This window comes from Henckelia pumila, chromosome 2 (assembly GCF_033568475.1).
Source record: "Henckelia pumila isolate YLH828 chromosome 2, ASM3356847v2, whole genome shotgun sequence".
In the NCBI taxonomy this organism is placed as follows: Eukaryota; Viridiplantae; Streptophyta; class Magnoliopsida; order Lamiales; family Gesneriaceae; genus Henckelia; species Henckelia pumila.
In genome coordinates this window covers 146,311,477-146,383,565 of record NC_133121.1, presented here as the reverse complement: position 1 = coordinate 146,383,565, position 72,089 = coordinate 146,311,477, and the positions used below count along the sequence as shown (strand labels likewise).

The following is a 72,089-nucleotide window of genomic DNA, read 5'->3' as shown; positions in this document are numbered from 1 at the left end:
GATACTACCGACGTTTTGTGGAGAAATTCTCTCAGATAGCTAAGCCTTTGACTCAGTTGATGAAGAAAGATGTTTCTTTCATGTGGTCTAATGCTTGTGAAGATAGTTTTCGTGAGTTGAGACGTCGTTTGACGACAGCTCTAGTTCTTGCTTTGCCGTCTGGATCAGGTGGTTTTGTAGTCTTCACTGATGCTTCTCTCCAGGGTTTGGGGTGCGTGTTGACTCAAAATGGCCACGTGATCGCTTATGCTTCTAGACAGCTTAAGACTCACGAGGAGAACTATCCCGTTCATGATCTAGAGCTTGCAGCCATTGTCTTTGCCTTGAATAAATGAAAACCCAACTCAAAATGAGAATATTAGGTGAGTGAGTGGCTGCCCTTAGGTGAACTGCCCAAACTTTAAGTCCAATTCTTACAAACAAGGCATAACCCGAGCAATCAAACCGAAAAGCCCATAACTCAATCTTACCTTACCCGAATTCAACCCCGCTCAAACCGACACTCTCCATACACTACAAAAACCCTTAGAACCAGATTTTATCCTCATTTGACAGCCTATGCAACCTGAACACAAACCCAATCCGGACAGCCCACTTTTGATCACAAAATTCTGCACCGACACCTAAACTTCAAAAATCCATAACTTATTGAAATCTTATCCGAAACGAGCCCATTTTATATCGACGCGACCAAAACATCCTGAAATTTACCAAGGACTAGCCATAACCCTGCCCAGACCTCGGCCAAAACCAACCCTGCCCCGAAATCAGACTGCTCTGCCCAAGACAAATTTCACCCTACACACCTCTACCTTGAGAGAACACCCCCAAGACTTATTATCTTACCTTCCCTTGCTTCCAAACCACCAACCTACTCAAAACCAACCTAATGACCTCTCTTGGGACTTAAAACAAACACATAGGCAGCCCTTCACCACACTTCAACACCACAATTCAAAATATCAAGATTATGCATCAAAAAGCCTCCAATTCATGAGTAATCGATCAAGATCAATTGTCAAACAATAAATTACAATTATACACCTCAAAACAGCCCTCACATGATGCAAAATTCGAAATTAAAATAGCATGTACCTCTGAATTTTCGAAAAATAACAATTGTAACCAAGACCCTACATGCCTTCCATCATAAATCATCATGTAACTCTATAAAGTCTAAAGCAACTTCAAATTTCGAAAATCACAAGGAACCCTACTGAAAATAATGCAAAATTCGAACCCTACAACTCCAAAATACAAGGCATTTTGAATTTAAACAAAGGATTAGCATAGGAATATAAATAGCTTGCTAGAATGCCCAAAGAAGTGTTTATACTTGCCTTCTTGATTTTTACCCAACCAAAAAACAAAAATGAAGGAGGAGAAGGGTTGGACTTAGAACTAAGGGCAAGATACACCTCCCTTGGAGGTCTTCCGACGACGACAGCGGCGGTGGAGGGCGGCAGCGGCAGCTAGGGATTGAGGGAGGAGGAGCCGAAGGGTTTGGAGAGGAAATGGGAGGGGTGGGCGGCTACTTGGAGAAAAAGGGGCTAGGGTTTGTGTTATGTTTTGTTTTAGGTTTAAAATGTTGAGTGTGTAGTGTGTACATGTGTGTGTATGCAAAGGTGTAAGTAATTAAAAGTAGGTATGTGTGTGTGCGCTTTTAAAAGTACAACTTTCCCTACTACTTACACTAATAAAATTTCTAACTTTAAAAACCCCTAATCAAAAGTATTAAATTGGGTTTTTACTAATTCGGATTTATAAAAATTCTAATTTTTGAAAAAAGTCAAAGGATAAACCCAATATTGCAATACTAAGGAAAATGATTTATGATACCCGGAAATTGTTAACCTTTGAATTCCCTCCTAAATTTTCCTCTTACCTCCCTATTAAACTTTTAAAATAGAAATTCTTGGAATTTTACCGCCTAAATCCATCATCGCCAAGCGCCGGAACCGGGAGTCACTGTCTCAAAAATTTCAATAATAAAGAACTTAAAATATGTGCAGCACTTAAACTTTAAAGGAAAATTAAGCAATTAAAATCAAGCAATTAAAATAATAATTATTAAAAAGAATTTTAGGCACTATCTTAGGAATTAAAATCAACACTTTAAATATTTTATTGTCACGGCAATAAATGGAGTATTTTAAATAATAGCAGAGCAATTAAAATAATTTAAACAACCAGACGAACGTTTAAAATTAATTTAAATAAATACACAAGCGGTATAAAAACATTTAAAACGACTTGAATAGTTAAAAGCATTTAAAATAAATACGTTAGACAATTAAAATAATTTAAAATAACTAACCGCTAAACTTAAGTTATTTAAAATAAATAAGTTGGGCAATCAAAAGTATTTTAAATAAATAAGCTAAACAGTTAAAATCATTTAAATGAATAAACTAAACAACTAAAATTATTTAAATATGCAAGCTTAAACCTTTAAAATATTTAAAGCAATTTAAATTGCGCAATAAAATCATTTGGACAGATAAAATTAAACAATTAAAAATATTAATTAAATAGTTAGTAAAATAAAATCATTTGAATAAATATTAAAAATTTATTAACACATAATTCACATAAAGAATTTAAATCAATTAAACTTAAAAATAATAATCCCAATATTTATTAAATTAATTCATGTGATTTAGTAGATTGGATTCTAGGCGTCACAGGATTAGACAAGAAATAAAACTTTTGAATCTTATCTTAGTTATAGCTAAGTTTGCGAGTAATTATTGTGGCTAAAGCAATACCGGGTGCAAAATCAGGAGGTGTATAATTCATTATCTCAAGAAAGGTGTATTTTGTCTAGAGGTCATTGGAAGAAATGGGTACTTGAAGAGTGAAACTTGCACTAATTTGTCATAGGTTGCTAAGCAGTTTTGAAACGAATTCGGTCATATTTATATGAAACTGGAATGACATTTCACACACACACGTTCACGTTAAACCGAAGGTGTATTATGAAAAGTTGAGAGCGTGTATGATTTTGTTTTGTGATTGAACTTCTCGGAGGTTGTGCACTCTCATGAATCGTCATTACTTATGTTTTTGTTTGCATATTGTTTTTGCATGTCTTATTCGAGGGCGAGCAAGGTTCAAGTATGGGGGTATTGATAAGTGCATTGTGTATCATTATTTTGTGTCATTTTTTAGGGTTATTTTGCATGCATTTATTTTACTTCGTGTGTTTTATTTGTATTTTATTTATTGTATATGCATTCTACTCTCCTGGTTGATTTTTGTAGGTTAATGGAGCTTTTGGGAGAAAACTGAGCTACAGAGTCGCGCGCGGGCGGACCCATAACTCGCGCGTGCGCAGAAGAAAGTTCTAGCAACATCGTTTACAGGGCGCGCGCGGGAGAGTTCTTATCTCGCGCGCGCGAGAGAGGAAGCCAAGGAGTCTGTGAGGAAGACTTCCGCGCGCGCGAGGACTTTTTCAGGCGCGCGCGCGTGTTCCGACGTCAGAAATATTTTAGAATTTTATTTCGTGAAGGAAACAAATTGATACGGGATCCGCGCACTATAAGGAGGAGATTTTAATATTTTTCAAGGGTTCCAGAATTTCAGACGCAGAGAACGGGAGAGGGCGGCTACTGCTACTGCTTGGGAGAAGATTTCCTCTTTTTTCTTTTATTTTATTTTGATTTTTCATGATTAAAACTTTGTTTGAATTATGAATTTATTTATTGAGTAGTTTTCTTTTTCGATTAAGGCCACGTGATTGGGCCAGACAATTTATGTAGAAAACTTGTTTGTTTATTAGAGAATTTTCAGACTTGATTTTAATTCATTGATTATTGAATTTATATTTGTCTTGTGAATTTCCTGGCCAGTTATTTGCTTGCATGTTAATTGATTCCAAGTCGACAGAGAAGGTTTCGATTTTGATCACTTTGATAATCAACATAGTGTAAAACTGACTAAAAATGGAATTCGGTTTTATTATGCGGTTTGGGTGTAAACTGAATTTTCACAGTTCGTCATGCGTTCAAATTTTATTAGAATTACGAAAGATTAATCCGTCAATATTTGAATAGGTTTGATTGTTCTAGAAATAGTCCTTTGAACAAGTTAGGAAAATTTTCGTGAATTAAGATTAAGTCTGAGTCTTAAATCGACTGCTTGTTACATGAATTGGCTGGTACCTATCCTTGATCGAGCTTTTCCCCAAATTGAATTCAACCTTTAATCTCTGCTGCATTTTAGTGAATTTAATTCATTTGCAATTTTAGTTATTAGTTTAAAATGTGAAATCACTCTTTTTTATTAGTCTAGATTAAGTAGAAATAATTATATTTTGGTAGTTATATTTATACAGTCCCTGTGGGTTCGATACTTGGACTCTCTGTTCACTTTACTATTAATTGACCTAGTGAACTTGATATTTGATACCGATTTAGCCAGTTAATGTCGTAGATCTCAATCTTGGGCTCTACTTCGTACTCTTTCGCATCAACCTATCTTCCATGGTGCTGCATAGGGGATTTCAATTACTTTCTTTCCCACTCAGAGAATATAGGCCGGCTCCCCCACCCACCCTCTCTAATTTCTGGGTTTAAAGAGACAGTGACTGCTTTTGGCTTACTTGATCTAGGGATGAAAGGTCACATGTTTACATGGAAGAAGAGTCGTGGTACAACAAATTTTGTGGAAGAACGCCTTGATCGTGCAATGGCCACCTCTAGTTGGCTCAATATATTCAACAATGCAGTTGTTCATAACATTGAAGTGGTTAATTCTGACCATTGCGCTATGTTACTCAAATCAGAACCTTTTACACTTGATCAGACACGTAAATTCAGATTCAAGAATTTTTGGCTTTTGGCCTGACTGCCGTGAAGTGATACAGAGAAGCTGGGATAAGGAGATGGGAATGGATGTTCAACATCATATTGCTACTTGTGGCAAAGACCTTTTTAGTTGGGGAGAAGAGGTGAGACTTAAATTCAAATCAAGAATTAATCATTGTCATGATCAGCTTAGGCGTTTGAAACAGATGAGGTTTTTGGGTGTGGACCAATGCATTATCGATTTCAAATACAAATTGCACTCTTTATTAGCCCAATAAGAGGTATTCTGGAAAAAAAGATCTAAGCTATTTTGGCTTAAGGCTGGCGATGCGAATACCAAGCTTTTCCATTCTTATGCATCGTCTAGGAGAAGGAACAATATCATCTCGCAACTTACTGATCATCAGGGCATATCTCATTCATGGGGCAGTGGAGTTTCTGAACTTATCTTTAGTTATTTTGAAGATTTGTTTACCTCTCGAGGTTGTGTTGATCACCAATTTTTTCGGTTATTACCTCGCCGCATTACTGAGGAGCAATCTCAGCTCTTGGTCCAGCCTTTTATGGAGTCGGAAATTCTTGATGCTCTCCGATCAATACATCCAGACAAATCTCCTGGTCCTGACGGTATGAATCCGGGTTTTTTCCAGAAATGTTGGGATATTACTGGTGGTGATGTTACTACTTCTTGTCTGAATTACTTGAATAATTGTTTCTTTCCGGATAATCTGAATGACACTGCTCTTATTTTGATTCCAAAGAAATAGAAGCCTGATAAAATCACTGATTTGAGGCCCATATCTCTTTGTAACGTGGTTTATAAAATTATCTCTAAATTCCTAGCTAATCGATTGAAAATGGTGCTTGACTCGATTATCTCAGATCCCCAAAGTGCTTTTACTTCTGGGATACACGTCACTGATAATGTTATTATCTCCTTTGAGATTGGCCATTACTTAAAGCGCAAAACTCAAGGTAAGCAAGGAGAAGTGGCTCTTAAATTTGATATGTCAAAAGCTTTTGACAGAGTTGAGTGGCAATTTATAAGATTATCTATGAATCTTTTGGGCTTTCCTTGTAAATTTGTTGATTTGGTTATGCTTTGTGTATCTTCCGTTCGATATATGGTGATTCACAATAATCATGAAATTGGTGCTCTCCTACAATTCATATTTATTTCTCGGCTTTGGATCTTCATTCCCAATGGAATAATTCTCATAATCATTCGAATTCTATCCTTCGGTCAGTTCATACACCAATCACAAAGAGCTTTTGGCATAAACCTCCAGGGAACATTCTCAAATGTAATGTTGATGCAGCTATTCTTCCAAATCCTCCTCATGTTGGCTTCGACAGCATATTCAGAGACCATCATGGTATTGTTATTGCTGAATCCCAAGGAATAATTCACGGTTTGCAAGACCCAGCAACAACAAAAGTTTTTGCCATAAGGGAGGCTCTTAGTTGGTTGAAGAATTTTCATTTCTTATCTATCATTGTGGAATCTGATTCTCTGGTTGTTATCGACGCTCTCAACAACTCTACTGTGGATCGTTCTCATTTTGGTCTTCTCATTGAAGATTGTAAACTCCTTGCTCAAGGAGTCACATCTTGTACTTTTATTTTTACCCGTAGATCAGCGAATCAAGCTGCTCACGCTTTGGCTAGAGCGACTGCTTCGATGCCTGATCTTGTAGGAAGGATTGATACCAATCCTACTGTTATTTGAATGTAATTGCCCCGCACTTGTCTTCTTGATAATATCTCTTTGTTAATAAAAAAAGAAAAAAATTAAAAGAATCTTTTGCCACATATCAAATTAAATAATAGATTTGATTTTTTTTCTCAAAAAATAGATTTTATTTTAAATTACCTACATGCGCTAAATTATATTCATTATTATATACACATATAAGTATGCTGATATTCAAATGTCATGTTGATTAAATATTTATCGTATATATAAGCGACGAGATATTCACCTTTTATTTACTTAATAAAATATGCGATAAATATTCTACCTATATATATTATTATGCGCAATATGCGTACAAACATGATATATCAAACATAAATATGTAATAGAAAGTTTGGAGTAATATTAATGAAAATTTTAAAAATGGGTACAAATGAAGGAGAAAGTTTCACTTTCACATGGTTGATGTGGTCTCATGCGGAGAGTTACTACAAAATTTAAACTGAAAATGATACAATGATGTTAAACTGATAATGATATGATGTTGTTGTTGTTGTTTTATTATTATTATTATTAGTTGTTTGTGGACAAAATTTGACTTATAATTTTTGTTGGATAATTAGCACTTCGAGCAACTGAAAACAATAAACTATTTCTGGCTAGGGTTCACACTTTTTGCTCCAGTACCGATCTATTTACTAGACAAGGATAAATATAATTAAAACTAGTATATTGATGCACGCGTTGCGTGCTTGTATAATATTTTTGTAATTAATTTGATTTATATTCAAATAAAAGTAATATCATAGTTGTAAAAATTATCGAGGGACTAAATTGTAATTTGAAATATCGAAATATAAAAATAAAATAAAATAAAATAAAACAAAAGTGTAATATCTATATCACATAAGGACATTGGTAAAAAATAAAATTGTGTTTAAGGGACAGATTCTTTATGTATATAAAAATATATTTATTTTAACGTAGTAAAGTACTTACGAATATTAACACTTTTAATCATATTAATTAAAATATTAAAAATATTTTTCGTTCATATTTATATTATAGCAAATATTAAGTATAAATAACAGCAGACAGACATAATATATGCGGATCTGGTTTGTAGAATATAGTCTAAAAAATAAATCATTTTGATAAAATAATAAGAAGGTAAATTTCAAATTATTTCAAAATTATCAAGTATTGTACATTTATAACTTTGATTTTTCAATTAGATTAAATAAAATTCTAATAATGAAATTAAAGACAATTACTTTGTCTATGAAATTCCAAATCAAAGTAATTTATATGAAGAATTATATGTTAATTAAAATCAAACAAGAACTTGAACGGTATAAGGTAACAAATACTTTATATTTATAATTTCGAGTCTATTATTTTTCATATTGGTAGAGAATTAACCATCTTCAAATCATTTTTTCTTAAACTACTTTCCGTTGCTCAATTAAACTTCAAACACAATCCTCCAATTGATGGATCTCGCTCCTTGAAGAGATGCCTCCAAGTCATGCACGTATACTTCGGCGGGCCTGGTATTAATGTATTCAAATGGCAAAACTGTGGATTTACCATGTTTCACACATACTAGGAGTTGAAACCCTGAGCCTAGAACTAAAGTTTTGAAGCAATTTTTTCTTTTTCGGGTGATTTTTGATGATGAATTCGGTGAAAGATTTTCGGTTTCTGAGCTGATATCATTGCATGGTGGCAATGGCGGACCCTGAATTTTTAAACTACCCGAGCTAAAATTTTAAACTCTAGAATTGTTTAATATTTTGAATCGAACCACCCGGACTACTATCAAATTAATCCAAAATTTTTCAAAATTAATATATATAAAATTTTAAAATTTTTCCAGACTACCCGGGCTAAAGCCCGGGTGTCATTACACTTGGATCCGCCCTTGCCTGGTGGTATGTGTAAACGTAAGGAGGATAAAAAGCATGGATTGAGTAGATTTGAGTTGTGCAAACTCTTGACCGCTAGTAAGTTTTTGGTGGGATATGTGGTTCTAAATACGATGTGAGGGTTTTGAGATTTTTGTTCCTCGACTTCTAATATGAGTTGGGCAAGTAATGCAAGCCCTACATTTTGGTTCTTGATCTTTTGATGATGTTGTGATAATGGAGAGCTTTCAATTGTAGAAGAAAAAGAGAAATAAAGAAAGAAATTTGAAAATTTTCAAGAATTATATATATATATCTCATAAAATGAACAACACCACCACATTTTGAAATACATTGTAATGATTTTTCTACAACAACAAGAATAACAACAACAATAATAATAATAATATATAATAATAATAATAATAATAATAATAATAATAATAATAATAATTTATGATTGAACAAATTTAGCACATAAAATGCACTCATGTATAATGAAAAGTTTCAAACCGACATACGAGTAGAAGAAGAGAAACCTTACATAATATATATATATATATATATATATATATATATATATATATAAAATAATAATAATAATAATAATAATAATAATAATAAAATGAACAATAACAACACATTGAAATACGTTGTAATGATTTTTCTCTACAATAATAATTAATGATTGAACTAATTTAACATATAAAATACACTCGAGTACAATAAATTTAGCAAAAAAGCATTGACTTTCCTACACAATCCAACTACAGATAATATTAGATATGAATAATAAATAAAAATAAACCTGTCATCCCACTTTATATACCCAATAAATACTAAGAGCAGCTCCAACGCTAACGCTGCAGCAAAGGAGCTCCAATGGGAGGCGCTAAATGCTGCGCTATTTTAGCGCCCCCCACCTTCGCACCAAATTTGGCGAAATTTGGTGCAAATATTTTATTTTATTTTTTAATTTTTTTTATTATCATTTATTTGTTTTTAAATATACTTAAATATTATTTAAATGTTTTTGGTATTATTATAATAACTAATATATTATTTAAAAAAATTAATATATAATCATTTAATGTAATCAATAAATAATTATTATTAATTTAATTTAATTTAATTTAGATAATATGTAAAAATATTTATTAACGATAAAATATTTTTTTATAATCGCAAAATTAATTATATAGTTTGTAAAAATATGTTGAATAAAATTAATTAATATATATGAAATAAAAGGAATATTCCAATAATATTCCTTTTGGTGTAAGATTTGGTGTAAATGGGTTGGAGATGGATATTGTGTTTGGTGCAGAAATTGCACTATTTTAGTGCAAAAGTTGCACCAAAATGGTGTTTGTGGTTGGAGATGGCCTAAGAATACTAATGGGACATCAGCAAAATGACTTTCATGTCATTTTTTAATGAAATTATTATTTTTAATTAAATTAGTTGAGTAGATCGTTAGTTTGGAAAGAAAATAAACTAGTCTTTGGCTCCAAGCTTGTAAATTAAAGACACCGAAAATTAATCGAAAATAATATTTTTGTGAATGAATTAAGATTTTTATAATAACAAGAACTTTTTTTGAGCTGAAAAAATCAAAACAACACACATTTAGTTTTGTGGCCGGATGGGGGATTTTCGCTGGATTTTTTGCCAAATTAGGCATTAGTTAATTAGAATTTTTTCAAATAGAAGAAGAAGAGAAAATAACGATGAGAATGAATTGAAACTAACCGAATCATAAAATATGGCCGATCGAGAACCATATGTATTTATGGTTTTAATAAAATTTCTAAGAGATCGGTCCAAAAAAAAAATCAAATGATTGAGTGATTTCGAAGCAATTCCTGAGGTTCTTTAAAATCTTATATATGGGTACATCATTAGATTTTGAAAAATTATAAGCTAAATGAGAAGGGGCAATGAATTGAAATCTTGATTCTTTTTGTAAGAACTTCATGAAAATGCAGCTTGTTTGAAAATTGTCAAACTTGATGAGTTTTTCTTCGGTTATTGCTTTCAAGAAAATATGCTCATGAAATAGTGTAAAGGGAAAATTGCATATATTATTCTTGTGAAATCTCGGGTTTGTTGATAACCCCCTATGAAAGTTTTTAAGCTAATAACCCACTGAGATTCTAGATATGTAGCAAGCAAACCTTTACAGCTAAAAAATGACGAAAATACCATTACATAAAAAAAATGATTAAATTAATTTTTTTTAATAATTTTATATTTAATTAAATAAAATAATCAAATTTTAGTTAAATAACTATGAAACTTATATATAATTATTTTATATTAATATTTTTATTTTTTTAAGCAGGGGCATTTTCGTCATTTTTTCGTTATTTTTAGCTGAAAAGGGTGTGCATGATACATATCTAGAATCACAGAGGGTTATTAGCTTAAAAAAATTTCATAGGATGTTATCAGCAAACGTGGGATTACACAGGGATAATATATGCGATTTTTCCTTGTGTAAATTGAGACTTTTTTTACTAAGTGTGAAAAAGAGAAAAAGAAGAAGAAATCTTTGGGATATGTCAAATTTAATTTTATATTTGACGTTCAATTATCGATTGTGTTGAGAAATTTCATTTTTTAAATAATGGTAACCCAAATATTCGAATGTATTATCTTTCAGATCTTTGATATTTGTCGTATATATAGATGAGTACATATTCACTTATTTTTAATTAATAAAATATACCACAAATTAATATTTGATCGATTGTATAACGCGTGACATACATACAAATATGAACCAAATATAATAGGAAATTTGGTGTAATTAATAATAATAAAATTTCAATAATCGGTAATTACATATTTTGAAGGTGAAATTTTTGTAGGATGGATGTGGAGAGTTGATACAAATTTCAAATAGAAGAATGTAGGTAATTATGTCTTCTACTGGTATTAGAAGAAAAATATGAGTGACTAATAGTTGAATTAGTTCTTCAGACCAACTTATAAATATTTATTTTAATGGGAATATATTTACATTGTAACAAGTATTTACTAAAAATAATAATTCCAATGGTATATATATATACAGTAATTACTAATTATATATAATAATAGACATAACCATATGCTGGTCTGATTTGTAGAATGAAAATGAGGTTTTTAACTTTTTTAAATAACAAGATATTAATATCCAAATACAACATATATTTATAAACAATAATTATACAAAGTGGTAACAAAATATATGTATAATACAACCTACACAAACTAGAGTTCTTAGAGCAGATCAGTGGGCTGGTTATGAGAAAGCAACATCATTCTTTGGAGTGAATTCCTCATATACTCGATCCACTATCATCTCTTTAGTGTGTTGGGTCCTTACTCCGGTTGGGAGATTCAAATTAAATACGGATGGATGTACTAAGGGAGATGGTCATTCGGCTATTGGGGGCAAAATTCGGGATCATTCGGGGAAGATTATTTTGGCTTTTCACGAAGATATTGGCATTGGGACTAATACGCGGGTTGAGCTGCTTGCAATTCTCAAAGGGCTCACCTTATGTAAGGACATGAAATATTTTCCACTATGGTTGGAAGTGGATTCTAGAGTTGCCTTGACAATTATTGACAATGATAAAACTTGAGCATTAGTTACAATCAATGGCTAAGATTAGTCAATGGGAGTCAAGATCATATTCAAAGGCTTAGATTAAATCAGTTAGTTATAGCAGTTCATTAGCTGAGTTAGTTTAAGTAGGCCTTGATTGAGATATGATCGGATTAAGAGAGACTAAAAGAACTCTGAGCTATTCATCTGTGTATATTTATTTTTTTCGTTCATATCCTCCAAGAACATCCAAGGGAATTCTTCTGGTTTTGAGGAGTGAAGATCGAAGTGCTTTTGATTTGAGCTGGAACTTCCAAGATCGAGTCCCTGTTGTTTCTTGATAGCATTAGCCATAGTTTTCTGGTTTTTTTTTTTATCTATGGTTAGATTCGCTAAAAGGATTGTATTGAACTGATTTACGTTGATTCTTAGTGAACTCATATGGGTGGAATCCCAGATCCTTGGATGTAGGCGATTTATCTCAATCCGAACCAAGTAATTCCTTGAGTTCCTTTTATTTCTCCTGCACTTGTTCTTATACTTTGATTGTTGCTTGTTAATCGGTGAAGCTGCGTTATTTAGAATCTGTGTGAGCTATATTGTTTTTATTCTTGTGCCCTGAGTTTCAACAAGTGGTATCAGAGCCTCAAGATTAAGATCTTGGGGCTAAAGAATCTGATTAGGTGTTCTACTTCTTCTCAGCTACAAAGTCACTCGTCCATCTATTCAAATTCTTGTGTGAATTATCTTTGAAAAAATATCTACTGGCCAAGGACATTCTTTAGAGATGTCCACATCAAGGTTTGAAGTGGAGAAATTCGATGGGAAGAATGACTTTAATCTATGGATGGAGAAAATGATAGCACATCTGGGAAATCTAGGATTAGATGAAGCACTGCTAGGAGAATCCAAGATTCCGGATACAAAAGAGAACAAGTCTGAGATATTGAAGAAGGCTAGAAACACGATTGTTCTTAGCCTGAGTGATCAGATTCTCAGGAAGGTAGTAAGGGAAAAATCTGCTACTGATATGTGGCTCAAATTGGTGCAATTATACATGACAAAAGCGTTGCCCAACAGGATATATTTGAAGCAGAAATGCTACAGCTATAATATGGATGAAAACAAGTCGATTGATGAGAATATTGATGAGTTCACTAAGTTGTTATCGGATCTTGAAAATATGGAGGTGAAGATTGATGAGGAAGACCAGACAATATTCCTACTTAACTCCCTGCCAAACGCTTACGATCAGTTAAGAGATACTTTGAAGTATGGCAGGAAAAATCTCACTCTTGAAGAAGTGACAGGGCTGCTTACTCTAAGGAGCTAGATTTGAAAGCAAATGAAAAGCCTCAAAAGCCTGCTGGAGAAGGTTTAAATGTAAGGGGAAGGTCACTTGAAAGGAAGGGATCGGCTAATAGATGAAGATCCAGGTCAAGATCTAAGTCAAGACCAAAGAGAACATGTTGGTCTTGTAAGAAGGAAGGCCATATCAGGAGGTTTTTTCCTTTAAGGAAGTTGAACCAAGGACAGGAGACTCCTCCTGTCACTAATGCTGCAAATATTCTTGAAGGATATGAAGAGGCTGAAGTTTTGGCCATCTCCACTGAAGATCCCAAGGAGAAATGGATACTAGATTCTAAATGTTCTTATCATATGTCCCATAGAAGATATTGGTTCACTGACTTTCAAGAGGTAGAATCGGGTTATGTACTTCTTGGGAACAATCAATCTTGTAGAATCCAAGGGATTGGTTCAATAAAGCTGAGAATGTGGGATGGCTCTATTAAAATCCTAACTGATGTGAGATATATTCCTGACTTGAAGAAAAATTTGATCTCTTTAGGTACTTTAGATCAAAAGGGACTTACCTATAAAGCGCAAAGTGGTACCCTAAAAGTGGCAAAGGGCTCACTAGTTATAATGAAGGTCATTCTAAGGCAGGAGTTGTATGTCCTTCAAGGAACATCTTTATCATATGAAATCAATGTGACTACAACTGATAAGGATCATACACTGTTATGGCATCAGAGACTCGGCCATATGAGTCTAAAGGGGCTTCAAGAGCTCAGTAAACAAGGATTTCTGGATCAAAACAGATTACTAATCTGGAATTTTTTGAGAGTTGTGTCCTTGGAAAAACTCATAGACTGAGATTCAACACAGCCTCTCACAATACAAAATCCCTTCTGGATTATATACATGCTGATCTTTGGGGCTCTCCACAGGTACCCCTATCCTTATCGAAATGTCAGTATTTTATTTTCTTAATTGATGATTATTCTAGGAAGGTTTGGATTTACTTTCTTAAAACTAAAGATCAAGCTTTTAGTAAGTTTGTAGAATAAAAAACCTTAGTTGAGAATCAATCTAGAAATAAAATTAAGACTTTAAGAACTGATAATGGCTTGGAGTTTTGCAACCATATGTTTGATGAATATTGTGCTAGAAATGGTATTGCTAGACATAGGACTTTTACTTACACACCACAGCAAAATGGAGTTGCAGAGCGCATGAATATAACCATTATGAATAAAGTGAGATGCATTCTTAGTGAGAGTGATTTGCCACCAAAATTCTGGGCAAATGCAGCTTCAACTGTCTGTTATCTAATCAACATGTCACCCTCCTCTGACATTGAATTTATGGTTCCAGAATTTAAATGGTCTAAATTGAAACCAAATTATAAACATCTAAAAACCTTTGGTTTTGTTGTGTATATTCATTCTAATCAAGGAAAGTTAAGTCCTAGAGCTAAGAAAGGAATTTTCTTAGGCTACCCCAATGGAGTAAAAGGTTATAGAATCTGGCTCTTAGATGATCTGAATTGCATTATCATTAGAGATGTGATCTTCAATGAAACCGTTTTTTTATAAAACTAACAAGCTTGATGCAAAGTCAGCCAGCTCCAAACAAGCTGAGCAGAATTCACAGGTTGCAGATCAAATACAGACACAGGATAGTACCCCAGCTGAGAATTAAGATAGAGCTGATATTAATGAATCTGAATATTTCTATGATATTAGTCATGCAGAGAATCGGATTTCAAATCAAGTTACTGAGACATTGGATGCTAACAGAAATGAGAAAAGTGATGAGCTTAGTTAGGACCAGCATTTGAATGATTATATGCTTGCAAGAGACAGGGTCAGGAGAGAAATTAAGCTGTCATCAAGGTTTGCATCATCTGATTTCACATCTTTTGCACTTAATGTTGCTGAATTAATGGACTTGAAAAACCCACTACCTATGAAGAGGCAATGAAGAGTAGAGATAATGCTCTATAGCTAAAGGCTATGCCAGATGAGTTCAAATATTTGATCAAGAACAACACCTGGATATTGGTTGATAAACCAAAGGATAAAAGGGTGATTGGCTGTAAATAGATTTTTAAAAGGAAACCAGCAATCCCAAGAGTTGAAGGGACAAGGTTCAAGGCCAGATTAGTTGCAAAGGGGTTCTCACAGGTGGAAGGGATCGATTACCATGAAGTTTTCTCTCTTTTGGTTAAGCACTCTTCTATCAAAATTTTACTTGCTATCACTGCTATGCAAGACCTGGAGCTAGAGCAGTTAGATGTTAAAATAGCATTCCTACACGGAAATCTTGAAGAAAAGATTCTGATGTCACAACCAAAAGGCTTTGAAGTTGGGCACCAATCTGGAAAAGTGTGCTTGCTGCGAAGGTCCCTTTATGGTGTAAAGCAGTCACCTAGACAGTGGTACAAACGACTTGATGACTTTATGTTACAGCAAGGCTATGTTAGATCTAAGTACGATAGGTGTGTGTACTTCAGGAGACTTCAAAATCAGTCATATATTTATCTATTGATCTATGTTGATGACATGCTCATAGCATGCAAAGATCCTAAGGAAACACAAAAGTTAAAGCTTCAACTCAATACTGAGTTTGAAATAAAAGATCTTGGTGCTGCTAAAAAAATCTTGGGAGTTGAGATCATGAGAGATAGACAGCAAAAAACTTTGTTCTTGTCACAAGAAAGATACATTAACAAAGTCTTAAATCTTTTTAACATGACTGATGCAAAGGCCGTAAGTACTCCTATTGGTGCACATTTCAAGTTGATGGTGGTAAAGCAAAACCAAGAGGAGCTTGAGGTAGTTCATATGAAGAACATTCCTTACTCTAATGCAGTAGGAAGTATTATTTATATGATGATCTCAACAAGACCAGATATCACATATGCTCTAGGCCTTATAAGTAGATTCATGAGTAAACAAAGCCGATCAGCATTGGCAAGCAGTTCGATGGTTATTGAGATACTTGAAGGGAACTACAAAGCTGAAGTTAAAATACTCAAACTCCACTGCAAACACATATCAAGTTACTGGTTATTGTGACTATGATTATGCAGCTGATCTTGACAAGGGAAGATCAATTTCAGGTTATGTATTCACAGTTGGTGACAAGGTGGTGAGTTGGAAATCAAACTTTCAAAGTGTGGTTGCCTTATCCACAACCGAGGTAGAATATATTAGCTTGACTGAAGCAGTGAAAGAAGGTCTTTGGATTGGTGGTTTTGTTTTCAAAATGGGGTTTGATAAAAGACGTGTCAACATCTTTTGTGACTCACAAAGAGCAATTCACTTGTCCAAAAACTTTGTTTTTCATGAAAGGACAAAACACATAGATGTTAGATTGTATTTTGTGAGAGACATTATCTCTAGAGGATTGGTAATATCCAGAAGATTGATACAATGATAAATCCCGCAGATATGCTGACAAAAATAATACCGGTGAGTAAACTCAATCAAGAATTGGGTATGCTCAAGTTGCTGGACTAATTTCGCTACACATTAATGGGAACTCAGATGGATTCATTTGATAGCAACCGAATCTGTCAAAGGTGGAGATTTGTGGAGTAAATATTGACATCAGCATTGGTTGCAATCAATGGCTCAAATTATTCAATGGGATTCAAGATCATATTCAATGGCTTAGATTAAATCAGTTAGTTATAGCAGTTCATTAGCTGAGTTAGTTTAAGTAGGCCTTGACCGTGATATGATTGGATTAAGAGAGACTAAAAGAACTCTTAGCTATTCATCTGCGTATATTCATTTTTTTCGTTCATATCCTCCAAGAACATCCAAGGGAATTCTTCTGGTTTTGAAGAGTGAAAATCGAAGTGCTTCTGATTTGAGCTAGAACTTCCAAGATCGAGTCCCTGTTGTTTCTTGACAGCATTAGCCATAGATTTCTTGTTTTTTTTTATCTATGGTTAGATTCGCTAAAAAGATTGTATTGAACTGATTTACGTTGATTCTTAGTGAATTTATATGGGTGGAATCCCAGATCCTTGGATGTAAGATTGATCTCAATCCGAACCAAGTAATTCCTTGAGCTCTTCTTATTTTTCCTGCACTTTTTCTAATACTTCGATTGTTTCTTGTTCATCGGTGAAGCTGCGTTATTTAGAATATGTGTGTGATATATGGTTTTTATTCTTGTGCTCAGAGTTTCAACATGTTGGGACCTCTGTTCTATACGTACTCAAATCCAACTTATATTGTACAATTATCCAGTGTACAAGTCACATGTCTACAGGGAGGCTAATGCAGCAGCAGATGAGCTTGCCAACATGGGACTTATGCAAGTTTCAGCCATTCTCTATAATAACCAGATTCATGGCAAACTTCGAGGCATTTGCAGGATGGATAGAGTTGGGTTGCCATATATTAGGAGCTCCTTTAAAATTTCATAATTTGTGATGTTTTTTTCTTGAGAGGTCTTGGTCTAGTCCCCTCTCTTGTATTTCCTTTTTTCTTGGAATAAACGGGCAGAAGTCCGCCTAACCACCCGCCACAACAGACGACTTTCTTAAAAATAATAATAATAATACTCATGATATAGTACAAACATATACATATTTTATAGCAAATTACAACTCCATTAATCCATATAGTGGATAATTTTTTTCCACATTAACTTGTCTAATATTAGGTTTTGGTTTACTATCTGAAGAGAGACGGAAAAAAAGAAAAAGCTAAACGAGCCATGAAAAGAGATTTGAAGATTCTTGAAGGAAAAGAAATGAAGATGAAAAGAGAAGGCGAGGAGGAAGTTCTGGAGGTAGTAGCTGGTTCAAGAGATAGACAATTGTTTTTTGTAGTAGGTGTAATAGGTTTATATTTTATCGCTTTATGGCAGTTCAATTCATTTTCTTAATGAATTAATTATCTTTTCAGCATCAATATTTATCTTGGGGAATAGGTTTTTTCATCACCAAAAAGTGATAAATTGTTGAACCCTAAGTTTTGATGATAACAAAACAATAAATCATTGTTGCATATCTTGCTGCCTTTTCCATGTAAAACAGGTATCGACCGCTCTTTGAAGAACAGGTATCAACCGCTTGCTTTCAAGAAGATTTATCGACCGCTTGCTTTGAAAAACAGGTATCGGCTACTTGCTTTAAAGAAGAGGTATCGATCTCTTGCTTTGAAGAAGAGGTATCGACCGCTTGCAAGAAAGACTAGTCATCGCTTGGCTAAAGGCTCATCAACTGGTCAAATACAAGTCATATCCCTTGACCGGTCATTAACTCAAAGATTACTTAACTGACTCTAATAAAATTTCTTCGACCGCTCAAACATGCAAGCTAGTACTTCTCAACGTTCATAAGGAAAGAATTCCAATACAAGGAACAACAATCTTAACGAGCCGCTTGAAACATTTATGAGCAGCCAACAAGTAGTGTTGGAAATTTACTCGAAATGATCAGTGAGGTATTTGAGCTCAGAACCTGATTGCAACCGTTACCTCCTAAATTGATAAAGAGTCAAATCAGGCATTTATTGAAAACTCTGCTTAACATATGAAGGACATCATATATAGTATCATTTCATTAATGATGTTGAGACTCTCCATGAAAAATACAATAGTCAAATGACATACACATTAATGACTACAATAAAGACGTTGAAACTCTCATTCAAAGGATGTTACAAATAGAAGATTGCCCGAAGAGATCAATATCCTTGAGCACTCAGAAACTTCATATCTACCTTTCTCAATTCAACCCTAGCTTAATCAGAAATCTATCAGATCTGTTAGGATCACCTAAGGGTTTCAAATCCCTAAACCGCTCAAGCAAAAAAGCTCGAGAAGAAGGATTTGAGAGTTTGAGTGTAGTGACCCGCTACGGAATCACCTACTAACACAGACTTAAGCATGCAATTAAAATTTAAAAAATAAAAATCAGAGACAACTGCGGAAACTTAAATCAAGTACTAACCCACCAGAATAAAATCGATAATTAACTGCAACCCGAAATAATATGCAACCCAAATCGAAAAATCCAAAGTACAAGATGGTCAATCCTAATTAACTCCTCTTGTAGTACCCCGACCCTTAATTAAGCTAATATACTGCTTAAACATGATTAAATGATCATCAAATGAGCTTAAGGAGTTGATAATTGGATTCATAACGCTCAAAAATGGTCCAAAGGATGTCAAGTGTTCGAGACGTTCGGAAGATCCAAACTTGAGCAAGGGCAAGATCAGGTGTTCCGATCCCTTCGGTAGCTAGAGTTGGAGTTCGGAAGCTCCGGGTAGTTCAAAAAATCCGAACTTTAGATCGGAAGATCCGATCATGCATCTGACAGTCAAAGATATGGATTTCGATTGGTTGATTGGACAAGAGTTTGGAAGTTCTGAACTAGAGTTCGGTGGATCCGAACTGTGTCGAAAACCGTGTTGTCTAATCCAAGGACATGTGTTTCAACGAGAGAGTTCGAAAGCACGATTGGAAGATCAAAAGTGCGATTGGATGTTCCGATCGTGAGATCGTTGGTTCAGAACGTGGTCTATATATAGAGGCCGAGGGCTGCCTTCCCATTTGCTCATTTCCCTTTCTCCTCTCTTGCTTCTTGGTGGTTTCTATGCATTTTTAGGCAATCATTCCGAGGGTAAAACTTTGGAGGGGAGTTTTGGGAGTCACAGTGCAGTAGTGCCTATATTTTAAGGTAGTCTCCATAAGCAAGCTGACGACAGATGCAGGTATAATCCTAGAATCAGATTGGTTTCAGTGTGTAGATATTAATCTAGTTAAGGCGTGTAGAAAATGATTAATGATATAGTGATTGTTTGTTCATAGGTTTGGACTAGAGTGTTGTTATCTCTAGGTTGCTATTATTAAGGTACGGACGTACTATCCGAGATACCCTGGTTGAGTATGCATATTCTATGTTTGCATGTTTTATGTGGCATTACTAATATGTGCATTGATTATGTCACGGATGTTATGCTGCATGCATTATCATGTGAGCCTTTACCATTGTTATTACTTGAAGATGGATCGCTCAGCCCCATGGTATTTTGTCGATGGATTCTTATGGTATGTGAGACACCTCCTGGTGCGACGGCTCAGCGTGCTACATACCATGGCACCTTTGACTGAGCAGTATTATGTCGATGATAGGTTTTTGGTACCCTTCACTTGCATTTAGCATTCATAGCATGTGTATACTCATACGTTCGTATTGAGCATTGTTAGATCACGTCCTCGGTTTTGGTACTAGAAACCCCATTCCACGGGTCAGGACTTAGGTTGGACGGACCGGGTGGTAGCGGTAGTTTAGCTTCAGCAGAGAGGATTGTATTGTACCAGGTTTTCTATTGTGGAGTTTAGCACTATGTTTTCAATTGGGTTGTATAACATTATTTAGAAAATTCTTTTAGACCAGTCGTATTTCGCCTGTGGTTTTTAGTTTGAATTATTTAAAGTTTCCGCTGGACTATCTGATTATTGCATTTAAGTTATTTTTCATGCTTAAACTTTGATTAATTAGTGATTCCGGAACGGGTAACTACATTTATAGTATCAGAGAATGCATTAATATTTGGGATCTAGATAAACAATCTTGAGGTTTAATTCTGATAATTTTATTGATGACTGAACGTGGAGATGAGAGTCATGGGAGTGTCGGTGGTCGTTGGGGAGACGACGAGGATAGGGAGCAACCTCGGAGGCACCATTGTCACAAAGATGATAGACACCGATTTGATTTGCGCAAGTTTGTGCATATGGCTCCTAAGCCATTGATAGGAGGCGAGTCTCCGGAAGTCATGGAGAACTGGTTGGAGTGGATGGAAATTTTTTTTTGAGGTGTACCACTGCACTAATGAGCAGAAGATGCAGGCTGTGAACTTTCTCCTGAAAGGGAGTGCTTGAAAGTGGTGGAGGTCTACTTTTGCACCTTGGATATTTGAGCGAGGCGCCGTCATTTGGGCTGAATTTCGTATAGCGTTCAGAGAAATGTACTTTCCTCCAGCAGTCCGACAGTCAAAGGCGAACGAGCTGATGAACTTGAAGCAGGGCAACATGACCATTGACGAGTACCAACAGAAGTTCTTTGAGCTCCTACCATATTTCCCGTATGTTGCCACTAGCTCAGAATTCAAGTATGATATTTTCTTGAATGGTCTCAACCCAGAGATTCATGATTGGGTAGCTATCAACGATGATCTGATGTCATATGAGGTGTTGGTGAACCATTTTCGCCAAGCAGAGTGCAACATCAAACGGAATAAGAGCTTCTCTTTTTTCCGACCAGGTAACTCTTTGGGGCCTAGGGCCCCGTCTTTCAAGAAACCTGGTGCATCTTTATTTTCAAGATCAAGATCGAGATCTGGTGCAGGTGTGTTTCACTTTGGGAAGAAGAAAGGTTAGTGGGGCTAGTGTGGGGGACATCATCCTACAGACCGTTGTCGTGGAGTAGGCGGTTCTTGTTTCTGTTGTGGCCATATGAGTCACATGAAGAGGGATTGTCCACAGATGATGGGTGGATCAGCATCTCTGGATTGGGTTCTCAAACCTCAGTTCCGTAGAAACCATCAGGACAGACGGTTGGGAGTACCAACCAGAGGCCACGTGTTCCAGGCCAAGTCTTTGCGTTGATCAAAGATCAGGTTCAAAATGATAATGAGGAATTTATCGTAGATACATTTATTTTGTGTGGAAATCCTGCTTTCGTTCTCATAGATACTGGTGCATCGCATTCATTCATTTTGACACGTTTTGCTAAGCATCATAGATTGTCATACATATCCCTAGACATAATATTGTCAGTGTCTACCCCGACTGGTCATACGGCTTTGGCCAAGCGTTTAATCTTGGGTTGTACTGTTAGCGAATCTTATGATTCTAGCGATGGAGGATTTTGATTGAATTTTGGGTATCGATGTTAACCTCTTATAGACCTACTGTGGATTGTTATCAAAAAGTTTTTCAGTTTCATCCGGTTGAGGGCGATAGTTGGTTTTTATATGGTGAAGGAGCACGACCCGTTATGCCTCTGATTTCAGCTTTGAGGGTTTGTCAGGCCTTAGAGGCGGGTGGAGAAGGCTACCTTATCTATGTGATTGATACATCCACAGTGAGCACGACAGTAGAGGAGTTACCAGTAGTTTAGAGTACCCAAATGTTTTTCCTGATGAGATTTCAGGATTTCCTCCAGTTAGAGAAGTCGAGTTCGGGATTGAGCTTGTGCCAGGGAAAACACCGATTTCTCGTGCACCTTATCGTCTAGCACCAGCAGAGATGAGGGAGTTGCAGCAGCAGTTGCAGGATTTGTTGGATAAATGATATATCTGACCAATTGTTTCACCTTGGGAGAGACAGTTCTTTTTGTCAAGAAGAATGATGGTTATATGCGTCTCTGTATCGATTACAGACAGTTGAACCAAGCGACAGTAAAGAAAAAGTATCCTTTACCACGAATTGATGATTTGTTCGACCAACTTCAAGGTACCTTCGTTTGTTCCAAGATTGATCTGAATTCAGGGTATCATCCGTTGCGTGATAGAGATGCGGATATTTTGAAGACAGCGTTTCATACCAGGTATAGTCATTACGAGTTTTTAGTGATGTCTTTTGTGTTGACGAACACATCTGCGGTGTTCATGGATATGATGAATTGAGTCTTCCGTGATTATCTAGACAAGTATATCGTAGTCTTTATTGACAACATTTTGGTCTACTCTCGTAGTATTAACGAGCATGCGCAGCACTTGAGACTAGTACTGCAGATTCTCCGTAAGAAGCATTTTTATGCCAAGTTCAGTAAGTGCGAGTTTTGTATTGACCGGGTAGTATTCCTTGGTCATGTTATCTCTCGGGAAGGAGTATCAGTAGACCCGAGTAAGACTGAAGCAAAAGTGTACCTTCTTACAGTGAACTAAAAGACAAGAAAACAGCTACAATCCAACGGATGAATTTGAATCAAGATGACCGTTATCTTGTAAATATAAATAGAGACCACAGCTAGTAGAAGAACTGGCCATCTCACAAGAACTCACCATCACTCACATCATATCAAAGGACAACACTTTCAGTTGTTCACATACAATCAGTGGAAGAGTTTCAAGCTTACATTGCAAATCATATCAAGAGCCGAAGAACACTGAACACACGCATCAAGTAAATCAGATCTCTTAGAATCGCATTGTGTCAAGTGTTGAGTTACAAAATTTGTATTCATACAGTTGACATGCTGCAAACCTCTGTAACCTGATTTCAGTCGAGGGCTGAAACCATTAGAGTAACTAAGAGTCTCAGTAGAAGGCAGTAGGGTAAGTCCTAACTGAGGTGGGTTGTTTAGTCAAATTCTTCTAGTGATACCTTTTGGAAACAGAAGAAGCGGTGACGTATGAGCAATTAAATCTCCGAAAGTCCAAAAACAAATTACCGTGTTGTTTATTTTATGTTGAACACTCGCACACATTCAGGAGAGCCATCCGATACAAGTTCAATCTCTCAGTTGACCTTATTCCGCACAATCTTCTATTTGTTGGTTAACTGTTTTGGATATTCAGAGAATGGAGAGTTCAGTGGCTCGCACTACTGAACTCACTATAGAAACAGTAGACGAATGTTTTAGCAACTGGTACTATGGCAGTAGAAGCTCATTACTTGTTCTACTCCAGCAGTATCGACCCTAAAAAGTGGTATCAGAGCGGGTTCCTTTCTCGCTTCTGAACAATACATCATGGCAGAACATCTTGTTCAGCACCCCGGCCAACTGCATCTTCAAAGAGACCAAAGCTTAACGCAAAACAGAAGCAATAATGATGCTATTGATGAAATTTATTCCAAGCTAGCACAACGATGCTAAGGATTGAACAAAATTGGAAGACAACATTCAAATCGCATATCTTGACTCTAGACTAAGCTTTCTTTCCTTATCTCTTTATTGTTTTTTACCTTGTAACTGCTTATACTTCTGGTTTACTCAGTTTCGGTCATTGGAAAATAATACTTTGCATGATTTTTGATAAAGAGAAATTTTTGGCAAAAGGAAATAATTTTATTCATAGATGATTCTTTACAACCTCTATCTCCCACTCTATGGACATTATCCAATAGCTCATCCACGTGCCCAATTCACCTGAATGGAACTCAATATAGACTGAGAACATATTCAAAATCTGTAACTCCTTCATGAGCATCAGAAGGCGAACGCCCTCAGCACTATAGATGTCCTCAGAATTGTTCGTCCCAAGTTGCTGTTTGTATTTCTCCAACCTTTTCTTTTCAGTCGGCAGAAGAAGAGCAGTATTGTGCGACTGCAACCGTGTTATCTTAGACTTGAGGGACGTTGTCTTCTGAAAGACAAAGTCTTCGTATTCCCTCTTACTTGCTTCAATCAGGGCAGACTTTTATTTTTTGTTATTATCCTTCGTAATTAATTCTAAACAGTGTATTATTTTTATAGACGCATTCATATACACGAAGAGTCATACATAAATGCTCACTCTTTCCAATGACAGGCACGGTCAGGAATATGAAGAGACTCTCTTACATTGGAAGCTGTAAACTACGTCTCTTCTGAAAGAAAGATCTATCAAAGTCTATCTAATAGACTAGGGCTGAATTTCAAAGGGAAAGAAAACACTTGAGCAGAACAGAAGCCAACAATCAGCATACCAGAATTTCTACCAGAAGGGAAACTGGAAGTAAAGGGAAATTTTAGCCTCACAAACTCTGCTAGAGACAACACAAACTCGGAAAAACATTAATCGCTCACTTTGACTCAAGACCGAGACTTCTTACCTCTTGAACTGTCAGAAATTTGAAGAGACATCCCCCCCCCCCTTTTTTGAAAACTTCCAACAGTCTATTCAAGTAGTAGTAGAATAGCATATGACACTAGTAGAAGCATTTCCACAGCATACTCAGAAGCAGACTTATCAGTCTAAATCAAGGGAACTTCAACAAACTCGAAATTCCTTTGGAATATCAAGAGCAAAACTGCATTTCAGGGAAAAAAACATTGATTTAGTGGGAATAAAAGTTGAAAGGACAGAAGAAGATTTGAGCTGAACTAAAGCAGTAGAGCAAAGCTAAACTGCTAAGTTAAGATTGGATAGCAGCATAACAGAAGCAGTAGAAGATCTAGCTCAATCAAACCAATTCGATGAACATCTACAAGACAAAGATTAAGAAGAAATCAAATTCAGGGAAAAAGAAGAACTAGTAGGAGGAAATGAAGGAGTTGAACGTTGTTTCGAGCAGACCAGCAGATCCTAACAAGTTGTATCAGTAGAAGCTCACCAGAAGCACAATCAATAGTATACCAGTATTCAAGAGAATTTGAATATCAGTAGAAGTATCACGAGACATCAGAGTAGACTGAAAATCAAAAGATTTATCGAGCTCTGAAATATTTAGATATTTGAAGAACAAATCCAGCAGATTACAAGAGTTGATGTGTTTGTAAAAAAGGGAGAAAATAACAAAATGGATCGATTGCTTAAGTTTTGTCAAAACACCAAAAAAGCGGAAATTTTTAGGAAATTAAATATCTGAGTTTTGGTGTTTGACAAACAACTTTGCACATCAACAATTGAGAAGCAAAATCAAAAGTTGAGAAGCAGAAGCAGTAGATGAAGAAGAGAAGATAAAGCAGAACATTAGAAGCAGAAGAAAGAAGTCAAAGAGAAGAAATTTGACCAATAGTCTAGTTGCTAAGCAAAAGAAAGTGGAACAAATAGACCAGTTAAATGAAAGCAGAAGCAGAAGAGCAGAACAACAGAAGCTCTCTCTAAATCAGTCAAAGCTATTAACCCCCCAGATAAAGGTCTCTCGTACACTGACACAATCAGAAGTGTGCAGCCGAAAAAGTGTACCTTCTTACAGTGAACTAAAAGACAAGAAAACGGATACAATACAACATATGTATTTGAATGAGATGACCATTATCTTGTACCTATAAATAGAAACCACAACCAATAGAAAAACTGGTCGGCTCACAAGAACTCACCATCACTCACATCATATCAAAGGACAACTAAACACTTTTAGTTGTTCATATACAATCAATTAAAGAGTTCAAAGCTTACATTGCAAATCATATCAAGAGCCGAAGAACATTGAACACACACATCAAGTAAATCAGATTTCTTAGGATCACATGGTATCAAGTGTTGAGTTACAATCTTTGTATTCAAACAGTTGAGGTGCTGCAAACCTCTGTAACCTGATTTCAGTCAAGGGCTGAAACCAGTAGAGTAACTAGGATTCTCAATAGTAGGCAGTGGGGTAAGTCTTAGCTGAGGTGGGTTGTTTAGTCAAAGTCTTCTAGTGATATCTTTTGGAAATAGAAGAAGGGGTGGCGTAGGAGCAGTTAAGCCTCCGAACATCCAGAAACAAATTATCGTGTTGTTTATTTTATGTTGAACACTCGCACACATCCAGTAGAGTCATCTGATACAAGCTCAATCTCTCAGTTGACCTTATTCCGCACAATCTTCTATTTGTTGGTTAACTGTTTTGGAGATTCAGAGAAAGGAGAGTTCAGTGGCTCACACTACTGAACTCACTACAAAAACAGTAGACGATTGTTTCAGCAACTGCTACTAGGACATTAGAAGCTCACTACTTGTTCTACTCCAACAGTCGTCATCGTCCTAACATTATCTGTTGAAATTAAATATTATTACTATTATTGTGTGTTTTGAATTTTTATTTAATTATTTTTTAAAAAAATAGAATATAGAATCGGATTGGTTTGGGTTGAGAAAGTTTTTAATAATATTTTCGTCAACTCAACCCAAATCCACCCCACCCACACAAATTGACACCCATATTGAGTGACTATTTATAAAATTATATAATTTATTACTTAAAAATGTATATGATTTATCAAAAAACAATTTATATATGTTACTATCAATAATACACAAACAACCTATCCTAACAAACTAGTGTCATGATATAATTTTTTGTTTCTCTAAAATACCATCTTTCTTATCAATTTAAAAATGATTATACTACTATTTTTTTAAAAAAATATTTATTATCTTTTACTCTCAAATCTCCTTTCATCTATATATTATCTTTCTATCATTTTAATTATAAAAATTGATTTTATCATTTCTTCAAAAATTTATAAACTTTATTTTATTTTATATTTAAAAAAATCATTCTATTTTTTCTTTGAATAACACACATAACATGTATCACGGCTACTAGTAATTATATAATTTGAAGTCACACTCTTTGCAATAGGATGAACTGCAATTTTTTTATTTTTTTAAAAAAAATTAATTATCTTTCTCAAATCTTCTTTCATCTATATATTATCTTTCTATCATTTTAATTACAAAAATTGATTTTATCATTTCTTCAAAAATTTATGAACTTTATTTTATTTTATTTTTTAAAAAAAATCATTCTATTTTTTCTTTGGATAACACACATAACATGTATCACGACTATTAGTAGTTATCTTATTATATTATTATAGTAGAGATCTTCTAATTAACTAACTTTTAATTAATTAATGGTGAAGTTTGAGATAAAATTATGATTATATACTAACTTAATTCCCAACAAAACCAAACTTATTAGACAAAATAGTCATTTTATATAATTTCCTCTTTTTTTAGCAACTAGAAACAATATTATTTATCAAAATGACACTCGCTATCTTTGTTTTTATTTTTTAATTTTTAGATTATATTTTTGTTTTGAAAGATTTAGATTAGATAATTATCACTTTTAAAAATTTTAATATCTAATTCATCATGTGATTTTTAAAAATAATATGAAAATTAATAAACATTAAAAAAAATTATGTATATGCACGCATCGCGTGCAACAGACAATAGTATAATTTGAAGTTCACATTCTTTGCAATAGGATGAACTACATTTTATTTTATCTTTAAAAAAAAATCGTCCTACCTCGATCATTGTAACTGATAACCATAAACCATAATTAATTTATTCATGTTATCGGATATAACACAAAAACTCTTATGAGACGGTCTCAAGGGTAAATTTTGTGAGACGGATCTCATGATATGATATTATTTTTTATGTCAAAGGTATAACTCTTTATTGAGTAACACTCCTGTGAGACGGTCTCATCTGTGAGACGGGTCAATCCTACCCATATTTATAATGATAAGTAATACTTTTGGCATAAAATGTAATACTTTTTAATGGATAACCCATATAAGAGATCCGTCTCAAAAAAAAATGACCCTTGAGACCATTTCATAGGAATTTTTGCTTTATTGTAAATATAATTGAGTTTTGACTCGTCTCACGTATAAAAATACATGAGATGATCTCAAGAGACTAACTCTATTTATAAATGAACGTGGTGCAATCATATCTTCTCTCCTAATCATATCTCACGCTCAAGTTGTTCGACCAATTCACTTTTAGCAATCAAATTTAATACAATTTTCTCATGTATCCAGCATTTCTCTATAATTATTGGCTCAATCGAAGATCTTGCGCCCTCTTCTTGACCATTCAATAAGAATGATGAAATGGGTCAAATTGAAAGTACGATTATAATTTTTTATTTATTTTTTAATAAGTAAGACTATTATTTTAGAATTCTTTGGATATATTCATATAGCTTTGCAGGAGATTATGGCAGCTTTTGACAATGTTTCTAGAATGCACTTTTGAACTTTCATTCACCTAATTTTCTGAACCACTTTTAAACTTTTTTTTCATCAAATTTTGTGAAGCACTCATAGAAACAATCTCAAACATTGTCTATATGTATTTGAAAACACAAAACCTTCCATAAGATTGTCTTAGTCAATCTTGTGAGATAGATCGACTCGAATTAACTCATGAAAAACATTATGTTTTTATATCAAAATTATTAATTTTCGATGCATATGAATTGGTCGACTCATCTTATGAATCTATATGAATTGGTCGTTATATCACAAATATAGATTTCGTAAGACCGTATCACAAGATATCTACTCATTTTAAAACTATGATCATTTTTTTAAAAAAAATTCAACCATCCAATTAAAAGCTATTTTTTCCCCCAGTTTTCAGTGGTAATCTATACTTCTATACTATTAATACTATCAATTAAACTTTAGCTATGCATACTAACCGGAAAAAATCTAACGCATTGATTGTCCAAGATCAGGTGAAACACAAATGAATTTCGTAGGAAAGAAGAGATTACATAAATAAAGTTTAGCCACACTAATCATATCACAAATGCCCATAATATTATGCCAGTGAGAACACCCTCCAGCTCTAAAAACATTTCAAATGAGACCACTCCTCACCTCTCTTCATCTATTGCTCAACCAAAACTTTTGCCGCAACATACTGAACCCGTTTCACCTCTCAACTAGCCCGTCATGATCAAGATTCTTCGCCCTTTGGTCCTATGTCACCATCAACACTCAAGATGGGGTGACTCGCCTTACTAGAGAGGGTTCTGTAAATAGCTCTGATCGTATCGGGAGTTGTTCTGCAGCAACCTCCCACTAGAGATGCCCCAACTTCACACCATTTGTTCACATAAGAGACAAAGTCGCTGTCCGAGACCCCAGTATTTTGCTGCAATACAATACAAGATGATCACACTGAAACAACCACGAAATGCAGAAACATCTACATATGCTGACTGCCAAGTTATATTTAGCCTGCTTCTGTCTAGTGACCCCCCTTTTATTTGGTCTTCGCTTTATTTATGCTTAACATGTGTATATCTTGCAAGGAGAAAATGTTGCCGAAATCAGGAGAGTATCGGTCAAATTACACGAGTAGCAAGAGTTCCTGACCATTCAGAAAACTCCTCATATTTCTCACATGCCATGATATTGTTTTGTAAAATAACCGAGAAAGAAGAAGCTGGGGAGAATCTATCCTTTATTAAAATGAATGAAGACAGGAAACCAAAGTAAAAGGACTCACCACCCACTCCTTCTTATCAGCATCATAACTCTCACCGCTATTTGGGTAAATAAGTATTGGTTTGGTAGTCACCTGAGGTAAAATCAAGTCATGATAAACAGTAAAATATTTTCAAAGGCGTCTACAGCTAGAAATTGTGGCACAATTTTCAGTATCATACACATAAAAACAAAACAAACAAACAGCAGCAAACAATCAGGATGGAAGAAACACGTAATATGTACCTTCTTGATGCATATAATCAGATCTTGGATATATCTAGGTGGGGTACAGTTAATTCCAACTGCGACAATTTTCTTGGAATTTTCACCAATGGCAGCACAATCGAGCAAAGAATCACCACTAACAACATGAACACCATCCTTAGAATTGAAGGACATCCATGCAGGTATATTGATTTCCTCTTCGTCAAGGAGCTGAGCAAAAGCCTGAACAAGCACAAAGTATTGTCAATAACAAGACTCCAAAAGGCTCCCATCCAACAAAATGCACCATTGCACATTAAAATGATTCTCAAGGACAAGAATCCAGAGTTTTATGCATTCATTACCCTGTTTCCTTCTTTTTTTTATCGAGAAAAACAAGGTCTTCAGCAAATAAACTTGGTACCTGAGCTTCTAGTTTATTGGGTACTGTTTCAAAGGCTATAAGATCAGGACCAGAGTCTGCAAGAACCTTAACCCTCCTCCGGTGAAAATTCTTTAAGAACTCCAGATCCATAGCATCTCCATAGTCACCACTAGAAGTCATCAAGAAAAATAAGAGAAGATTAGATTTGTCCACCGTAAGCAAAAATAAAGGCTTGATACTGTATTGCACGAATCAGATAAGATTACAGTCCTGTTATAGCCAAGAAGCAAGTAAAAGCTTCATCCCTTGCTAGAATTAAAGGATGATGGAACATCATAAAAAATTTTATAAGTCCAAACAAGTAAGATGAAGGTGTCCGACAGAGTGAAATGTGACCTCTAAAAAGAGTGGAGAAGCATGAAGAGAATTGAGATCATATCCTTCTTATCACAGCTCCAATATAGAAAAAATATCTAATCCTGGACAGAATCACAGAATCTTAAGTTAAGCTCACCTATATTCTGAACCATCAGCCAGGTACGCACCATAACTTCCCACAGATGCTGCAACCAGTATTGGCCGCTGCTTCAGAATTCTACCACCAGGAGCATGACCAGAAAGGGACTCCCGGCACCTATTGTAGTAAACATCCCGTGCCTCGCGAGCAATTTCAACGCTCTTTGTGAGTAAGCCTTCACTTTCTTCTCGAGAATAACCTTTCTGCTCAAATCCCTGTATGGTTGCCTGCAATTTCAGAAAAAACTTATTTCAGATTAACCCATATCAACTCCTTGCAACACAAATTTCACTACATGAAATGAAAAGAAAAAGGCACCTGATAAGATGCCGTGAGTATTATGTCTGCACCAGCTTCCAGGTAATCAAGATGTACCTGTTCTATAAAGATAAATAATGAGCATTTGAAGAAAAATAGAACTCGGACACTTTACATTTTAAATTTTGTGAGCCAGGCCATTATTTTCCAGCAGGACAAGAACCTCAGAGTTCAATGATGTCATGCGGTTATCACAACCACCAAGAGATGGTAGCGTTTTTTTTAATTAATGGTCATGAGATGCTAATTCTGCAGGTAAAAACCTTCTGATTAACAGTCCAAACACACTGGAGGAAACATCATAATAATAAGCTTAGTTATGCCTTCAAATTCTAATATCAATTAACTTCCTAGCGTCCACGTAATAACCCATAACCTCGATAAAATTGCAAGCAACCCGGAGTTTTATCCAAATCATGAAGGCTGAAGCACTTCCTAAAAACCATTAGAGCATATCCTCCAATTTAGTGGAAATTGGATAACTAAAATAGTAAATATGCTTTCAGAATAAATTCCTAAGTTCCTACATTCCCTAAACAGCCATTGAGCAGAAACTGGAACAGAATAGTACAAGCCAGGCAGCCACCTAAGTGTGAATTTGGAACTTTCACTAGTGTCGGTTCCGTGAGCTTCTTCCCTCTGTCTAAATGCCAACACGTACAGAATCAAGAACTCACTGCAAGATTCGGGGTAAAATAAAACTCCACGGAAACAAGAAACGCAACAAAAAAAAAAAAAAATTTGATGGCCAAAAAGTACTGTCACTATTTAAAACCGCAGCAAACCTGTTAATTAATAAGACAGACAACACAACCAAGCACGAAACAAAGAACGGGCGAAAGAGGGAGTGGGAGACGTACGGCGCGGACGAGGTGAGGGGAAGTGAGTATACATTTGGCGCTCCAAAGAGGGTCGTTGAGATCCGCACCATGGCGTTCCAACTCGGTCGCGAGCCCACCGTCGATCACGGCCACTCCGCCGCATACACGGAGGAAATCTGACATGGCGCTCTCCACTGGACCCATATTCAATAATACTGGAAGAAACTGGAAAATGATGTTGTCAATTTATAGTTGAATTTGGACGCATCTTTCCAAAACTTGAACGTTTGTCGACTTCCTCAAAATCGTCGAAATCAATCCTTTCTGTCCCCCTTACCCGAAATTTCATTCCTTGCCAAGATTAAAATTTATTTATTTATTTATTTTACAGAGTTCTCTTATGGTGCCCAACTTTATATGCCCAACTCCATGCGCCCACCATGTACAATATGTGATAAGTCAACTAATCAATTGTGTTGGTCAACTCACATATTGTACATGGTGGGCATGGAGTTGGGCATATGAGTTGGGCACCATAAAAAAAACTCTTATTTTACATTGAATATTTATATTTTATTTATGCACTTTTAATTAAGAATTGTATAAAATCAAATGTGATATGGTGAAATGATAAATTTTGAAATTAAGAAAATAGTTTCACGAAAGTGGTTATTCTTTGGGCAATTTGCTCAAAAATCCCCAAATGCAAACATGTTTTGCTTTGGGATCTCTAGTCATAAAATGTGGTACAAAACAATACAAGATGTGGTACAAAACCATACAAAATATGGTACAAATTAATAAAAAAATGTGGTACAAAAAAGTGACTAGGAAGTGCAGAGCAAAATATGTTTGCATTGGGCATTTTTGAGCAATTTGCACGTTCTTTTAGATATATTCATTTATTTTTATCATATAGTAAGTACATTTATAGTTATGAGATTGATCTTATTTGATTACTTTTGAAAATTTTAATCGTCGTAAAATCTCTTACAAAAGATTAATATATCTTGAACTTTTAAAATTTTGATGCCCCTTGCCTTCTCCATTCTCGTTGCTTTTTCATTTGAAATGATGACTACCAACATCAATAGAATAAAAATTTCTGAATGTAATTCGGTATTGTCAGATAAATAATCATACACAAAACTGAATGCAATTAAATGCGGTGAAATATTTTTTTTTTAAATCTTGGATGATGTTAGCTTAAATGTATAGAATATTAAAAAATAGGAAAATAAAAATTTACATTTGGACACTTGCCATGCACAAATACAGATATTGATATTACGAGAGAGAACTAAATACACTTTATATTTATTTTTTGTAAGATACATGGACAATGATACCCTTTTTCTAGTAAATTTATTGATTGTCTCAATTCCTAAAATAAATTATTTTAAATTTTTAATCCCTCAAAAAACTATGATTTAATTTATCCATAAATACAGAAAAATAATAGAAAATTACTCATTGATATAATTCTTAGTTTTATTCCATGTAATTTACTTTTTAATTCGAAATTTCAAGTTAAGTAAATTTTTGTTCTCATGTTTCTTCTATTCTAGTACTTTTGTGCACGCTCTTGTATAGTTTATTTTTTAACGTAAACAAAAAATGGTGAAATTAACAAATACAAAAATTGTAGTGTTTCCGTAAATAAATAATATTCACCAAAGAGGAATAAATATAATCAATTTTATAAAGGTGAGTGATATTTTCGTAAAAAAAATTAACATCAAATGTCACAAAGTGAGTTTTGTTTTGGTAAATAATTAAATATCAAATAACTAAGAAAAATAGAAATCATATAAAATGACTAATTTTTCTAATAATTTTAATTTTGTTAAGAATTAAGTTATGATACAATTCTAATTTTATATCAAACTTCATCAACCAATTGGAAAACAATTAATTAAAAGATCTCTAATGTAATAAAGATAATAAGATTTTATATATTCTATATATTCTTATATGTTTCTGTTGTAACTAATTTTTTTTAAAAAATATCACAATATAAAGCTACTAAGGATAATCAAAATTTTAAAAATAATATGTTGATTTGTAAGATTTATTATGAACATCTTTTCCGACAAATATTTTCAAACAAAAGCAAATTGGACATGCAATCATGTTAATATTTTGTGGGTTATATATAATACAAAAATATTAAACTATTAATATTTTAAGTGGCACACATTGCATGCTTGTATAATACACGTTTTTTTTAACTAAAAATTTTTTTTAAAAAAAAAGGAAGGAGGTCATACAAAAGTACAAACCATCCCTAATAATATGATACTAGTAATTTATAAAAGAGAAAATTATGGTGAATAAATAATTTATGTTATATTCAAAGATAAATTAAATTGTTAATTTTTTAATTAAAAAATAAATATGAATTTAGTGATAAATAATAAATTTATTGAAATATGAAAGTATAAGCATTTTTGTCTATCTATTAAATTACCCTAATTTGATTTATAGCATCTATTATTCATGAAAAAATATATTATCATAAATTTATCATCACAATATTGTTATAAAAAGTCTAATTGTATAAAATTAATCTACGTAATTTTTTATTTTAAGTAATTTTGAAATTTTTTAATAATTTTTTTTTGTGTATGTACGTATCGTGTGTCAAACACACTAAAAAGTTTTTGAATGAATAAAATAAAGTGAAAATAATACATTTTTATATAATAAAATTTTTCAATATTTTTTCTTAAGTGGAAAAAATGGCATATATAATCGGGATGGGGAGTAATTTTTAATGATTAATTAAAATTATTACTATTAAATTTTATTTTTGGATGAACTGAAGCAAACTACAATCTAATTACAAGTATATATTTTTTAAAAAAAATAATTGGAACTAATTAAAATAAAGACATTTGGATTTGTGTTAATTCAATTTAACGAATGACAATTAGCTGAATGTAGATGGGATGGTGTTCACCTACTTGCTGCAGCCAACTATAATAGAACCGCGATTTTCCTAGGCACCGTCCATATCCTACTCCTAGTTGCATACAATTTACAAGTAAATTTTGTTCTCTGATTTGGAGTATCAGGGAAAAAAATATCGATGTATGTTTTTACGCGACATATTCGAACTAACATATTGCTTGAAAACAAATATGTGAAGTCTGTTAATATTTTGTTTATTTTCAAACAAGATGTTCGACCAACATCTCATACACAAATACCGCATAAAATCTCCCAACATTTGGAACCAGTAGTACTGATACTATTTATCGTGTTATGTATCCACACTCAAGATGAATACCAAGAACAAAGTGACTATAGCACATCTATCCATTCACTTGATGCAGTGGCACATAAACTTACGAAAAAACCATGTTCTCATGTAATAAAAAACAATATCAATGTTATCAAGGGCAGAAGGGTGTCCGAGAATTGGTGGTGTCAGCGTCTGACCAATGGTTAGGAGTTCGATTTTTTTGACCAACACTTTTTTGAATGAGCCTGTCGCACAACGCTCTTGCTCAGTACGATTTACATGATTAACCTGATTTGTAGATTATTGCGTTAATCCAAAAATTTACCCAGTATGTAATTAAGGATAGCATTGTGTGTTCCTACATCATTAAAAAAAACAATAACAATAAATAGTATCATCTCAAAATAAATTTCAACATTTTGTTAGCCTAAGATGTGGAGCTATATAGAGGCAAGGGAGGACAACCACCATCCCAAATGTTGGTGTGAAAAAATACTTTTAGATTTTTAAAATTGTACACATAGTTATTATTAATAAAACATTAAAATATATATCTAAAAACCTCTCTGCCATTAACCAACAACACGCGTTTGAAGAGGGAACAAAAGTATTTCTTCTTTGTTATTGTAATACATTTATGTTGTTTTTTGTTAGTATTCCAACCAAATTTTTCATCAATTAATCAAATTGAAGATGAATATTTTTTTTAAGACGCGAGAACTTACAGCTGCTATTTTTCGATGCGCACTGGGTAAACCACCAGACTTACGCAATAGACTGCAACTCACAGTCCACGCTAGGTAGGTAAACCACACCGAATAAGCTCTGTGCGACAGGCTAATCCAAGAAAGTGTTGGTAAAATAATCGAACATCTGACCAATGACCAAGTGCTTACTTACTCCACCAACGCGAATACCCCATTAGGGCAATTGGAGATGAATATTTGAATTATAGATTAATTATTATATTAAGAGAGAAATATTTCGTAACTTGTTGAATGTAATTATTATTAAATTTAAGAAAATTTCAAGTCGTAGAGGATATTACAAGTTATCTATATATGAAATTAAAAATACATTATTTATATTCCGTTATTATAGTTCACACAAAATTTCAAAAGAGTATGTCTCTTCTAAGACGTCTCGCGGATAACGATCCGTGAAATGAGACAATCTAATCCATATTTATAATAAAAAAATAATATTTTCGACATAAAAAGTAATACTTTTTTCATATATGATCCAAATACACGATCCGTCTCACGAAATTATCAAGTGAGAACGTTTCACAAAAGTTTTTATGATTTCTGAATCCATCTCTGGTTGGCCTTGTTCCCTACCACCAAAGTACGTACAGATTTTGATCCGTCATAAAGGCTTTTAGAAATCGACTCGACAACAATTACATCCACTAGATAACGCAACATGTCCTCCTGACATACAAATCGATCATAATCCATAGCAACAAAGTGAAAATAGGGGTAATTTTTCAAGATCAAAATTATAGAGCATCAAGATCCATTTCGTAAATCCCTTTGCCGGGTGGGCCACAAAACATGACAAGGCCACTTTGTTTTGTCTGCTTATCCCGACATCTACCTCGGACTTGGTTGTCGATTCTGATTATAATGGCATATGTTCTTTATGCTCTGCGCCAATTTCAGATTCTACAAGACTATTCCTTCCACTGGGAGTGGCATATATTCTTTCGCATATAGTTGAGGATAGAGTTCAATCACCATGTAACAGATCTAGGAATCTTTCCAACAGAAACAACTTATCGCACTTTTTTTCAAAACTTGCAAATTTTAGAGAGATACTAGACAGCTATCATGGTCACCACTCAGCTCTATTGTACACCCATGATCGAATGTTAGCTGAGTCTGACAAAGAATAACACAATACTCGACAACAAGGTCGGTTCCAAGTCATTGCGCACGATGATTGCAAATGCACTTATGTCACTTGGGCAACAATTTCTGCTCACAAATGATACAAAATTAGACTGCTTAAAATTTAAAAAGTTGTAAAATATTATTTAATACTACAACCTTGCGTATTTACTGGTTCACAAGTTACTACCATCATATTCTACCAAAAATTGAAAAAAAGCAATAATAAATAATAAAAAGAAAAGAACAAGTATGAAGAAATACGGCAGGCAGTGTGGTGCTAATCAAGGCTCATAAATATTCATCCTCGGGTGTGGTGTCATATCTTCAGCCACCATTGCACTTAATGAAAGGTGTCTAACTAGGATTTTGTTACCATGGCATAGGTGTAGGGGTTGGTGCGGTGCAAAGCGCCCACAAATTATTCCAGGACATCTTAATTTTTATTCAGCCTGTTCAATAATACAAAATATTGTATGACATTAGTTTGATTCGAAACTACCACCAATGTGCCTTCAACAAGGATAAAATAGGCAATATTTTCAAAGAGCCATTTATATTACATGGGTGCTTAAGCATCTTAACTCATCATATGCACGAGTTACCTTCAGAGTGCAAAGAATGGTGCCATCAGAGACCTGTTGGCCGGCTAAGACTTGGAGCCCACTAATATAACCAGCAGCTGATGCCTTCACAACATGCTGCAGAAAAAGTGAGTCAAAAACCAAATTAACAAGTAAAACGAGTAAGGCTTAATGGTCATATGAAACACAAACCTCCATCTTCATTGCTTCTAAAACCAATATGGGTTGCCCTCCATCAACTTTTGTTCCATCCTTCACCAAAACTTTGACAACTAAACCAGCCATAGGAGCCACCATAGTACCAGGTGGATGTGAGGAAATCTCAGCAGCAGGTCTATATTGGTTTTCTACATCATCAGCAAGTTCAATCCCCTTTCTACGTTTAAAGTGGTGATGATGTGATCCATGCCAGATGTGGATATGCTCCATCTGACCCTGAAATGTAGACATCCCTTGAACTCTTATTTAGGGCTATAAATGCAAAATGTTGTGCTAAAGAAACCACTGGCGAGGGTCAACACCGTACAGACAAATCTAACGACCCGATGCGAACCACTGGAGGGTCAACACCGTACAGACAAATCTAACGACCCGAGGCGAAAGAATTCATGTACACACTGGAAACATACAATGGTACCATCTTAGGACAACAGGTATACATCTTTCATAAGCAATTTATTAATCATACACGCGAGGGGGACTGTTAAGCATAGGTCCTTTCCCTCCTCCATTTAATGGTGTTGTGTGCTTTCATGTACATGTACCGCGTGGTCTAAGGTGCTAATGCATCAAAACCATTTGTGATCCATGTGATGCATGTCTCCAGGTTTGTTCACTTATAATTATATCAAATAACTCATTCACCAGCTTGCTGCTCTCATAATATTAGTGGTTTTCCAATCTTGCAGCCAAAAGCGTCAAGGCGTACATGCTTGTCGGTAAAATCATCAAGGAATATTCAGATACACATTTTCAACCTGAGTTGTTACTTGTGTCTCGATGTAAGCTAAAAGGAGTAGGGCTTCCACTTTCTGATGGAAACTATAACATCAACTATACAAATGAGAACAAATGAATGAATGATGATAAGAGACGCATAAACGCTCAACAAGCAGAGAATTTAATATACAAAACTTCTTGCAATTCATTATTTTGTAACTGGGTTCACAGATTAACCTTGGGATAAACAGCTATGCTGACATTTGTGCTCACACCATCATGCTCAACTCTGAAATCATGCTCACTTAACCGCATCACATTCATCTCGAGACCTGAAAAACCGCTTTGTCCTGTCTGTAAACACAAAGCAACAAGGTAAACATACTTTAAATCAAATGAGGTCTAAGAAAAATGTATAACTACCTCAATTACATATTTCCCCGTCGGCAGATAACTGACATGGACTGGTACAATTTTTAAGCCAGTGTTGCTGGACTCATCATCCCATTCAAGTTCTATGAAACGCTTGGCACAATGATTGACTCGGAAAGGCGGATTAGCATACCATACAGAAAGATTACCTGCACGAGATTATATAAGCAAAGCTTCTAGAACGTACAAGGTGGAGATATGCATAAGAGTTGCCCTAACACATTACCAGGGGCCCTTTCCTTCACTGCTGCATGTTCCTTTTCACAAACACATACAGCTGCAATTGCAGCACTATGTACAGCAGCATTATGCGCTTTTTGAGTTGATAACGAATTATTTGAATCAATGAATAGATCATCCTTGTGCAACTCAATGAAATGGGTTTCAACTTCTCCATTTTCAAAAGCTCCATGGTTTGCAAGTTTCAAGAGAAAATCTATGTTGGTTGGCAGACCAGCAACCTGGAAATGCTACTGATCAGATCTGAACAAAGGATATGGAAATTGAGACCTTTGAGTAGGCACTGGAAGCGAGATGAAGTAAGGAGATACGTGAAGGTCTATCTGATTGAAGCACCAGGCAGTGAACAGACATTCACCAACAAGATATGTAGGTGATAGAGCGCAAAACTTGTCAAATCCATAAAAAAAACATATGCAGCTATAGGGTAAAAACTGAGAATTTCCAAGCTTACACATACAAAAGGGAAAGTCATCAGACTGAGGAGTTTTCATGGGCAGAATGATGCTTTATAAATATTCAGGAAAGGATATTTCATGGCAAAGCATCAGGCAATTAAGATTAAGAGAAAAATTTGAACTCAATTCAACAGTCAGGAATGTTCCATGAAATATGCATTTGCTGAAGGTTCTAAACAACTTGTAAACTATTTAGTAAGTAACTGATTTCACATAAACAATGTCACAGGCTAAATAAATGTAGAGTTCAGCATACCTGAAAATTTGAAAGACAGTCCTTCATTTTTGTTAAAGCAATGTTTCGATCTTCCCCCCACACTACAAGTTTTGCTATCATGGGATCATAATGCATGCTAACCGTGTCTCCCTGCTCCACCCCAGTCTCGACCCTGACTGGTAAACGGGATTGCTTCACATGAGCAAAAGACAGATAATATGAAAAGCAAATCTTGGGGCTTCTACACCCAGAGATGTATGAAGTTCCTAGTAGTTTGTCAATATCAATATGATCAGAACCAATGGCTACTTGGGCATACTGGCATGAGGAATACGGAGAGAGAGTTTGGAAGCTGCGTGATTTTCACCATGTTCTAACAGGCGCCCGCCTAGGACCATGACTGCCCAGCGCCCCGATTTTTGGAAAACTGATGTCTCGGGCGTCGTTATATTAATCGGCCGCCTAAATTAATATATTATTTTCTTTATTCTTTTAAATATTATTTGGCATATTTGCACGTCAATTTGAATCGGATGAAGAGGAAGAATATGTCAATTTGAGTTTGAGTTTGATACGGAGGAATTAGTAGAGAAATATGGAGATTAACAAAAATAATTAGATATAAGCTAAAAAAAAGTGCCTAGGCTCTAGGTGGTTGCGGGTCTACTGCCTACCGCTTTTTAACACTGGATATTTATTTGACTAAATCAACACTCTTATTCCATGTACCTCTTGATGAAACTTGGACTGGTTGATAATGATGAAGAATACCAGTTGCCGGGAGAAATCCTTTTGGGACATTCTCAGCATATATACGAGCTTCAAAAGAATGGCCTGTAACAAGGAAAACAAAGGAATCCATTCGTTTAGTCTGATAATTAACTGCAGAGATTCGTCGGCCAAAAAAATGACAAATTTAGAGTAGCAAATCCTGAAAGATGCACAAGTGAAACAGTAAAAGTGAGGATGCTGCGTAGGGGCAAAATATAATAAAGAATCGTGTAATCAATCATCTTGGGGCACTCATAAGTGTTATATAGGTGGTTATGAAACGTTTGACCTCAGATCAAAACCTCTTATTGAATTTCCCTCCTCTATCCTACTCAATTTGAAATAGTCCCACCTCAACTTTGAAGCATGCAACATGGAAGATGTTTTAGATTTGTAGGGTGAATGCAATAACCTGACAATGGCACCTCTGATTGACTAATTGGAAGAGGCTCTCCGTTGGCAATACGGATTTGCCACTCCACGAGATCTTGATCAACAATCATCTCAGTTACAGGATGTTCAACCTGCAACTAAGTGCATTACCTTCTGCATGGAAAATATATAAAGCTTACATAACTAAGGGAGGACTCCACTTGGAGAGATCAAGCCACCTGAAGACGGGTATTCATCTCCATAAAATAAAACTGCCCAGAGATAGTATCGACTATAAACTCGACCGTGCCAGCACTGTGATAATTGACTGCCTTCAAAAATCAAAACATAGAAAATTTAAGACAGAAAAAAGGAATTGAAGGTAAAGAAAAACAAAATAAAATGCAGATGGCACAACCACGTCAGAAAAGGGTATGTATGTAAACCTTGGCAGCAGACACAGCTGCTTGACCTAAGTGGGAGCGAAAACCAGCATCGATATTTGGCTGCATGTACAGTATTTCGGTCATAATTTAGCTCGCAATCACCAGGGAAAGAAAAAAAGGAGCGAATCTGGGAAAGAAGAATTACAGCAGGAGCTTCTTCAATTATCTTCTGGTGTCTCCTCTGGACACTGCAATCTCTCTCATTTAGATGTATAACATTACCCTGTTTGTCCCCGAAGATCTACAGATAATGCGTGCAAATGATTCAGCAGCTGTCTCTACTGATTATGTGCACAATAAAACCGTCGTCCCCCACTTCAAACCCTATTGGCTACCAGAAAGAATTGAAAAAAAAAAAGGCAAAAGAAAATATTTCGTGCATGATACTATCTAAAGGGTAAATACAAGGACATAAGTACTAAAAGAGATAAATAACATCAAAAGTGGGTACCTGGACTTCTATGTGCCTAGGTTTAGTGATATATTTCTCCAACAGGATTGTGTTTATTCCAAATGATGCAGCAGCCTCACGTTGTGCACCAATGAAAGAATCAGAGAAATCATCAGGACTCTGCACAATCCTCATACCCTACAATTGGAAAAACAACAAGTTGGACGATAAAACCATCAACAATGATGACCGGAGATACTGAGTACCCAGTCTCCAATCAGTTCAGTCAAGTAAAAGAAATGGCCCAATGTCACATGTGCATATTGCTTGATTAAGAGCTTGAACCAGGAGTTGCATGAATAATTTGAAAGATGCACAGCACAAATATGGAAGCAACTATCATTTCTGTTTGTCAAACTCTGGTAATTTTAACCTTTGTGGCTAACCAAATTGTTTTCAAATTTGTACACAGATTCCGATTTTATTATACAATGGTGTGCATGGTCTACACCAATAGGCCTCCGAGTCCATCATTTTTGCTCCCCAAAAATCACAAAATATAATTTTTTTAGTGATAAACAAAAATTTACACGAGAACAGAGAGATTACGGTAAGGAAATATTTGAACCACCAATGATCTTAGAAATTCAGCTTTGACAAACTATTTTCATGATAAAGAACAAATACTGGCGCACCTTCCCTCCACCTCCATGAGTGGGCTTAATCAATATAGGATATCCAATTTTGTCTGCTTCCAACTTCATGAAATCAATATCTTGATTGTCACCATGATATCCAGGCACAAGGGGTACTCCAGCTGCACCCATTATTCTTTTTGAAGCACTGAAGCATGATATCCAACAACAATTAGCAATCCATGCAACAAATTCCTTAAGGATTGACTAAATGTGTGAAAACAGAAGATGGAACGGTAAAAAACATAGCACAGCCAACAAGAAGGTAATGTACTTATCAAGGCTTAAAATAAAGGTCCCCTTGAAAATGTGCAATTTACTTTTTTCCCATCTTTGAAATAATAAATACATGTAAAGAGACTACATGAAATGATGCAAAGCCCATTGCTGGAAAGGCCAAATAGTTGAAACACACGCACCACATGGGCATATTGATGTTTAGCACTTGGTGCATTTGAATAGATTCTTCTCAAACTATGTCACTTAGAAATTATAAATATTATTTTTATTCATGATTTATTGGATTCACCAATACTTTCTCTTGTGTGTGAGTGGAGTATTCTATTTGATGTGATGTACACAAGTTTCCTTGTTTTCTTCTGATGTCTTACTCTTAATCTCGCTTTGAAGTGTTGGAAATGATATTAACATGGCGTGAGAGTGAGAAAATCAATCAAATGCTTGACCGGAACTGAAGAAGGATCAAAGGGAGAAAAGCAATGAACAGAAGGCAATGGAGATTCCCTGCTTTTTTCACCTTTTGTCACCCATGTCACGAATTGCAGAGGCAGGAGGCCCAATGAATGTAAGACCCTCATCTTCACAAAGTTGAGCAAAATCAGCACTCTCTGATAAGAAACCATAACCTGGGTGGATAGCCTAATCATCAAAAAGAAGATATCCCACTCTAAAAGTACGTCCGAGAAACAATAAGAAGCAAATAATAACACCAAAACATAGATCATGAGAGCAAGATCATGAGACAACCAAAATACAGCCGTGAAAAATCCAGCAAGTAAAGCGCCTAATTAGCACTAGTTTGGTTATTCGCGATTCATCAAATGGAACTTCATCTGTGCGAGTTCGGGTTCTTTTAAAACTTTCCGAAATAACAAACTCCAAAACAAAACTATTCCTTTAAGACGTACCAAAGAAGCTTATGTCACGCCCAAAAATAAATAAATAAATTAAAAAGGCAAAATTGTTAACCTGGGAGCCAGTTTTGCTAGCGGCCTCGATGATCGAGGCGGCGTTGAGATAGCTGAGCCGAGCTGGAGGGGGTCCAATGCGAACGGCTTCATCAGCCGACTTGACATGCAAGCTGCTCTCATCGGCGTCGCTATAAATGGCAACTGTTCGAATCCCCAGCCGCTTCGCCGTCCGAATAATCCGGCAAGCAATTTCGCCCCTGTTTGCTATCAAAATTTTCTCTATTCTTTGAGCCTTACGGCTCCCTGATCCCGGCGCATTCGATGTAAATCCCCTGAACTGAAGAGTTAGGGGTTTTGTTCTTCGCCGGATTATAGAAGCTATAAACGCCATAGCTGATAGTAAATGAATTGAACTGCTCCTCTCCTTCAGCGTTATTTAATAAAATTTTAAAAATTTATTTTTAAATTCAGTTGGGATAATAATAATAATAATAATAATAATAATAATAATAATAATAATAATAATAATAATAATAATAATAATAATAATAATAATAATAATAATAATAATAATAATAATAATAATAATAATATCATAATATTTTATTTTTGCATAGGATTGGTCCTATGACAGACCTGCGTGGCATAGTTGTCCAAAAAGCATAATCATTTAGCAGAGTTATATAATAAAATGATTTTTTAATAAATAAAAATAAAAACTAAGTAAAAGCGAAAACAATTATATATTATTCTATCTATCAGAAAAAACACTTTTTTCTAAAATAAAATTTGTAACTTTTGTAGATAGTTTATATGTATTTATTTATTATAAATGATTATCTTTATCTAATTAGATTTAGAAGATTTGTGCTCAAAATAAATACATGAAGTTAATTTATGTAAAAATTTGTATTATGTTATTTACTTATATAAATAAGGTAATTGAATTCAATGAAAATTCAAACTCTTATGAATTCTTTATTTTATATATTCTTTTTTCTTTTCTTTTATGATTTATAACTTGTTATTAGGATATGATAGATATCGATAAGATGAAAATATACTAAAACGAGTTTGATAAAAAAAATTATTAAATAAAAATAGAATGTTTTGTAATTTGAGAAAATATGTGTCTTTGGTTTATCAAAACACGTACCAAGATATCCAAGTTAATTATCTTTAAACATCTTAAATTTAATAAAATATTATAGATAATATAGATATTATTAGTATTCTAAAAAATAATTAAAACTTTTAATCAAAATTTATTCATCTAATAAATGTTAAAAATTTTGAGTTTTTCAAATTTTTTTCTTATTGGTTAAAAGTTTGTTTGACAAAATAATACATGATTTTTCGGATATCTTTTTTGATAGGATCGGTGTGGGTGAGTTGTTATCCTCTAAAACTGCTTCACAAGGTGTATGCCAACTTCCCACGCTCAAGTTGTTGTAGCAGTTGACTCTTGAGACCGCTAAGTTAAGTTCATTTGAGGTTAATCAACTGAACTATTTTCCTTCTTACGTGTCTATGTTAATCAACCAACTTTAACTAAGTGCGGAATGAGGTTGACTAACAGATTGAACTTGTTCAAAATAGCTCAAATGATTGTGTGCGAGTGTTTGACAGAAACTAAAAAACACGAGAATTTTTTATGGATGCTCGGAGCTCAATCTCCTACGTCACCCTTACTTCCACCTCGAAAGGATTCACTCTAAAAGAATTTGATTATTACAACACTTTGCAACAGCCCACTCCAAGACTAGGACTTACACTCAACTGCCTATTTCAGAACTCATAGACTCAAGAACTCGTCTCTCGACTGATTCTTGTTACAATGAGGTTTGCAGCACCTCAACTGATAAATAACTACAACACGTTTATCACAACACAACACCTAGCACAACGTGATCCTCACTAATCTGATGCTTTGATATGCGTGCTTGTGCTCTTCGGCTTCTTGATGTATTCTTTGAAGTAAGCTTTGAATTCCTCGACTGAATATATGTGGGTAAACTGAAGGTGTTCAGTTTATCTTTTGACAGCTTGAATGTATTTGCGAGTTTTTTTCTAAGGAGCCGGATGCTTCTTCAAGCACTCATTGTTCTCTATTTATACTTGGTGGGCAACGACTCTTTCAAATTCAAATTGAGGTCGTTATCTTGTCTTGTCCTCGTACATCTTCTGACATGATAGTACAATGTTGTGCTCTGGCTTTGCAGCGTTAGCTATGTACGAAAAAGTCTATCCACAGAATTAAGACTGATGTAATGAATTCGGTCTAGGTCACGCAGTCTTTGGAAAGTTCAATCTTGCAATTGTTTAGCTTGGTACTTCAATTTAGCATGAAGAAAGACTGATTCACTTTAGTTCCCTAAACTGAATGCAGTTTACTAAGTGAGCTCAGTTTGATTCGACTGCTTGATGATTTCAGTTTGACTCTCGTCAAAGTCAACTTAGTTTACTTATGCAGTTTTGCTCGAAAACTTCTTCTTCTTCTTCTTCTTCTTCTTCTTCTTCTTCTTCTTCTTCTTCTTCTTCTTCTTCTTCTTCTTTTTTTTTTTTTTTTTTTTCTCATGAACAAGTGCACTTTACCTCTCAATCCCGTCTTAAAACTCGGATGTGCGAACTTGTTATACATTTAATTAAAAAACCTTAAAAATTATTAACTATTAGTTATATAAACATATAATAAAATTTTTATAATAATATTATTTAAAATTTAAATTCATTCATTGTATCATATCAAAATAATTATTTAAACTCTACTACTTACTAATTTTAATAATTGATTACATAAGATAACACTCAGTGGGTCGCTTGAGTGAAATACTAGTTGGATAATCCCAAAATCTCATGTGAGACAATCTTGCAGATTAATTTTATGAGAAGTATATTCTATTTAGGTCACCCATGAAAATGTATTATTTTTTATGCTAAAAGTATTACTGTTATGGTAAATATGATCAGGAATAATCTGTGAGATCGTGTCAGAGAAGATACTTACTCTTGGATAATATAAGTGAGTTTGGATATAGATATTGGTAAAAATTATTGTTATATGGTTTCACAGATTAATTTTGTGAAATGGATCCCTTATTTGAGTTATCCATGAAAAAATATTATTTTTTATGTTAAAAAATATTACTTTCTATTGTAAATATGAGTGGAGTTGATCCATCTCATGAATAAAGATCCTGAGACTATCTCACAAGAGACCTACTCATAGATATTTTAGTTTACGCAAATAATTAAATAGGTTCAATTTTTAAAATGCTTGTGATTTTATTAGAGAAAAGTAGAAGCAGTTTAGACATTTGATAAACGTTGAAAAATAATTTTATTTTTATTTTTAAATAGAAGAACACGCAAAAACAAAAAAAAATTATCCAGCTTCTAAAAAATAAATTTTCAAGTGCATTTCTAAATAAATTTTGTAGCCAAAGAATATATTTTCTTAAAAAAAATCATTTTTCTAATGTATGGTTTAACACATGGCGAGTATTATCGTCCATAAATTTGTGTTAATGTGCAATTCTTCTTCTCTAGCTATTACTCCAAATATGAAATGAGGACAATCAAACCAAAGTCGCAAATGATCGAATTTTTTCAAGCCGAACTTGAATAATATTAATTGTTTTGTTTGATAGTTCATGAATCGTTTACGAGCTGTCATATAAAATAATAAATGAAATTAATATATTTCAAATCTTTTGAGTCTTTACTTTTAGGTAGCTCACGAACTTATATAAATATTTGAAGTTGAGCTTGTCGGCTCGAACTCTAGCCATCATTCGAACAAAACAACAACACTCGCATCCAAAAATATTAAAATTTTGAACTTCGAAACTAACTAGAGCTTAAATACCATTGTTCGAGCTACAGTTCGGGCCCTAAAGTTTTGGTGAAATTCTATTTGTTTACGTCCCTATTCAAGCCGCCACATGTGTACGAACTACACAAGTATATATTGAAGTAGTCTTGACATAGATCTAACGGTGTACATTTACCAATAAATGTGGGGTTAATTATTTTTTAGTGGACCCCGCATGTATTGATAAATAAGGACCCTTAGATCTATAATGTGGGTAATGCATGTAAAGGTAGGTAGATGAGATTCTAGCATTTGGGTAATACCCAAAACATGCATCCAACGGTTAGTATTTTAATTTTACACATAGGCATAAGTAATTATATATTGTTGACGTGGCAAATCATGAGACATTAGATCTATCATTTGGGTATTACCCATATGGTAGATTGAAATCTACTGTAAAGGTAGGTTGAAATGAACCCAGGTTTATGATGCTTTTTTCTTACCTTATCCAATTGAGAACATCTAAGAGTCATTTAAGCTGGATAATGTTGTTATTGATTGGAGCAGACAACCTTATGATGTACACAAATTAATATGCTGATATCCATCCAACTTATCATTTATTTGTTTTTAAAAACATTATCTGAGTAATCAAGTTGAAAAAGAAAATAAATTTCATGAATCTAAATTGGGAAAAAAAATGGTCCATTAATTTGTCTATTTTTTGTTTAGTCCATTAACTATTCAAATTTTGATTTTGATACACTAACTTTTAATTTTCGATTATTTTAGTTCAACTGCTGATGTGATAGCTGTCACGCCCTGGGCCCAGGCCCACACCTGCGCGACTGCACAATGGGCCCTATAGCAACTACTTCGTATTTGACCTCGCTTTTACAAAAATGATTAACCCAAGTTGTTATAAAAGTCCATTGTAGCCAATTATAAAATTATTTTAAAATTTTTTATTTTTTTCATGTGAGATAGGGGTATCAAAATTACCACTCCTTTAGAACACGACGTCCTCGTCGCGTCCTGAATCCTCGATCCACAAACACCGAGAATTTAGAGATGGCTCCTACGAGTTCAAGAGGTGGCTCCCGTCATGTAGCACTTTGTCCCGCAGGTTCAAGAGGTGACTCCCACACACGTAGTATTTTCGTATAGCACTTATTCCCAGGATTCCTGCTGGTGACCATCTCTGATACCACTAAAATGTCACGCCCCCAAACCGAGACGCGGCACCGACATTGTTAAAAAATTTGATATTGTAAGCCTCATAGTTCATAAAAAAAAACCATAAAGCCAGTCTATTACATAAAACGAAACTGTCAATTCAGTAAGAAACATGAATGCGGGAGCAATAAAATAAAATAATCCAAATTAAAAACAATTCCAGAGGTTTTCTTGTCTTAAAACCTCATCACCAACTCCAAAACATGTCTTGTTCGTCCTCGTCTACTTGATCTCCATTCCTATCAGGGAAGGAAAGTAAGGGGTGAGTGTTTGAGAAAATACTCAGTAGGTAGAGGACGTTCGTACACCCAAATAATAGTGTTACGCCTTAAACGCATACAAATCTCGTCTTGTAAGATTAATATTTTTAATGCATTAACAAATCTCATACTATTATGTTTTGATGATTATAAAACTCGATTAATTGTTACTAACCATTTAAAGTGAGATTTTGCAGATTAGATTTATTGACAAATAAATTATTGGAAGTTATTTTGAAGATATCAATGTATTTATGAAGTCTCATATTGCTCATATAATGCACACAATGTTATGTGGATGCAATGAAACATTGTTATGAAAATATGAAGAAAAGAACAAGAAGAAGCCAAAGTATGGAGCAGCAACTTCCGAAAATTACTGGGAATTTTATATGCATTTAAATCCGATCTCCACCAGTCATAATTCAGATGAGGAATTTTTAAATCTTCTGTCCAAATTTGAAAGAAATCCAACGACTATATTGAGAGATATGATTTTTTTCAAATATTCTGCACAGTACCTACTCCTGCCAGGAACGAAATCGTGAATATTCAACTTCAAAAAATAACTGGGAATGATTAAAACAACCAAATCAAATCTTCACCAATCAGATTAAAGTTGCGGATGTTATGCAACTTCTGTTTAAATTTCAGATCCATCCAACGGATGGATTGAGAAATATGAATTTTTCAAATGTGGCGACAAGAACAAGATGCAAAAACATGATGAAGCGACTTCCGAAAATTACTGGAAATGTTTGACTCGTTTAAATCAAACCGTTCATAATCAATATCAATATGTTTTCAAGCTTCAAGCAAAATTTCAGATCATTCCAACGGTTAGATTGTGAGATATGAGTTTTTTACAAAATCCGCTTAGTTTTGGGTGAAAGCAGGCAGCGGCGCCGAACACTTTATGTCTACTCCTTGACTTCTCAACACACGCTCCATGCACTCAAATCAGATTCTAATCCTTGCCAACTATAAATAGAGGCTTTCCAAGGTCATTTGAAGACATCCCAACTCATCTCTTCTCTCCTTTGCAAGCAATCTTCTCTCTATCAAAGTGTTTGTGTGATATATTCAAATATTTGAAAGTGTTTGTAAAAATAGTTTGTGAGTTGGTTGTGCTATTGTTGTAAAAACTTGAGTGTGAAGCCAAGTGCGTTGTGCTATCGTTGTAAACACTTGAGTGTGAAGCCATGTGTGTTGTGTTGAGGCTATCCTTGGAGCCCTTAAGGCCAAGTGTTCGAGTTATATCGACGCGGTGATCGTGTTGAGTTATACGGCTATCCTTGGAGCCATCAAGGCCAAGAATTTGAAGTGCTAGTGGATCCTTGGTTAATCGATCTTAACCAAGAAAGGGAGAAGTAGACGATTTATCGTCAAACTTTCATAAACATATCTTATCTCATTTATCGCTTTATTTCTTTTACGCATTTATTTTTGATTGATTTAAGTATTCCGCTTGCGTATTTACATAATCGCTTTAAATTGCTAAAGTTGTCAATAGAACCTAAATCCCCCCCATTAGGTTCTAACAAGTGGTATCAGAGCCACCTTTTTACAAAATATTTTCAAAAAAGGCTCTATGGCAAATCTAGCTAGCGATTATGCTCAAGGGCAATCAACCAATCGTCCTCCTCTTTTCAACGGCATAAACTATGAATATTGAAAAAATCGAATGTCCCTATATATCCAATCCGTAGATTATGACCCTTGGAAAGTAACTGTGAAAGGTCCCTACATACCTACGAAAGAGGTTGAGGGAGTCAAAATTCCTAAGGGAATGGACGACTTTTTAAAGGAGAATATGAAATTGATATCTCAAAATGATAAAGCTATGAATATTTTGCATTGTTCCCTAGATATGAACGAGTACAACCGGATCTCTATGTGCTCCTTCGCAAAAGAGATTTGGGACAAATTAGAGATATGTCACAAGGGAATCAACCAAGTCAAAGAGACAAAGATATATCTTCTACAACTCAAATACGAGATATTTGAGATGAAATACAATGAAGATATAGACACAATATTCCGAAGGCTCTCTCAAATCATCAATGAGCTAGCCCAACTTGGAGAACAATATCCAACCAAGCAAGTGTGAAGGAGAGCTCTACGCGCCCTACCCAAGGAGTGGGATGCCAAGAGGACGATCATCATTGAGTCCAACAAAGGCGACACCGCATCTTATGATCTTGATCAACTTCATGGGACCCTTAAAACCCATGAGTTAGAAGTATCTACAAGAAAAGAATCAAAAAGGGAGGATGAAAAGACCAAGGAAAAGGGGATTGCCTTATCCACCCAAGTCGAATAAGAAGATGATGATGATATGGCACTCTTCGCAAGAAAGTTCAAAAGATTTATGCGAGGAAACAACTTCAAAAAGAAGACGGACAAGGAATTAACATGATTCAACTATCAACAACAAGGCCATTATGCAAATGAGTGTCATCTCAAAAAGAAGATTGACAAGGGAAAGAAAAAAGCACTCATAGCCACTTGGAGCGATATCGATGATGACGAGGAGGAAACTAACATCTGCCTCATGGCTAAAAGTGATGACATCGCCTCTAACGAAGATGATGAGGTACCTTCCTATGATGAATTACTACATGCATATAAACATATGTTTGATATGGCTAAATCACTTAGAAATAAAAATAGAAACCTCAAAAATGAATTAGAAACTAAGGAGCATGAAAATCTAAGATTAAAGGATAACATAGCTCACTTAGATAAATCATTTGATAAATTCTATGTTAGTAGTAATAAATTGAATAATTTACTAAGCATGCAGAAATGTAGTTTTGATAAGGGTGGAATAGGGTATGGTAAGAAATTTATAGATTTTACTAGCCTTATTGCTAAAGAAAAAATGAGATCACCCCCTACATGCTCTTACTGTTGTAAAATAGTCGTGCTAGACATAAATGTAGATCTTTGAAATATCAATATGATCAAAAGAGCTATATGAAATAGAGGCCTAAGAGTACTTAACAACTCATCAGTTGGCATTATGAGATCATGATCTAAGGGAGTTCATCATAGACCGGTTTAAACTGCCTTGACTTGCGACTGGTCTTTCTGATGAACGCTGCTCTGTCCAAGGAAATAGGTTTTTAAAGAGGCCATAGCCCTACCTACTACTGGGAGCACTCTTGGAAAGTGGCGATGATGTTGTTATGAGAGACTGAACTCTTAGAAGTCCATTTTATATCTCTCTTTTCTAACACTGTGGACCCAAAAGAACTAAAGGGTACCAAAATCAATTATTGCAGGGAAATAGGAAAACTGTTCTCCCTAGCATATGGTATCTAGACAGTGGATGTTCTAGACATATGATGGGGAACAAAGAGCTAATCCAATCGATCAAACCAAAGGAGAAATGAACTGTCACCTTTGTAGACAACAACAAAGGAGTTATTGAAGAAATCGGCTCAATAGGTATATCTAAATCCTGCTTGATTGATGATGTAATCCTAGTGAAAGGACTTAAGCATAAACTACTAAGCATAATTCAATTGTGCGATAGAGGTTATGAAGTCAAATTCACTACACAACACTGCAATATATCACTCACATCTGACAAATCCATAAATTTCAAAGGATATAGAAGTGAAAATGTATACAAGGTTTCTTTAAATAATTTATCTTTATCAAATATCAAAAGTCTTGTATCCTTGAATGTTGATGACAACATTCTTTGGCATAGACGACTAGGTCATGTTGGTCTTAGTACCATAGAAAAACTTTTTAAACTTGATTTAGTTGTTGGTATGCCAAAACTCAATTTAAAATTAGATTATGTTTGTGATGCGTGTCAACTTGGCAAATACACAAGGGAATCTTTTAAAAGCAAAAATTTTGTCTCAACTTCTATGCCCCTTGAACTTCTTCACCTAGATCTATGTGGTCCCTCGAGGAATGCTAGCCTAGGAGGAAAGCTTTATGTATTTGTCATTGTGGATGATTTTTCACGTTTCACGTGGACATTGTTTTTAGCCCACAAAAATGATGCCTTTGATTATTTTAAAACTTTTATCAAACGAGTTGAGAATGAGAAAAATCTTTCAATAAAACAGATCCGTAGTGACCACAGAACTGAATTTAAAAATGAGAGTTTTACAAATTTTTGTGAAGAGAAAGGCATCGGTCACAATTTTTCTTGTCCTAGGACTCCTCAACAAAACGGGGTTGTTGAGAGAAAAAATAGAACACTTGTAGAGATTGAAAGGACCATGATATGTGAGCATTTTATACCAAAATATTTTTGGGCTGAAGCAATGAACACTGCCTGTTATATTATCAATTGTGTATCAATAAGGCCAATTCTAAAAAAAACTCCATATGAATTATGGAGAGGAAGAAAGCCTAATATTTCATACTTTCGGGATTTTGGATCAAAATGCTACATTCATAGTAATGGTAAGGACAACCTCGGTAAGTTTGATGTCAAGTCCGACAAAGGCATCTTTCTCGGATATTCCACAACAAGTAAGACTTATAGAGTATTTAATAAGCGCACTTTACTTGTTGAAGAATCAATGCATGTTATATTTGATGAATCTATGTCTATAGTTTCTCGCACTAATAATGATGACGTAGATTTACTCGAAGAAGGGATGAATTCCTCAAGCTTAAATGATTTAGATATTTCTGTTGAGGAAACGCCTCTTCCGAAGGAATGGACGCTTCACAAAGATCACCCAATGGATCTTATCATCGGAAGTCCTTCGAAAGGAGTAACCACTCGTTCTTCTCTTAATAATATTTGCAATCATCTTGCCTTTGTTTCTCATATTGAACCTAAGTGTATTGATGATGCTTTATTAGATGATGCTTGGATTATTGCTATGCAAGATGAGTTGAATGAATTTAAACGTAATGATGTTTGGTACCTTGTTCCTAGGCCGCATGATAGATCTATTATTGGAACTAAATGGGTCTTTAGGAATAAACTTGATGAGCATTGTACTATCACTAGAAATAAATTTAGACTTGTAGCAAAAGGATATAGTCAAGAAGAAGACATAGATTATGATGAAACTTATGCTCCTGTTGCTAGACTAGAATCTATTCACATGCTACTTGCTTTTGCTTGCTCTAGAAATTTTAAGTTATTTCAAATGGATGTCAAAAGTGCCTTTCTTAATGGTGAATTGAAAGAAGTTTATATTGAACAACCTGATGGCTTTGTTGATCCTTCTTTGTCTGATCATGTGTTTAGACTTAACAAAACATTGTATGGTTTAAAACAAGCTCCTCGAGCTTGGTATGAAAAATTATCAACTTTCTTTCTTTCAAATGGTTTTTCAAGAGGAAAGATTGATATTACGTTGTTTACCAAACATGCTAAAGATGACTTATTGATTGTGCAAATTTATGTTGATGACATAATTTTTTGTTCTACTAACGAAACTCTCTGTCAAGATTTCTCAAAGCTTATGCAGGAACACTTTGAGATGAGCATGATGGGAAAACTTAACTATTTCCTTGGATTGCAAATCAAACAGTGCAAGGATGATTTCTTTGTGAACCAAAGTAAGAACATCAAGGAGATTTTAAAGAAGTTTGGGATGGAGAACACAAAATCATCATCCACACAGATGAGCACATCAATCAGACTCGATAAAGATGAAAATGGTAAATCTGTAGATCAATCTTCCTTTCGTATTATGATTAGATCCTTACTTTATGCTACTGCTAGTAGACCTGACATTATGTTTAGTGTTTGCTTGTGTGCACGATTTAAATCATGATCAAAGGAATCACATTTGTTCGCCTTAAAACGCATTTTCAAATATCTTTCAAATACTCCAAATCTCGGCTTGTGGTATTCGAAAAATTCTTTCTTTGATTTAAAAGCTTACTGTGATGCCGACTTTGGTGGATATAAGGTGGACAGGAAAAGCACTAGTGGAACTTGTTTCTTTTTAGAAAACTGTTTAGTCTCTTGGTTTTCTAAAAAGAAAAATTGTGTTGCACTGTCAACAACCGAAGCCGAATATATGGCTGCTGGTAGTTGTTGTGCGCAAATTCTTTGGATGAAACATCAACTTCTCGACTATGGCGTCTCTTTTTCAAAAATCCCTATTTTTTGTGATAACACTAGCGCCATATGTCTTACAAAAAATCCGATTCAACATTCGCGCACCAAACACATTGACATTCGTCATCATTTTATTCGTGACCACATCGAACAAAATGAAGTTGAACTTCAATATGTTGACACTAAAAATCAAATTGCCGATATTTTTATAAAACCACTAGATGAAAATACTTTTATTCGTTTGTGTGGTGAACTTGACATGATTGAGTTGTAATCACTTGTTGACATATTCTAAAGATAATGTCATATTAATGGAGAGCTTAATATTAAATTCGAGCAATTTAATGTTGGATAATACAAATTAATTGTATTTATTCAATATTATACGCTCATATTTTGTTATTTATGTGAAATTTATGTGTTGCATTTTAGAAATCATATTTCAATTCTCATGTTTTTGCATTTACTTTTCCAGTCTTTTTGATTATCACAAAAAAAGGGAGAATTAGTTTGGTTAAATATTTTAACTAAGAGGGAGAGTTAGTAAAGTTAAATGCATGGATAATAAAATTGATAATTTGTTAAACAAATTGTTTTTAACTAACTATTTAATTGAGGGGGAGTTTTTGCATAGTTTTATTTATGCAATTTTATTGTGCAAATTGAAATTATTTATTTAATATTGTACATTTATTTCTCCTATTTAACCATGTTTTGTGATCATAAAAAAGGGGGAGATTGTTACGCCTTAAACGCATACAAATCTCGTTTTTTGAGATTAATGTTTTTAATGCATTAACAAGTCTCATACTATTATGTTTTGATGATTACAAAACTCGGTTAATTGCTACTAACTATTTAAAGTGAGATTTTGCAGATTAAATTTATTGACAAATAAATTATTGGAAGTTATTTTGAAGCTATCAATGTATTTATGAAGTCTCATATTACTCATATAATGCACACAATGTTATGTGAATGCCAGAAACATTGTTATGAGGATATGAAGAAAAGGACAAGAAGAAGCCAAAGTATGGAGCAGCAACTTCCGAAAATTACTGGAAATTTTATATGCATTGCAATCCGATCTCCACCAGTCATAATTTAGATGAGGAAGTTTTAAATCTTTTGTCCAAATTTGAAATAAATCCAACGGATATATTGAGAGATATGATTTTTTTAAATATTCTGCACAGTACCTACTCCTGCCAGGAACAAAACCGTGAATATTCAACTTCAGAAAATAACTGGGAATGATTAGACAACCAAATCAAATCTTCACCAATCAGATTCAAGTTGCAAATGTTATACAACTTTTGTTTAAATTTCAGATCCATCCAACGGATGGATTGGGAAATATGAATTTTTCAAATGTGTCGCGCAGAACAAGATGCGAAAACATGATGAAGCAACTTCCAAAAATTACTGGAAATGTTTGACTCGTTCAAATCAAATCTCACTGTTCATAATGAAGATCAAGATGTTTTCAAGCTTCAGGCTAACTTTCAGATCAATCAAACGGTTAGATTGTGAGATATGAATTTTCCACAAAATCCGCTTAGTGCTGGGTGAAAGCAGGCAGCGGCGCCGAACACTTTATGTCTACTCCTTGACTTCTCAACACACGCTCCATGCACTCAAATCAGATTCAAATCCTTTCCAACTATAAATAGAGGCTTTCCAAGGTCATTTGGAGACATCCCAACTCATCTCTTCTCTCCTTTGCAAGAAATCTTCTCTCTATCAAAGTGTTTGTGTGATATATTCAAATATTTGAGAGTGTTTGTAAAAATAGTTTGTGAGTTGGTTGTGCTATTGTTGTAAACACTTGAGTGTGAAGCCAAGTGCGTTGTGCTATCGTTGTAAACACTTGAGTGTGAAGCCAAGTGCGTTGTGCTATCGTTGTAAACACTTGAGTGTGAAGCCATGTGTGTTGTGTTTAGGCTATCCTTGGAGCCCTTAAGGCCAAGTGTTCGAGTTGTATCGACGCGGTGATCGTGTTAAGTTGTACGGCTATCCTTGGAGCCATCAAGGCCAAGAATTTGAAGTGCTAGTGGATCCTTGGTTAATCGATCTTAACCAAGAAGGGGAGACGTAGACGATTTATTGTCGAACTTCCATAAACATATCATATCTCATTTATCGCTTTATTTCTTTTACGCATTTATTTACCGCATTTATTTTTGATTGCTTTAAGTCTTCCGCTTGCGTATTTACATAATCGCTTAAAATTGCTAAAGTTGTCAATAGAACCTAAATCCCCCCCCCCCATTAGGTTCTAACAAACATAATATATATATATATATATATATATATATATATATATATATATATATGAAAAATAATTTTGGACGTAACATGTCTTAGAACGTGTCACAACACGAGTCAAGACGGAATAGATACAGTGCTCAAACGAAACCTTAAAACAAACTAGAGACGGAACATAAACGTATGAATATGATAGTGGAAATCATCTCACTGTTCATAACATTCATATACATATAAATACGATTTTGGATGCGACATGAGTCGAAACATGATAGAAACAAAATTCAAAACGGAGCATCAAATCATATCAAAAACAAAACACAAGCATATAGATGACACTGAAACTTCATTTCATTATTCTTGGTTCATTTTATGCCCCCTATATGATAATCCTCTAAGGGGCGAGGATATAACGTCCGAAAAATCCATAAATCCAGTCATGAGTATTAATGAAATTTTAAATGAAATTTAAATGATTTTATTTTATTTATTTATGATTTAAAAGATATGTTTAATTAAATGTTTTATGTGGTGTATTAATGATTTAAAAATCGTGTTTAAAAGATTTCATGCTATTTATTTTGCGTGAGATTTTATGTTTCCAAAATTGATATTTTAGGTGATAAAATATATGTTTAAATATTGTGTTAAATAACTTAATGTTATGTAATTTTCTGATGTTTTATGCTTGCAAGTTAGTTTTAATGCGTTTCAGGTATGAGTTTAATTTTGGTGACGAAAGAATCGAAACTAGCCTACGAATGAGGTTTAAGGATTTTAAATAGGTAAATAGTCATTATGCAGCTTTTGATTTAAAAAGTGATGTATGTTATTTAAGTTTTAAGTTAAAAGTTTTTTTTGGTGAAAATTATTTAAATTTGGGCTTGACAGCCAAGTTTTAAAGTAATTGATGAAGAAATTTAAAAGTGAGTATTTCATTGTTAGAAATCGATTTTTAAACGTTTGAGTGTGTATTAAATTATTTAAAAATGAAGGAGAAGTGTTTAGCCCCCTTCCCGAAGCTGCCTGTTTGCGCAGGCAGTGGTGGCCTTCAGGCTGGAGAGCCTAGAGATTTGCAAGCTCAAGCTTGATCTATCATGCTGGAGCCTGTAGTTTTTGCATGCTTGAGCCTGTAGTGTTCTGTCCCAAATTTTCAACACGTGTTTTTGACGTTCAAAATTCATGTTTATGATATTTTAAGTTGTTTCAAGTATTTTTAAGAGTTCCTATGCAAAAAATTTTGAGTTTTGATGTCAAAAACGAAAAGAACGACTCACGTGCATCGATTTAGTTATGTAATGTATTATATTCTACTATGCTAGTATGTTTTCACGAAAGCTATGTTTCTTATGAAAAGCATGAAATGTTATGAAATTTTAATGGACGTGTTTATCTTTATTTTATTCAGCATGCATGATTTTCAAGCATGAAAGAATTCCAAGAGCATGAAATATCAAGTTATTTTCAAGGTTCACGATGACATGATGATTTTAAGATATTTTTAAGTATGTCTCATGAACGATAAGAAGTTTTATGATGGAAATATTTTATGATGATAATGATGAAGTTATGAGAAAGTTTATGATAATGATGATTTTTATGACGAGAAAGCATGACGAAGTTTATGATTATGATGAATTTTATGAATGATGATGCACGAAAAATATTTTGATGTTGTATGTGTTCTTGTGGTAGCAATACGAGATTGATATTCCGGATTGAGCCCCGAAGAGGCTCTTCCAAAGAACGAAGGGACAATGCCGAGATGAGGCGCATATTGGCCAAGGTCAGTATGTTCCATATGCTTGTTGTACAACGATCGTGATCACGGAAAGTAAATGAATTAAAGCTTTGGTAGAAATACTAAAGAGTCCAAGAGGCGAATGCATTGCATGACACGACTGTTCGGACCTCTGACATTTTAAAGCGAGAAGTTTTGCATATAATTATTTTTCTTTTGTTATTACATTATTTTGATGCACGACCTTTAAAAGTCAATGCTAAAGAAAAATTTAGATTTAAGTATTTTCAACTACGGTCTTGTGACGATAAATTTTAATGATTTTAAGTTTTTAACATTTTATGTTGTTTGTTTCATTATAATGATTTTATGTTTGGTTTCACGAATGTTTTAAAAAGTATTTTCCTCACTAAGTTTATTTTATTGAAACTCATGTTTCGTTTGCTTTCCCAAGATATTAATTGTCGTTTTAGGTTTTTTTTGTAAGTGATAGTTTTTGGCATGTCCGTATATGAACCGGTCGTTGACTGTAGGGTTGCATCTTTTTTAAAATATTTTATGCACGTTAGAGTCATTAGATTTTTAAGTGTTAATTTACATAGATTTTAGTTTCAATCACGAGTTGTTGAACTTCTTAGCGCGATGCATGCCCTGCACTGTCGTATTTGAAAAGTTTTTCCACACTTTTTCGCATCTAAATTCTTGTAAATGTCAAAAATACGGACGTCACAGAGGACATATAATGGTTTTATACCCACCGTGTAGGGGCCATATAACGGTTTTATACCCACCGTATGAGGACCATATAACGGTTTTATACCTACCGTGTAGGGGCCATGTTTATCATATTTATCTCCATTTCAAATTCAAATCATAACAGTGTCGTTTCAAAAACTTGAAGCATAACAAACAAATAAAAAGAGTGGCTAAACATATACAAATCAGAGGGCTCGAAACAATTGATTTACGATCGACTCTTTCAACGCAAACATAATCATAAGAAGGAATCACATGGAATAGAATAATTCTTTTACATAGCAAAACATGAATCACATGGTGTACGATCGAATTTTTAAAGCAATACATAACATTTTAAAACATAAGTAAGCCCACTTACTGTTCTTGGTATGAAAACGAAAGAGAACTTGTGCAAAGTTTGGCCGAGCGGACTTCGAAATTTCAGCAGCATAAAGGGTTGAATTTTGAGAGTTTTGCAGGAGGGTTTGTGAGATTTATGTGCAGATTTTTGAACGTATAAACAGTTGGAAGGGGAGATAATTCTCAGTCTTTTTTCAGCCTTGATTACGTTAAATAAGGGCTGAAATAATGTGCATGAATTAGCCTTGATTCTTTTTACTTATAGGAGGAGTTGGGCCCTTAATTTTTTGTCACTATTAGCCCTAAACAAGGAATTAACGTGGCTGCTTACTCACACTTGATTTTCTTTCCAAAATTTTGTTTTCCTTGGTATGCAAGTTTTGAAAATAGGGCTGCAAAATTAGTTCTTTATCTCAATTAGTATGGGCTTTCTCAAAAAAATCGGGTTCTCACAATAGCGTGACATGTCAGTATTTTCCACTGTCACATTATTATTTTTTGACGCGACATCAGCATTTTTCGGTGCCACATCAGCAATTGAAAATGTTTTTGGTACTTTTAATGAGTTTTCAAATATACCCTTGATTATCTCTTTATAAAAATATAGTCAATTAGTCATTACTCTTGTCCAATATCTCTTTCACGTTCTTCTTAAGAAAAAAACCTACATCAATTAACTACGCGACTAGGCACTAACTCCAATCATCCTCAAGACTTTTTAATTTTCATCATATTTTTCATTTGGCTTCTATTTTTTGTTTTTCGTATGATTTTTTTTCCCAATAACATATTGATTAAAAGTAAAAAAATTTCAGAAAGATAAAAATAAGAAAGTGACCGTAACTTAAAATATTTCGTTATACACGCAATGTGTATGCCACGTATACTAGTAATGAAATATTTTAAGTTACAAGATTTGGGTTACACACACATATATGTATACTAGTAACGAAATATTTTAAGTTATGAGATTTGGGTTACACACATATGTATACTAGTAAACGTGGCACACGCGTTGCGTGTATAACGAAATATTTTAAGTTATGATCACTTTCTTATTTTTTTTTACTTCTAATCAATATGTTATTGGGAAAAAAAAATCATACAAAAAACAAAAAAATAGAAGCAAAATGAAAAATATGATGAAAATTAAAAAGCCGTGAGAATGATTGGAGTTAGTTCCTAGTGACATAGTTAATTGATGTAGGTTTTTTTTTTCTTAAAAAGAACGTGGAAGAGATAGTGGTTAGGGTTGTCATACCGGATCAAAATACCAAAATTTCGGCATACCGTACCCATTTTTTTTGATATACAGACATTTTTTCGGTATACCAATTTTTTTTTTTTGTATCTATATGGTATCAATATGCATTTTTTCCATACCAAAATTTCCGAATTTTGCTATCGGTATTGGTATGAATTTTTTTCATACCAATATTTTTAGTACGGTATACCAAAAAACCACCCCTAATAGTGGGCAAGAGTAATAATCTGTTTTAGCATTATTGGTAAATGGGTGTTTTGTTTTAAAGTAATGAAACTCTATTTTGTTTTGATTTCCAGCATGTAAATATATAATTTGTTTCATGAATATGCACTCTGCGATTTTTTGGTGTACCAAAACTTGTGAACTAGTGGTAGGAATATATATTCTGATTCTCTGAACTCTGAACTATGAACTCTGAACTTTGAACTCTGATTATGTGGTCTCACCCATTGGAGGAATACCATATAAGAGACTGATATCAGTCAACGCTTCAGGCGAGAGAACAAAAAATTTTCATGAATAGCTAAATAATATATCTCATATACAAACACATATTATATGAAAGAATGTATTTGACAACCAAACTTTGAACACCGAGTTCACGTTTTATTTTAAAGAGATCGATCGAAAAAGATAATACATTTTTATTGATATACATTTAGTTTCTACGTTCCTCCCCTCAATATTGGAAAATATTGCTTAACTACAATAACAATTGAGAAATTGTGTGATAAAAATATCATTAATGTTATTGATTCATAACACTAGATCATAAGATTCAAAGTATTTTCAACATGTCTAAAATCTCTTAACGAGATTACTTGTGGTGCATTTAACGCACAACCAATAACTTTTAATTAACCCATTACTTTGGCTCAAAGGCAAAATTAAGAGTAAGTAGTTGATTGGTTATCAATCCAAAAAGATCTAGTTAATTGGATAATATTCTTGTATACTATCAATAATTTATTATATTATTGTGAAATTGAGTTATATCAAACTATGAAAGTATCACTGTCTCAGATAAATTGACATGCGACTTAGGGATGTGGTCACCGCATATTTATATGGTTCACTTGATAGCGATATGTACATGAAAATTCGTTCGGATTTAAGCCATCAGAAGCAAGTGATAATACCTCCAAGACCATGTTTTCAATAAAACTGCAAAAGTCATTTTATGGATTAAAATAATCCAGTGCATGTGGTACAATCGCCTTAGTGGGTATTTATTACAAAATAATTACACAAATGATGACATTTGTGTTCAATGAGTTTTTACGAAAAAAGACGTATGAAGGTTTTGAAATTGTGGCAGTATATGTCGATGATTTAAATCTTATAAAAAAACATGAGGGCATGTGATCTTGATTAATATTTAATAACCAAATAACAAGGATTCATTAATGCAAACAACAAAAACGATTTAAAATTTTCCTCATGGGAACCCAGTGAGTTGAGTTGTTGATATTAGTTTCCCAGATAGATGTATCATCATATTAGTGAGTTATATATATATATATATATATATATATATATATATATATATAGAGTTTTTTTATGGTGCCCAACACTATATGCCTACTTCATGCCCACCATGTACAATAGATGAGTTGACCGGTACAATAGACGAGTTGACTTGTACATGGTGGGCATGAAGTGGGCATATAGTGTTGGGCACCATAAAAGAACTCATATATATATACATATATATATATATATATATATATATATATATTCCGAGGAGATGCCACGTATATCTGTTTATAATGTTTTGGATTGATGTTGGTGTGATCGAGCCGTGCGGGCTCTGCATATATTTAGTCCTAACCAGTGCGGCTATAAGTTTGTGAATTGATGATATAACTCTATTTTCGAGTATATAATGTTTGTTTGTATCATTTCGATTTTTGAGATCGATGTCCTAGCTACTTAGTACTTAGAGGGATTATTTAAGCTATATGTTTCACAATATTTGAAAAATACCTCGATAAATCGACGATAATACTCAGTTAAACCTATGAGAAAGTCTCATGAATATCGGTCAATTTTGAAAATTTTAATATAATGTTAAAATTTATAAGATTAACCGAGATATCATGTTAAAAATAATATGATTAAGATTTCACCATTATGCATGTCCAACAAAATTCCTGTGGGAAATTCTAGTCTATGTTTATCTCACATATGTAAAATCCAAAATATAAAATATCAGTTATCCAACATGTTCTACTCGTTTCTTGGCAGGACCAAGATATCATTGATAGACTATCATATAGTACTTGAGAAAATCTGAAAGAACCTGATTTCTCAAGTCCAACTACTATATTCGAAGATAATGCTGCTTGCATTGCACAAAAAGGAAGATTATACTAAAGGCGATCGAATGAGACATTCGTCAAAGTTCTTCTTCACGTACGAACTTTAGAAGAAAAAAGATATTACCGATATCAAAATTTAATAAATTGGTGCACATGCAAGATGTAATCTTATTACAGATTCTGCTACAATTACGATAATATCAAATTTGAGATTACGACAACAATGTAATATTACTGCAACGGATTACGGTCCATGATATAAGATTTTCATATAAGAGAAAGAAAAATAAAATAAAATAAAATTTCACTTTCGAAAAAACTAAAAATTGCAAATCCATTATATATAGTAAATAAGCGCGATGATTGCTTGATTTTTTTTTTAATTTTTTTTTTGTTCTCTTTTGGAATGTTGCGCAGTGATTGGTTTGCTAACATTTGGCAAGCATATAGAGCGCTCTCATATATTTATGAAATATTTATGCATAAATCACACTATAAATAGCTGCAACTACTTGGTTGAAAAAAAAATGGGAAAATTGCAAATTTAATCCTATATATTTGTCACTTTGCGATTTCGGTCCTCTATGTTTTCACATTTCAGTTTTAGTCCTGCATGTTTTGATTTTTGGCAATTTCGGTCCTTTTTATTCAAAAATGCTTACGTGGCATTGTACACGTCAGCTCCACATCAGCACTGAATTGGTGCCACATCAGCGCCATGTCGGAAAAAGGACTAAAATTGCCAAAAAAATAAAGATAGCGGACTAAAACTGAAATATGAAAATATAAAGGACTGAAATCGCAAAGTGACAAACATACAGGACCAAAAAAGCAATTTTCCCCAAAAAAATTAAACATAACTTGTGAGTTCTCTTCTCTCATATACAAAAACATAATTTCGCTCGAAAAATGGCGAGATTTAAAATAGTTTGCGACATGGTGATCGTGGCCCTTCTATCAGGTATGCATGAACATTAATATGAGTTTAAGGTTCTGATATGATTTGTGCTGCAATATTTGTGATTTGATGCATGCAGTCGGGATGATGAGTCAGGTGGCTGATGCAAAGTGCTACGAGGTACATATAGAGATCCTGTGTCCAAATATGAATATAGACAAATGCTTGGCTTTCTGCAGGAGCAAATTTGGGATTGCAACCACTGTGCAGTGTATTGAAGCGGTTTATGTTGAAGGCCCTTTCTGTGTGTGTAATGCATGTTGTTTTGTGTTCTTGATTTGTAATAAAACAGCTTCTGAGTTTGAAACGGGTTTATGACAGGAGTTTGTTGCTTCGATCCTGACCTAGAACGTAACTGAGTTGGATATTTTCACATGTTAGGTTCCTAATTTTCTTAAAAATAAATACATTATCGGTATAATTCCTAATTTGGTCCCTCATCTTAGGTCCCAGACCTGATTTGATCCTCCGTTTTTACATCGACCCAATTTGATCCTTCATTTTTCACCATATTTCTGTAATTGGTCCTTCCGTCCAGTCAAGTGTTAAAATTAATTAAGTTGACCTGCTTAGCCTGATAAATCTTCCCCTCTTACCTTTAGAACCGATAAACCCACCTTCCTCATTTCCCTTTCTCTTAAACGCATGAACCCTAAGTCAGATTTCGTTCCCTCGAATTTGGCCGCTCAAAAACGTAGTAAGTTTCCTTCTTTCTTTTTTGGTTATTTTTTCAAGTTCTTGGTGATGAACTGAAAATATTTAAGTTTTATTGGCTTATTCTTCTCGGTTAGGTTTTCTTCTTAGCATTTGTTGAAAATTAATTTTTTTTATTTTTTAAAAATTGTAGCAATCACACGTTTCTTGTGATCGTTTATAAGTTGGTTTTATTCCTTATTTTCTTAATGTTCCCCCCATGAATAATAACCTGTGTGATTTATTATTTATACGGTTTTTATGGATTTGTGAGGAGATAAGATCTGTATAAATCATCTTAGTTTTTAACATTGAAATGTAGATTATGCATTCCAAGAACCAACAACCTTGAAGACTCAAGTGAACTAATTTTTTTCAACATATACGTACAGAATGAGTACAATTTTGTTTATTAATTTTGTCTAATTAAGTTTCACGATTAATTCAATTATAGTAGGAAACCAAGAATAATCCACACTATTTGTAATTGTACAAACAAAGCTGTAAAAGCAAAACAAATAAAAAAAATCTGAAATTTAACAAAAACGAAGAAAACGTAAATAAGGTAAAACTAATATAAATCAAAAGTTTGGTTAAACAAATGTAAAGCCTAACAAGGTGAGACTAAAAGAAAATCAAAACTTTAGTGAAACGATGCATTCCCAAAAGCAAAAAAAAAAAAAAAAAAAAAATTTCAAACCACCTACTACTCAGTTTGAAGAGTCAATCCAGGAGGAAACAAGTGCAGATTCGAGCTAAAAGAGATAATCGATCTTACGCAAGGACAACTCCAAATCAATCTACGTACGCTCAAAGAGAGATTTAAAGAATTTTAATCTGAACCCTATGCTGCTGGAATAGGGGAACCGTTGCAGATGGTCGCTTGTGTAAAGACACCATCACGGCAGATTAGCCACCCAAATTCTACATAATAGAGGGAACGAGATTAGGTTTAGAGATTTGGGGGAGAATGAAATTAATAAAAATGGGTCTACTAGTTCTAGAGGTGAGGGGGATGATTTATCGGGCTAAGCAGGTCATCTCTGTTTAGTTTTAACACTTTACTGGATGGAAGGACCAATTACAAAAATATGGTGAAAATGAAGGATCAAATTGAGTCGATGTACAAACGAAGGACCAAATCAGGTCTGAGACAAAAAAATGAGGGACCAAATTGGAAATTATCCCATACATTATCTATATTATATATATATTATTTATATATATATATGTATATGTATATATATAGCGTCAACACTTGTACCAACCAATTTGGTCCGTCAAGGTGAACACCAAAATTGTAGCCAAATTGCTAAAATACGAAATATGAACAGAATCGTACACTAATGTCGGATACAATACAATTAAGGAAAAGAAGTATACGTGTAATGTGATTGAAAACACATCGAAGACATAACAATAAACAACTTCATAATCTGAAGCAATAAGGAAACAGTAAAGCGAGGATGTAATTAATACACTGATTTTTAAGAAAAATGGCAACCCTTCTTTCCTCTCACCCCCTCTCCCTCCTTCCTAGCCGCCGCCCCACCTTCTCCTTCTAGCTTAATTAGGCCACCCCTCCCTTGCCCTCGGCCAGCGGCGGCCATGCCGGAGCCCCTCCCCAATCCGAAGCCCTCCCACCCCAAATCCTTCGCCTCTCTCTTTAAGCCCCTTCAAATTTTCACTCCGGCTACCATCCATTCAACGGAATCCATCCCTATTCGACCTTCTTCCACCATCCAAGGCTCTTCGGGGGTCGTTTTCTCTCAAAAATACATCGACACTTTATATCAACCTCTTGAATTTGCTTTGATAGACAAATTCTTCAATAAAAGGCCAAAATTTGAGGACGTCCGAAAAACGTTCGCCGCCATCAAATTCGTCGATCATGTTTCAGTGGGATTGCTCAAGGGTGGTCTCATCATAATCCGCATATGCCTCCAAGCAGATTTCAATTTTTTGTGGTCTAACCGCATTTGGAAGGTGGTCGGAGCTCCGTCGAAGATCTTTTGTTGGTCTCCAGATTTTAACTTCAAAGAGGAGCCTTCGATCGTCCTAGTTTGGGTCAGCTTTCCGGGCCTTCCGCTCCACTTGTTTGACCATAATGCTTTATTCTCTATTGGACAATAGATCGGAAAGCCATTGTGCCTTGACAATGCTACTCTTCGAAAATCTAGACCAAGCCTTGCTCGCATGTGTATCGAGAATGATGTCCTCAAAGAGCGGCCTAATACTGTGCTGATTCAACAAGGCAATGAAATTCTCCAACATACCGTGGAATATGAAAATGTTCCCCGTTATTGCTCAACTTGCCATGTTTTTGGTCACGATTCAGTGGTGTACAAAAAAGTCGAGAAGATTGAGGTAGAGTTAGATCAAAATCTGCTTCAAATTCTGTCCAGGGAGGCGGCGCCGAAAAATGTTTGCTCGGTGGCCGGCGGTTCGACGGCGTTCGGCGGTGAGGCGGTGTACGGCATCGTGGTGGTTGTCGGGCAGGGTCTGGTTGATGGTGTGGTTGATAATGAGTTGGTTAGGAAAGAGGATCCCAGGATTTTAGAAACTATCCCGCTTAATCCTCTAGTTTTAAAAATTCCGGATACTTTCCCTATCAATCCCCAAATTCAAAACTTGAAAAATTCAAATTTTCAATATTCTAATCTTCTTTTTTTCCAGCATTTATCCAATCCTCCCCTATTTGGTAATCCTAACCTTACAAGATCATCAAATCTTGTTAATTTGAAACTTCCTAAATTTCCAAAAAATGTCCTTAATTCCTCTTTTTCTTCTGTTTTTGATAATTCAATTAAATAAGGATTCTCAAATCGTTTGAATTTTAGCTCTCAATCTCCAAATCCGGTTATTAAGGAAATTTCTTTTTCCACTCCAATCTTGGATGACCCAACGCCTTTATCCCCTCCCCATTCGGCCACCCCACCCCATTTCCCCTCTCCCTCAAATTTTTTTAAATTAAGGAGATGTAAATCTCTTATTAATTTGCACCCTCCCCCCTCCGGCACCAACCTTATTGCAACTTTCCCCTTATCCTCCTCAAAGTTTTCCATTTCCCTCACCCAAACCAATAGTAAGACCACCCCTTCCTTGAAAACAGCTTCGGATGGGTCGGGTAGCCAAGGCAACCAGTCGGGCAGCCCCTCACCCTCACCCTCGCAACCCCCACCTGCCAAATCAAGCTTGTCAAACCACTCATCCTCCTCATCCAATAAGGTTTCCTCCTTAAAATCCGGGTTTTTAAACAACAAAAAATCTGGTATTTTCATCTTGGAGAAGTGGCAACGCTTAGTCGCGTCGCGTCCAAATTACCCGATTCAAATCAGATAAATAAAATATGCAGTAGTGAGAGTAGAGATCGTTCCCACGAGGAAAGTAAAATTTATTGTGTTCTAAATAATATAAAAGAAGGTTTTGAGTTTTGAATTAACTACAAAAAATTCAAAAAAAATTAAATTAAATCTTATCACTATCATGCAAAATTAAGAATACGAGAAATCAATAGATTAACAAGTCTTGATTTCGGTCGACTACACCCTTGAAATCATTCATTCGATCATTGATTATCTAAGAATAATTAAGTCTCATTGAATATTCACCATTGAAAATTTAATTCATGTTTCACCTTAATCTTAGTTAACTAGACACAAGCGTTCTAAATTAATCCTTACCAATAAATTAACCCAATACAAGCGATTAGATTTAAATTCAAGGTAGCATGAAACTAGTGCAACTGATGAATCTAGACAATACATACACAAGCGGATGTATTTAATCTAGTCAATTGTTGTTCCTACAATTTAATAAACTCACAAGCGAATGATTATTAATTGCAGTTGCTTCACAAATCAGATGATTCAAACAATTACGGATTTGAATTCTAATTTAGCAGTAGATTGTATGAGAAAATTATCAGGTGATCAATCCAATAATCAAACACACAAGCATGACAATCAATTTCAAACAACTCTTGATAATCAATTGGAATTAAACAATGGAAAATTGAATCTCACTAATAAATAACTCAAGGGTTCGTCTTCCTCAACCAAGTTCTAGAAACTAGCCACAACAATTCATGAAAAATGAAAGAAAAATCAAAAGAAGAGAAAAAATCTAAGAAAAGATAAACCTAGCCACCAAGGAATAATTGGTATTCTATCTCCCAAAAGTCTGATAATATCTCTGAAAATCGGAATAATAGTCTAAAATATATACTAAAGCCCTTAAAAATAGAGTTTCCTAAATTAAAAACTTCTTCCCGAACTTCGCGGCTCGCTCGATCGGTAGAAGTTGACGAATCGAGCGAGAAATTCTCTGTTCAAATTTCCGCAATTTTTCTTCATGCCGCTCGATCGGTTGAATTTGGTGGATCGAGCGGCCAAATCTTTGTTTTTCATTTTTCCTTGCTTTATCTCCCTCGCTCGATTGGTATAATGCTGCAGATCGAGCGAGAATAGTTCTGACAAAATATTCTTCAAAATGCCACGTCCTACAAAATAAACCTCGGAGCATGTTATGAAGACACGATAAATGAAACATGAACATAATACTGAATTAAAACATATAAATGCATGCAAAATATCAACAAAATGATATTAAAATATGCAACATAAACACGACTATCAAATTCCCCCACACTTAATCCTTGCTCGCCCTCGAGCAAGTCATGCAAAAAAAAATGTAAACATAACAAAAACATAAGCGAGGACGAATCATGAATATCATAGCCTCAACAAAATTTCTCCCACTAAAAACTATTTACGAATACTCTCGATTATCCATGATACACCTTCAGTCGAATGTGAACGTGTGTGTGTGACATGTTACCCCAGCTACATGCAACTTCAAAAGACAAAGTTTCAATATTGTTATGTTCGCCGACCTAGGACACTTCAGTGTAAGTTTCACAATTAAAAACCCTCCTCTCAACAATCCATTATCACAACACAACTTTCTTGAGATAAAATTACGCACCGTCGGATTTTGCACCCGAAATTTTTAGAGTCCCAATAATTACCCGCATACTTAGCTATAACTAGATAAGATTCAAATTTCAATCCCTTCGTCTATAGCCCGGATGGAACTACAATCCCATTGAATCTGCATACTTAGCTATGAAATAGTTACTAGAATTTCAGTTGCATTCCAAAAGCCTGGATGAAATTGTTATTTTAAAATTTTTCAAAATGTTAACCCCATTTTATCCGCAGACTTAGCCACAAACAAGACGATTAGGATTTCAATCTTCTTGCTCGCAACCCGGATGGAGCTAATTTTATTTTCACGAAATTTGCAATACAAAATTTTTTAACAGGTGCGCCCAAGGTTGTATATGTCATATCAAAAAAATCATCAAGATTCAAGAAACCATCAAGTTTAACAAACACATATTGCAGTGCAATGGTCCAACAGACATCCACAGTATCTAATACATCACTACAACTCACTGGTTAAACATGCGTGCTTAAAAATATTCACTACTCAACCTACGATTTTTCATGTCCAATCAAGAGAAAATTTTTTCAAAATTTCAATTTTTTCTATTTCATCATCATAGGCTAACAATCTCCATCCTCTACTTATGTATACGAAACAAACAAGAAACGCAAACAAGACAATTCATGAACTATATGCAAATACGCAACAAAAACAAATGTAAAACAATAAATGAACCCCCCCCCCCCCCCCACACACACACACACTTAGCTAAAACATTGCCCTCAATGCTTCAGAACACAAAAACACAAACACACCAACACAAATAACGAAATGACAATGCAATGCAATAAGTAAAACAAAACTCCCCTGGTTTAATTGTCGGCGTCGTCCTCCTCTTCGGCCTCAGGGGGGAATACGGAAGAATTATATTGAAACTCGGGCTGCGCAGATGGTGGCACTCGGCTTTGAAAACAACGACAATAAAATGAAAAAAAACTAAATGAAAGGAAAGAACATTGGGTTGCCTCCCAGCCAGCGCCTCTGTTTATAGTCTTTGGCCCGACTGCATGCTTCAGTTCCTCATGGCGGTTCAAATCTGATTCCTTTGTCCGCCTTCACCCACTTGAGCACTTT

The 72,089-nt window shown here is 34.5% G+C and overlaps 2 protein-coding genes across 3 annotated transcripts; both read right to left on the bottom strand.

Moving 5' to 3' along the window:
* Window positions 1-29,415: 29,415 nt before the first annotated feature.
* Window positions 29,416-32,787, bottom strand: LOC140881873 (homocysteine S-methyltransferase 2-like). Of its 2 annotated transcripts, none has more exons than XM_073287509.1 (7): window positions 32,493-32,787; window positions 31,633-31,689; window positions 31,312-31,541; window positions 30,837-30,966; window positions 30,452-30,655; window positions 30,228-30,299; window positions 29,416-29,870 (listed from the first exon to the last, which is right to left on the bottom strand). In XM_073287509.1, exons 1-7 carry the CDS (start codon window positions 32,655-32,657, stop codon window positions 29,673-29,675), a joined length of 1,056 nt encoding a protein of 351 aa, XP_073143610.1. In that variant the 5' UTR covers window positions 32,658-32,787; the 3' UTR covers window positions 29,416-29,672. The 2 variants fall into 2 exon arrangements, with proteins under 2 accessions (XP_073143610.1, XP_073143611.1); XM_073287510.1 differs by having other exon boundaries at window positions 30,231-30,299.
* Window positions 32,788-37,116: 4,329 nt separating this feature from the next.
* Window positions 37,117-44,701, bottom strand: LOC140881944 (methylcrotonoyl-CoA carboxylase subunit alpha, mitochondrial). Its single transcript, XM_073287628.1, has 16 exons — window positions 44,347-44,701; window positions 43,895-44,016; window positions 43,138-43,285; window positions 42,503-42,640; window positions 42,197-42,292; window positions 42,052-42,111; window positions 41,845-41,937; window positions 41,646-41,757; window positions 41,192-41,296; window positions 40,502-40,638; window positions 39,774-40,008; window positions 39,539-39,696; window positions 39,353-39,469; window positions 38,369-38,611; window positions 38,198-38,293; window positions 37,117-38,044 (listed from the first exon to the last, which is right to left on the bottom strand). Exons 1-16 carry the CDS (start codon window positions 44,677-44,679, stop codon window positions 38,036-38,038), a joined length of 2,202 nt encoding a protein of 733 aa, XP_073143729.1. The 5' UTR covers window positions 44,680-44,701; the 3' UTR covers window positions 37,117-38,035.
* Between the last annotated feature and the right edge of the window lie 27,388 nt (window positions 44,702-72,089).

Coding starts and splice junctions, on each gene's coding strand:
- LOC140881873 (XM_073287509.1), bottom strand. CDS start 32,657: ATGGGTCCAGTGGAGAGCGCCATGTCAGATTTCCTCCGTGTATGCGGC. Junction 30,656..30,836: donor CCAATAAACTAGAAGCTCAG/GTACCAAGTTTA, acceptor GTGCTTGTTCAG/GCTTTTGCTCAGCTCCTTGA. Junction 30,300..30,451: donor TGATTATATGCATCAAGAAG/GTACATATTACG, acceptor ATTTTACCTCAG/GTGACTACCAAACCAATACT.
- LOC140881944 (XM_073287628.1), bottom strand. CDS start 44,679: ATGGCGTTTATAGCTTCTATAATCCGGCGAAGAACAAAACCCCTAACT. Junction 43,286..43,894: donor CGTGACATGGGTGACAAAAG/GTGAAAAAAGCA, acceptor ATCATGCTTCAG/TGCTTCAAAAAGAATAATGG. Junction 39,470..39,538: donor CGGGGAAATATGTAATTGAG/GTAGTTATACAT, acceptor TTGTGTTTACAG/ACAGGACAAAGCGGTTTTTC.